Source organism: Muntiacus reevesi, chromosome X, assembly GCF_963930625.1.
Source record: "Muntiacus reevesi chromosome X, mMunRee1.1, whole genome shotgun sequence".
NCBI classification, from domain to species: domain Eukaryota; kingdom Metazoa; phylum Chordata; class Mammalia; order Artiodactyla; family Cervidae; genus Muntiacus; species Muntiacus reevesi.
In genome coordinates, this window is record NC_089271.1 from 144,059,861 (window position 1) to 144,119,486 (window position 59,626).

At 38.8% G+C, this 59,626-nt stretch overlaps 3 protein-coding genes across 3 annotated transcripts; 2 read left to right on the forward strand and 1 right to left on the reverse strand.

Annotated features, from left to right (window-relative positions):
• The first annotated feature begins 6,989 nt into the window (after window positions 1-6,989).
• Window positions 6,990-7,546, forward strand: LOC136153878 (small ribosomal subunit protein uS17-like). Its single transcript, XM_065916001.1, has one exon. The coding sequence runs from the start codon at window positions 7,010-7,012 to the stop codon at window positions 7,544-7,546; it is 537 nt and encodes a 178-aa protein (XP_065772073.1). The 5' UTR covers window positions 6,990-7,009.
• A 20,165-nt stretch (window positions 7,547-27,711) lies between these two features.
• On the reverse strand, window positions 27,712-28,012 carry TCEAL7 (transcription elongation factor A like 7). Its single transcript, XM_065914794.1, is given in 3 exon segments — window positions 27,712-27,851; window positions 27,854-27,940; window positions 27,943-28,012. Coding segments are annotated over 3 exon segments (297 nt in total).
• A 17,696-nt stretch (window positions 28,013-45,708) lies between these two features.
• LOC136153601 (protein BEX2-like) lies at window positions 45,709-47,319 on the forward strand. The gene is made up of 3 exons (XM_065915585.1): window positions 45,709-45,822; window positions 46,272-46,350; window positions 46,688-47,319. The coding sequence occupies exon 3, from the start codon at window positions 46,693-46,695 to the stop codon at window positions 47,077-47,079; it is 387 nt and encodes a 128-aa protein (XP_065771657.1). The 5' UTR covers window positions 45,709-45,822; window positions 46,272-46,350; window positions 46,688-46,692; the 3' UTR covers window positions 47,080-47,319.
• Window positions 47,320-59,626: the final 12,307 nt, after the last annotated feature.

Below are 59,626 nucleotides of genomic sequence, written 5' to 3' on the forward strand. Positions count from 1 at the left end.
TACAAAAAGTAGAGACATTACTCTGCCAACAAAGATCCATCTAGTCAAGGCTACTTTTTTTTCCCCCAGTAGTCTTGTATGGATGTGAGAGTTGGACTGTAAAGAAAGCTGAGTGCTGAAAAATTGATGGTTTTGAACTCTGGTGTTGGAGAAGACTCTTGGGAGCCCCTTGGACTTGCAAGATCAAACCAATCAATCCTAAAGGAAATCAACCCTGAATGTTCACTGGAAGGACTGGTGCTGAAGCTGAAACTCCAATACTTTGGCCACCTGATGCAAAGAACTGACTCATTGGCAAAGACCCTGATGCTGGGAAAGATTGAAGGCAGGAAGAGAAGGGGATGACAGAGGATAAGATGGTTCGGTGGCATCACCGACTTGATGGACATGAGTTTGAGGAAGCTCTGGGAGTTGGTGATGGACAGGGAAGCCTGGTGTGCTGCAGTTCCATGGGGTCGCAAAGAATTGGACATGATTGAGTGACTGAACTGAAGTGAGAAAAGACTAGGATCCTAAGGGGATCTGAGAATTGACAGCCAGTTTTGAATGGAACTCTGGGAGCCAGGACCTGAGCACTATAGTGTTTTACTATTAACTTGGCTCAGCTTTGGACTCAGTCTCCTCTCCCTTCCCCTCATATCTCCTTCTCCTTTGTCTTGTCTCTACTTCATAGCTTCAGTTTCCCCATCATGTTGCCCTGCTAATGTATAGGCTTTCTCAGGTTCCTAAGGTACAAACCATCTTCCCACAAAAGTGCATGTACCCCACTAGCCCAAACTTGTACAAATTTGCATAAAATTTCAGGTAGTCCACAGACTTCCCTTGTTGAGAGCACCTGATCTAAGTTAATTAATATGGTTAGCGGGTGAGAGTTCTTTGGAAGTCTGGCTGAAGAGCCACCTAGGTGGGGATGAATTGGCAGGCAGCAACCCTTCTGCAAGGCTAGACTTCTCCTGAGTTTCCTGGAGGTAAAGAGACCAGAGGTGAGAGGCCTAGCAGGCTGCATCCCTCTGACCGGACACAACTGAACTAACTCACATTTATAAAGATTAAAACTCCTCAAAGTGGAAGAGAGAGATCATTTTTCTAAAACAAACAAAAATAAGACATTTACTAGGCTCTACATGGATTAATTTGCTGAACCTCTAAAATGTGGATTTCTTTTAAAAAAATTTAGGTTTAAAAATTTCAAACTAATTCACCTGATTTTTAAAAACTATTTGAGAAGTATCACCAGAAGCATTCTTTAAATGATAAACATGACCAAGTTATGAAGAATTTCCTATTTAGTAGAAAATCTTATTTTTATTGTGTTACTTTACTCTCCAAAGAGTATGTCTTAAAGATTGTGAATAATTAACATGTTTTTAAAAACTGCTCTTTCTTTTGTAGCTGATGGAAAATATTTTCTATTTGATACATGTTAATTTAGCCAAATAATAAAGCACTACAACGAAAAGAGAAATCTGAGGATAAATACCCATATTCTTCCTCCCCTACAAATGTAAGTACTGTATTTCTGAAATGCAAAAACAAAGCATTTAAAATTAAAAAATTGTAATGTGAACATACACAGAAGAAAGATAATGTTCCACTTTCAACTTCCAGCACTCTTTCCTGATACCTAGCTTTCTGGCCATTTAGGTGCAAGAAAGGGATTCAGGGGAAAAGAATACCAGGAGAGGAGGTTCTGAGAAGGAGCAGGTTGAGGAGAGGTTAGAACAAGGAAAGGACTAATCTGACAGGAATTTTAAGTGGCCTCTCCCTTATGATTGTATGCTAAGTTACTTCAGTCATGTCTGATTCTTTGCATCCCTATAGACTATAGTTCGCCAAGCTCCTCTGGGATTCTCCAGTCAAGAATACTGGAGTGGGTTGCCATGCCTTCATGCAGGGAATCTTCCCTACTGAGGGATCGAACCCTCTTCTCTTAAGCCACCCATGTCAGCTTACATTGGTAGGTGGGTTCTTTACTGCTAGCGCCACCTGGGAAGTGCCCCCTCGCCCATTACTGGAGAAAGCCAAATAGTACACCTGGCTTCTTGAAATGCTGAGGTGGAAAAACAGACATTCCAGATCCATGGTGACAGGAGGATCAGGGGACGAGGGTTCCTGCTGCGCAGTTTGAATGGGAAGGAGGATCAGGAACCTGAACTCTTTTGGTGTTTTATGGGAAGGACACTGACTGAAACCGCCCATCCTGGCCAGGCACCATAGTAACCATTTGCTTGTTGTTTTAGGACAGGAGGTCCTGGTAAGGAACATGGAACTAATAAGCCACCAACAACTGAAAGAGTTTGGGAAAGATCAAAAGGAGACACCACATGTCCAACCACCTCCCAGAATCCTCTCTGGCATCCATCTTGGCTGAACAAGGCTTGCACCACCAGGAAGGACTCTCAGTCAGAATGACTGGTTAAAGACAACCCGGAAACTAATCCCATCACCATAAAACCTGAGACTGCCAGCCAGAACTGGCAGAGCAGTTCTCCTGGGTTCCCTTACCCTACTGCTCTCCACCCCAGCGCCCTTTCCAATAAAACCTCTTGCTTTGTCAGCAAGTGTGTCTCCTCGGACAACTCATTTCTGAGTGTTAGAACCAGAGCCCACTTTCAGGCCCTGGAAGGGCTGCTCAATTCATTTCCAAGTGTTAGACCAGAGCCCACTTTCAGGCCCTGGAAGGAGTGCCCTTTCCTGCAACAGTGTCACTAGAGGGAGTCTACCTGGGCCCAAATCTCTTTTTTCCTGTCTCTTGTATCCTCTGAGTTGAGATTCCTCTTGGTAGAGGAGGAAAAGCTTCTGGTCAAGGAATGCGGGGCAGGGAAGGGGAGGGACGAGGGCGTGGGGGAAGCAATGGTCCAGGAACACTGTAAGTTTGTGTTCCGACTGAAGCTGCCTGGGGTAACTCTGGCACCAGGATGGCTGGGGACTGAGGGCCGAATCCTCAAATGGATCAGAGTCTGCTTTCTGGTCACAACTTCCTTACCCAAAGTCTATTTTGGGTGATACTGGGGGCAAGTAGTTTCAGTTCAGTTCAATAACTAGTTGTGTCTGACTCTTTGCGACCCCATGGACTGCAGCACGCCAGGCCTCCCTGTCCATCACCAACTCCAGAGCTTCCTCAAACTCATGCCCATTGAGTCAGTGATGCCATCCAACCAACTTATCCTCTGTCATCCCCTTCTCCTCCAGCCTTCAATCTTTCTCAGCATCAGGGTTTTTTTTCCTGAGGAGTCAGTTCTTTGCATCAGGTGGCCAAAGTATTGGAGTTTCAGCTTCAGCATCAGTCCTTCCAGTGAACACTCAGGACTGATCTCCTTTTGGATGGACTGGATCTCCTTGCAGTCCAAGGGACTCTCAAGAATCTTCTCCAACACAGCAGTTCAAAAGCATCAATTCTTCCATGCTCAGCTTTATTTATAGTCCAACTCTCACATCCATACATGACTACTGGAAAAACCATAGCCTTGACTAGATGGACCTTTGTTGGCAAAGTAATGTCTCTGCTTTTTGTATGCTAAGTTGGTCATAGCTTTTCTTCTTATGAGTACATAAGTATGGGAATATGCTGGAAAGGGTTCCACTCAACCCTTGCTCCCCGTGTCCCATGCCCATTTTGGAGTGCGGAAATGAATCACAGGAGGAGGAAACAAAGGCACACGGAGAGTGAGTTTTATTTTAAATAGTCACCCCTCTTCCACCATTGGGAGTATTTAAGAGGAGGTGTACCAGAATTGAGGATGGCTATGGATAAGGAGGGACAAAGTTGGGAAATACAGTGCTGGGAGAGGCCGGGAAGGGCCCGCAGGGGCAGATCCGCACTGAGTTTTTCTATGGCACCTACCGCTTCCCCGACCCCAACCATCAGGTGTGAGGGTCCTCGGGTCAGGACCAAGCACCTCGCGCGCCTGGCGGCGAGAATGCGGAGACGGCAGAGACAGCAAAGATAGGCTCAATCTATGCGGGGGACAGTGGGGGGAGGTGCGGGAACAGAGCCCAATCTGAGGCTCCCCTACGGAGCTTCCCTTTTTGTGCCTTCAGAAGCCTGGGGAGGGATCTACGTAAAGGAAAAAATCGGTGAGTTTAAAAGGGCGTAGCGAAGAGAACCGAGCGGGAAGACGGAGCTCCATCTGGAGGCCTCCTGGAGGGCGCACTAGTACTCACGTGTGGGAAAAACAGAATTTCAGAAACCACAGAAATCTAAACCTTGAAAGGCCTATAGTAGGACCTCTGTCCTCGGTGCTGATCTTTGTCTCAAGCATTCAGTTCTTTCTTTTGCCTTTTGTCTTCTACAAGTAACGGAGTCCAAAGAGGAATAAGGGCGGGGGTGGGGTGGGGTGGGATCTCAACACGGATAATGATCCCTTGGGGGGAAAAAGACACAAAAGGAAGGGATCCTGCCCCTGTGCTGAATGGAGAGGAAGCTCTGGGAGGGAATGAAAGCCAGAAGCCTGAAGGCAATATTAGAGGGGCTTGGGCTCTGCTTTCCCAGGATTTTAGACTTGTAAATAACGTGATAGGGATGCAGATGATACGGAAATGTTCACGGAAGTGATGAGAGAGTTTAACTCAGGGCCCTGAAGTTTAAGTACAGTCCATCTAACTTTAGTAGGACCACCCTGGAGGGCTTCTCAGGTGGTGCTAGTAGTAAAGAACCCACCTGCCAATGTGGGAGATAAGAGATGCAGGTTCGATCCCTAAGTTGGGAAGATCTCCTGGAGAAGAAAGTGGTAACCCACTCCAGTATTCTTGCCTGGAGAATCCCATGAGCAGAGGAGCCTGGAGGGCTATGGTCCATAGGGTCATAAAGAGTCGGATGTGACTGAAGCTACTTAGCATGGGTGCAGGACCACCCTCATCATCATGATGAATTTTTCCTTATGCCTTGAATACTGAGGTTTTCTCTGAGGTTAATACTTTTCAATCTTGTTTTCTGTTTATTTGCCTTTTCTTGGTGTAATTTTACTTATTCAGTTGCTTCAAAAACCACTACAATATTGTAAAGTAATTAGCCTCCAACTAATAAAAATAAATGGAAAAAAAAAGAATAGATGGTAAAAAAAAACTTTGAATACTATCAGCATCTATTTGAATTCTATTTGAATCAAACCAAATCAACAAGCTTTTCCTTGTGAGCAGAGGTGTTTTCACTCATTTGAATAGAAATATGTTCATTGTTTGTTTCAAAAGTGAAAAAAAGTTAGAAAGCAGTGAGTAAATTTATCACTTTCATTTTAATGCTTATATATTTATGTATTACATATATTAACAATGAGACAAATATATATACTAAAATATGAATGTTTATCTTTAGATGGCATAATTGTGAATGATTTAATTTCTTTCTCTGTGATAACTGTATTTTCCCCAAATTTGTATTTATCACTTGTGCCCTTAAGTGTAATAAAAGTAATTAAAGTAATGTGTCAATTAGCTTTTTAAACTTGTTAAAAGAACAAAATAAAATACATTTCAAGGGTGTATTTTTTTTAGAATTTATTTTTTAGCAGTAAAACCCTGGTATTTATTACCCTGACATTCCCTTAAAGGGTATAATCTTTGAAAAGGGAATACTCTTTGCATCCCAAGGCCTCTGAGTGGATCAGATGAGGTACTGTATGTGTGATCTTTGTTGGTTTGGGCCCTACCCAACTCCCTTGCTCTTTCCAAACCCCAAATTCCAGTGATATTTAGGGAGGGCTGAGGGATATCTTACCTATGCCCAAGAACAATTTAAGGCAACTGAGAAGTAGGTTCCACCCTCCTCTGGATACTGCCATGTCTTCTAGACCCTACTGTCATTTCTCCTTTTTTTTCTCCCTTCTGCTGACAGTGGTTGAAGTGTTGGAGTCCTCAAGATGACAAAGCCTTCCTGGTTTCTAGGAGATCATTGTTACACTTATGAAGGTGGATACTACACAAATGTGCCTCAGCAGATAAAATCTTAACTGAGGTTTTAGTAAAAACAGGCTTTCCTATTTTATTTATAGGTCTTCTGCTCTCTAGGGACTCAGACATGATTCTATTTTGGTGGAGAGCTCTGAGTTAAAACATGAATATGAGATTTCATTAATAACATAAATGATGAATGAAATAAAATGATGAATTGAACACTTAGTCAGCCACTTATTATCTTAATTATAATAAGGACTGTATTTCTTTTCTACTAGTGAAATTTTGTAAGAATAACCTCCAGATGGTGACAACATTGACTTTTTCTGCCTGCCACATTATTTCCAGAGGTGACTTCTCTCTCAGGATGCTCTACAGTCTCTCACAGAAAAAAGTCTGGCAGACCTATTCACTAGGGCAACAGATATATAAATTACAGAGATATTCACTTTTTTGATCAAAACTGTGTAACATTCCCCAAAGCTGATATTATCACTACATGAAAAGAGTTTAAAATATTTTGTAAGATTAAAAAAGAATCCTAAAAGTGTTAGCAATAACTCCTCTGCAGAACTGTGCCATTCTCTTAGCACATACAGTTTCTTTATCACTCTTATATTCTGAATGTCTATTACAATGTTTGCCATATTGTAAATGTTGAATAAATGTTTAATATAGCCATTTTGACTCTGTGGGGATCCTCAAGTCCTTTACCTAAAGGTAAAGAACTTGCTGTTCTTGACTAAAGAAGTCAAGTAAGTTATTTCATTTCTCTAGAGGCAAAGACATGTATTTCTTAAGGAGCCTAGTAGAGACCGACATGATGCATGCTCAGTGTCTGACTCTTTGCAACACTGTGGGGCTGTAGCCCATTAGGCTTCTCTGTCCATAGGATTCTTCAGGTAACAATACTGAAGTGGTTTGCCATGCCCTCCTCCAGGGGATCTTCCCAACCCAGGGATTAAACCCACATCTGCCTGCATTGCAGGCAGATTCTTTACCCACTGAATCACCAGGAAGCCCAGTAGAGACCAGATGACATGCTAAATCAAAACACAAATAATTTCTCACACAGACTACATGCTTTAAAATTTCCTATTTTAAGGCAGCCGGGAAGATGGCAGACATTCAGATAGAACGTGCGTACCAAAAGCAACCAACCATCTTTCAAAATAAGAAGAGGGTCCTGCTTGGAGAAACTGGCAAAGAAAAGCTCCCTCGATACTACAAGAACATTGGTCTGGGATTTAAGACTCCAAAGAAGGCCATCGAGGGCACCTACATTGACAAGAAATGCCCTTTTACGGGTAACGTCTCTATTCGAGGGCAGATCCTGTCTGGCGTGGTGACCAAAATGAAGATGCAGAGGACCATCGTCATCCGCCGAGATTACCTTCACTACATCCGAAAGTACAACCGCTTCGAGAAGCGCCACAGGAACATGTCCGTGCACCTCTCTCCCAGCTTCAGGGATGTCCAGATCGGTGACATCGTCACGGTGGGCGAGTGCCGGCCCCTGAGCAAGACCGTGCGTTTCAACGTCCTCAAGGTCACCAAGGCTGCCGGCACCAAGAAGCAGTTCCAGAAGTTCCGAGACTGGACCTCTGCCCACTGCCCCAAACACAATAAAGATATTTTCCCCATCAAAAAATAAATAAATAAAAAATAAAATTTCCTATTTTAACAGAGAAGAACAAACCTGACTCAATATTGGATCTGTTCCTTTACCTCTAACTTTGTTCTCTGTTGCCTGTGCTTAGTCATGCTTGCTCTGAACCTTTGTAAAGGAATGTTGCCTGTAACCTGAAATATACATTACAGTTCTTTCTCAAGTCTCTGCCTCCCAGGCTTGACCTTTAAAGGCCTAACACTTTCTATTCATATAGAGATAAAAGTTGTAGAACAGAGAATAACATTTGTCTTGTTGGAGGTTTACAGGAATATTGTGACCAGACCTACCTGGATAGCTGCAAGAACAAAGTATTATTACATCCCCTCTGGGGTCTGGTGGGCACCAATAAGTTAGAAACAAACAACTACAACCTCTCTCCTCTTTGTATAAAGGAAGTCTGAATTCTAACTCTGGTAAGAGGGTTCTTTGGGACACTAGTCGACCGTCTTATTGGTCTGCTGGCTTTCCAAATAAGGTCGCTATTCTTTGCCCCAATAACTTGTCTCTTAATTTATTGACCTGGTCTGCGGCAAGCAGTGAGAGCTTGGACTTGATAACACTCTGTCTTGCTAATAATGTAAATTTTGGCACCCTCCCCTGGATTACATGAATCAAACACATATTTCAGCTGGGCCCCAGAACATGTATTATTAACATGATTTTGATCATGTACTAACACTGGAGTGTTATGCCCGATATCCGAGTCCCCGAGCGGGAATAGAGAAGGCCTCCAAGACAATGCAACTCGCAGAAAGGGAAGTTTATTACTGACTCAAGCCAGGACTCTCTGCCGTAACCAACTCAGTGGTGTGGGTCAGAGAGCCCTGAGCCCAAGCTGTTACACAAATTTATAGGGTGAGAAGCGGATTGGTTACACGTTTGCAAAGCAATTTCCTTGGTCAATACTTTCACGCGCGCGGGACTTTCCTGGGGGTTTCTGCCCCATTCCTAATTTCCCAATTGGCAAACAGCGGTCATTATTAAGTGAAAGCTAATTGGTCCTAATTGGCAAGCAGCGGTCAGCGTTAAGCGAAAGCTAATTGGTTGCATCCAGGTGGCCTGATAATCTTACCAAATAGGAAGGCCTACTCTCGCCTCACAAGAGAACCATTGGTAGTATAGTGGAAACAATTATATTAAGCACTGCCTTAGTTCATTTGGGCTACAATAACAATACCACAGAATGGATGGATTAAATAACAGAAATTAATTTTTCCCTGTTCAGGGGCAAGAAGTCCTGGGTCAAGACACTGGCAGGTTTGGTTTTTGGAAAGGGTGAACTTCCTGATTGATAGACTGCAATATCTTTTGTGTGTTCTCATATTTTGGAAAAAGCAAGGGAGATTTCTGGAGTGTTTTTTTTTTTTTTATAATAGCAGTAATCCCATTCATAAAATCTCCATCAACCTCCATTTAACATCACAGCGGGGATATATTTCAACATATGAGTTTCAAGGGGACACAAAAAGACTTGTAGAAAAAGACTACAAGTACATCAAAATATAAAGGATTATAGCAATGCATATATCACATGACCTAAATTGTTTTACTCTATTTTAGGACCAATGTTCTTAGAATCTTTCAACATTTCTCACATTGGAATATATCATAAAATACATGTGTAGATTTTATGTGATAATGTTATTTTTTCTTAAAAAAAGGTGTTACTGAATCAATAGTGTATGTTGCTAATGTTGTAATCTAATAATCAAGAAAGTAAGGTGCATAAATATATATAGGAATGTACATAACATACACAATAGAAAAGATCATAAAGAAATTCACCACAAAAGACATTTGGGAATGAATGTGTGATAAAAGGTAATTTTTCTATTGTTATTTACTTCAACATCAAAATTTTAGATGTTAATTTTTTGTACAGTTATAATATTATTACCATTCAAGCAATTCTAAATATATATATGTGTATATATATGTCATTATGTTAATTTAGACTACACAGAAAATGATGGTAATAATAAAAATATTCATAACATACTTTTAATGTACACCATATTCAAGACAGTGTTATCAGCTATTTACAGGTACTAATCAATCCGTTTCTCATAAGGAATCTGTGAGGGCTGTACTATCAATGTACCCATTTTACATAGGAGGAAATTGAAGCATATAGACATTAAGCAAATTACCTAAAATTGTGCAGCTAGTAAGTTGTAAACCCAGGATATAGCCCAGAATCAGTGCTCTCAGTTTTTCAATAAAACAAATAATAAATCCATTAAAGCAATGATTGGAACTGCTGCCTATTTTCTTAAACATAATTTCAAAATTATATATTTTTTAGATATTTTAGTACTGGCAAATTCCAATCCTATTGTTTCTTCTAAAGGGAGTCATGTTTCCCTCTCATTGGATAAAACTGGGGATGGGGGAGATAATCAGGCTGTTGATGCTGGGAACCAAAAAGGAAACAAAGCAAAAGGGAAAAAAAATGGAGTCCCTAATATTGAGGACTTGAGAGGTAATCATAGTAAGTACAACTTGTGAGGAAGATGAAATTAGGGAGAACAGAAACTATGCAGAAGTATAAACTAGGACACAGAGAAAAGCTATTAAGTAGAAATTTAAGACAGCTGTCAGCAATGGGTAAAAAGAGGCATTAGTTGCATGAATGCATATTTCGTGGGAAAGAAATGTGCCAAGTAGATTTTGTCTGTGTTTGTGATTCATACACATTTTCAGAAGTGAATAGGTATTGTGAGGTAAAGAATATCCCCTAACTTGTTTTTTTTTCTAAATAATGGCAGATTTATTTTTCTCTTTTAACAAAATTTGAATGTCTATTGAGGAAACTTAAAAAGTAGAGTACAGGGTCACCTTGTGACCAGAACTAACATTGCAATTCGAAAATAACTGAGCAGGAAACCTGAAACAGAGAAACAGTGTGAACTTAGTTGCTCAGTCCTGTCCGACTCTTTGCAACCTCATGGACAGAGTTAATCTCAATTAGTGAAACAATTTTGGACCTGTTGAGACTGAGGTAAGTTTGGGACATTCAGGAGGAGAGTTCCACTTAAGATTGGACAAAAGTCTGTAGGGCCACAGAGTAGTTTCGGCTAGACATGTGAAATTGTAGTAAATGGGATCTGCCAAGGAGAGCATGGAGACAGAAGAGAGAGGACTTGCAGTATTCAGGGAAGTAATATAGCTCAGGCTCTAAGAGTCCAAGTGTTAAAACTTGTCACTTCTAGTTGGGTTTAAATCTCCACTCTGCCCCTCAGTGTTCCAGTAAAAAGATTTATGAGATGGTTCTATAAGATTCACATTGAATATAAGAACAAAGAATGGGTGAACCTAAGAGAATACTGAAAGGTATATTATGCAAATTATCTATAAGAACACTGATACTGCTGTTTAAATATTAAACAAGGTAGTATTCAAGGTAATGGACATACATACAGATAAAAAAGGACATTTACTAGGTATACTATTTATTTATATGCACCTAAAGACATAAAGCAAAAAATAAAGATCAGAATAACAGCACAAAGAAAAATACATGATTGCAATAAGAAAGTATAATGTAAGTTTCTTATTAACTAATAGTATAATCAGAAAAACATTAGTGAAAATATCAAAATTCTACCCATAATAGCCCCAGGATAGCTCAGTTGCTAAGATTCCAGGCATTGGAACCAAATCCACACTCTATCTCTTACTAGCTTTGTGACTTGCTTTTTTATATCATAAACTCCCTTAAACTATGTGAACTACAGAGTCTCCTCTCAATCACAGATACATCTTGAAGAATTAGTACATCCTCCTCCACACTCATCAGTTCAGTTCAGTTGCTCAGTCGTGTCTGACTCATTGTGACCCGATGGACTGTAGCACGCCAGGCTTCCCTGTCCATTACCAACTCCCAGAGCCTACTCAAACTCATGTTCATTGCGTCAGTGATGCCATCCAACCATCTCATCCTCTGTCGTTCCCTTCTCCTCCCACCTTCAATCTTTCCCACCATCAGGGTCTTTTCAAATTAGTCAGTTATTCACATCAGGGGGCCAAAGTATTGGAGTTTCAGCTTCAGCATCAGTCCCTCCAATGAATATTCAGGGTTGATTTCCTTTAGGATGGACTGGTTGGATCTCTTTGTTGTCCAAGGGACTCTCAAGAGTCTTCTCCAGCACCACAGTTCAAAAGCAACAATTCTTTGGCGGTCAGCTTTTTTTATGGTCCAACTCTCACATCCATACATGACTACTGGAAAAACCATAGCTTTGACTAGATGGGCCTTTGTTGACAAAGTAATTTATCTGCTTTTTAATATGCTGTCTATGTTGGTCATAACTTTTCTTCCAAGGAGCAAGCATCTTTTAATTTCATGGCTGCAGTCACCATCTGCAGTGATTTTGGAGCCCCTCAAAATAAAGTCTGTCACTGTTTCCACTGTTTCCCCATCCATTTACCATGAAGTGATGGGACCAGATGCCATGATCGTAGTTTTCTGAATGTTGAGTTTTAAGCCAGCTTTTCACTATCCTCTTTCACTTTCATCACAAGACTCTTTAGTTCTTCGATTTCTACCATAAGTGTGGTGTCATATGCATATCTGCTTAGGTGTGGTGTCATCTACATATCTGAGGTTATTGATATTTCTCCTGGCAATCTTGATTCCAGCTTGTGCTTCATCTAGTCCAGCATTTCGCATGATGTACTCTACATATAAGTTAAATAAGTAGGGTGACAATATACAGCCTTGACGTACTACTTTCCCAATTTGGAACCAGTCCATTGTTCCATGTCCAGTTCTAACTGTTGCTTCTTGACCTCTATACAGAGTTCTCAAGAGGCAGGTCAGGTGGTCTGGTATTCCCATCTCTTTAAGAATTTCCCACAGTTTGTTGTGATCCACACAGTCAAAGACTTTGGCATTGTCAATAAAACAGAAGTAGATGTTTTTCTGGAACTCTCGCTTTTTCTGTGGTCCAACGGATGTTGGCAATTTGATCTCTGGTTCCTCTGCCTTTTCTAAACCCAGCTTGAACATCTGGAATTTCACAGTTCACATACTGACTTGGAGAATTTTGAGCACTACTTTGCTAGCATTTGAGATGAGTGTAATTGTGTGGTAGTTTGAGCATTCTTTGGCATTGCCTTTCTTTGGGATTGGAATGAAAATTGACCTTTTCCAGTCCTGTGACCACTGCTGAGTTTTCCAAATTTGCTGGCATATTGAGTGAAGCACTTTCACAGCATCATCTCCACTAGCTTTGTTCATAGTGATGCTTCCTAAGGCCCACTTAACTTTGCATTCCAGGATATCTGGCTCTAGATGAGTGATCACACCATCGTGGTTATCTGGGTCATTAAGATCCTTTCTGTATAGTTGTTCTGTGTATTCTTGCCACCTCTTCTTAATATCTTCTGCCTGTGTTAGCTCCATAGTATTTCTGTCCTTTATTGTGTCCAGCTTTGAATGAAATGTTCCCTTGGTATCTCTAATTTTTTAAGAGATCTCTAGTCTTTCCCATTCTATTGTTTTCCTCTATTTCTTCACATTGATCACTGAGGAAGTCTTTCTTATCTCTCCTTGCTATTCTTTGGAACTCTGCATTCAAATGGGTATATCTTTCCTTTTCTCCTTTGCCTTTTGTTTCTCTTCTTTTCACAGCTATTTGTAAGACCTCTTCATCAGACAAGCGTTTTGCCTTTTTGCATTTCTTTTTCTTAGGGATGGTCTTGATCACTGCCTCCTATACAATGTCACAAACCTCCGTCCATAGTTCTTCAGGCACTCTGTCTATCAGATCTAATCCCTTTGAATCTATTCACTGTATAGATTCCCTTGAATCTAGTCTCTTCCACTGTATAACCATAAGGGATTTGATTTAGGTCATACCTAAATGGTCTAGTAGTTTTCCCTACTTTCTTCAATTTAATCCTGAATTTTGCAATAAGAAGCTCATGATCTGAGCCACAGCTCCAGGTCTTGTTTTTGCTGACTGTATAGAGCTTCTCCATCTTTGGCTGCAAAGAGTATAATCAGTCTGATTTTAGTATTGACCATCTGGTGATGTCCATGTTATCTCTTGTATTGTTGAAAGAGGGTATTTGCTATGACCAGTGTGTTCTCTTGGCAAAACTGTTAGCCTTTGCCCTGCTTCATTTTGTAGTCCAAGACTAAACTTGCCTGTTTCTCCAGGTATCTGTTGACTTCCTACCATTGCATTCCAGTCCCCTGTGATGAAAAGGACACCTTTTTTGGTGTCAGTTCTAGAAGGTCTTGTAGGTCTTCACAGAACCATTCAAGTCCAGCTTCTCCGGCATTAGTGGTCGGGGCATAGACTTGGATTACTGTGATATTGAATGGTTTGCCTTGGAAATGAAAAGAGATCATTTTGTAGTTTTTGAGATTGCACCCAAGTACTGCATTTTGGACTCTTGTTGACTTTGAGGGCTATTCCATTTCTTCTAAGGGATTCTTGCCCACAGTAGTAGATATAATGGTCATCTGAATTATATTCACCAATTCCTGTCCATTGTAGTTTACTGATTCCTAAAATGTCGATGTTCACTCTTGCCATCTCCTGCTTGACCACGTGCAATTTACCTTGGTTCATGGACCTAACATTCCATGTTCCTATGCAATATTGTTCTTTACAGCATCAGCCTTTCACCACCAGGCACATCCATAACTGAGTGTGGTTTCCACTTTGGCCCACCTCTTCATTCTTTCTGTAGCTATTTCTCCATTTTCTCCAGTGGCATATTGGACTCCTACCAACCTGGGGGCTCATCTCTCAGTGTCATATCATTTTGCATTTTCATCCTTTTCATACTGTTCATGAGGTTCTCGAGGCAAGAATACTGAAGTGGTTTGTCATTCCCTTCTCCAGTGGACCACGTTTTGTCAGAACTCTCCACCATGACCCATGCATCTTACCCAAATGTCATGTAGTTGGAATCATACAGTTTGTAGCATTTTCAGACTGGCTTTCCTTCACTTAGTAATATGCATTTAAGACTCCTCCATGTCTTCATGGTTTGATGGCTCATTCGTTTTTAGTTCTGAATAAGATTCCACTGTCTGAAAGTACCACTGTTTATTTATCCATTCACCTAGAAAATCATCTTGGTTGCTTCCAGGTATGAAGAAAACTTCTACAAACACCTGTGTGCAGATTTTTATATAGACATACGTTTTCAGCTCCTTGGTGTACATACCACGGAGCATGATTGCTGGATCATATGGTAAAAGAATGTTTACTTTTAAAGAAACTGCCAGTATTCCAAAGTGGTTAAAACATTTTTCAACCCCATCAGCAATGAATGAGAGTTCTTATTGTTCCACATCCTTGCCAGCAATTGGTGTTGTCAATGTTGTAGATTTTGATCTTTTTATTAAGTGTGCAGTATATCTTGTTTTAATTTGCATTTTGATGATGACTTAAAATGTGTAGCATTTTTTCATATACTTATCTTTAGCTCTTCCTTGGCAAGGTGTCTGTTATGGGCTTTGGCCCATTTAAAAATCATGTTTTTTGTTTTCTTATTATTGAATTTTAAGAATTCTTTGTATAGTTTGGATAATGGTCCTTTCTCAGTTGTGTTTTCTGCAAATGTTTTCTCCCAGTCTGTGGCTTGTCTTCTAATTCTCTTTATACTGTTTTTGCAGAGCAGTTTTTCATTTTAATGAAGTCCATCTTGTCAAGTATTTCATGTATCATGGTTTTGGTGTAATATCTAAGAAGTCATTGCCATGCCCAATATCCAATGTCATCTAGATTTTCTCCTATGTTACCTTCTAGTAGTTTGATAATTTTATATTTTACATTTACGACTGTGATGCATTTTGAGTTAATTTTTATGAAGGGTGTAAGATCTGTGTCTACATTCATTCTTTTGCATGTAGATGTGCAGCTGTTACAGCACTACTTTTTGAAGAGATTCTCTTTGCTGCATTGTATTGTCTTTGCTCCTTTCTCAAATGTCAATTGACTACATTTATATGGGTCTATTTCTGAGCTCTCTTTTCTGTTCCATTCATCTAGTCTTCTCTCATTTGCAAATGCCACACTATCATGATTACTTTAGATTTATGGTAAGAGTTGCACTTCTGTTGTAGTCATTGAAGCCGGTCTTCCAATTTCATTATTCTTCAATATTGTGGTGGCTATTTTGGGTCTTTTACCTCTCCTTATAAACCTTTGACTATTTTGTAATCTCCACGGAATAACTTGCTGGAATGTTGATTGGGATATAACTTTTTAATATGCCTCTAGAACTAGTTTTTCTACCTAACTCTCCTACAGTTACACACATTTAAGCTACCACTGTTTCCCATCTAAATAAATAATGCCAATATACTTTTACATGCCAAATCAGAAACCTGGGTGTTATCCTTTACTTTTATTCCCTCACTTCCCTCAATCTCATCAATAACCAATTCCTGAGAATTCACCCTTCTAATTATCTTTCACCTCTGCCTACTTTTTTTCCAAACCTACTACCTGTTATACTGCCACAGTTCACTTTCAAGATACTCAATTATATTTTTCCTGGAATACTATGGAATGTTATTTGCTGACATTCCTACATTATATATTGTTCCTGTTTAATTGATTTATTTTTCAAATATGAAATCTTATAAAAATCACTGTTATTTAATATCTTATTTCTACTTTCTCCCGTAACCATATGAAATAGGTACTTTTGGAAGAATATTTTTTTAAGAGGTTGATGTAGTGGGGCAGAAACCACCACCTTCACCAAGGTAAAAAGGAACTTTGAGTTATTTATTTATATATAAGCTTTTAGCAGCTTACACAGCCTTGTTACCATGAAATACTGAGAGGATAGACAGTAAGTGCAATCTTTGGGTACACTTGGGGGCCCAAGAGCTTATGTGGGACAGCTACTGTAAAAGATGAAAATTATGCATAAATTCATTTATTTAAATTCATCTCAGTTTCAATTCAAATCACAAGGAATCTGTTTTGGAACTTGAAAATGTTGCTTGAAAATTCCTCTGAATTATAAATACACATACATATACAAATACACAAATTGATGAAAACAAACAGTAAAAGCAAACTCCACTGCCAGATAGATTAAGAATATTTTTTTTAAGTGACTGCCCAAGAATAGAGAAAAAGCCAAGGAATACCACTGGAAGGTTGATACAGACTGAGAAACAACTTGACTTTTAGAATATAACAAAGATAACCTTTCAAATTCAGCAAAGAAAAGCTGGTAATTTTAAAAATTGCATATTTCTTTATACCATTTTGACTTGGACACCAGTCAATCCATATGGTCCTCAGTCCCAGACTTTTCAGCCTAAAGAACATAAGTTCACTGCTATCCTCATCCTCATCAGGGGTTGTCATTAAATGAATACACATATGCATTACATAGTATGGCCATTAAAATATAAATGTGCAGGAGCTGATAAACAAGTCTCATCAGTCCATAAGAAGGACACATGGAATGATAGGTCGATTGGGAAGCTAGAATCCCAGCCTTGATACACTCCAGGGTTCAAAAGTATTACCTAAATTCCATATATATGTGTTAGTATACTGTATTGATATTTTTCTTTCTGGCTTACTTCACTCTGTATAATAGGGTCAATAAATAAATTAATTAATTTAAAAAAGTATTACCTAAAAACTTTGAACCTGTTTTTTATCTGTAAAATTAGAACAATATCTGTAACATAGGTATAAATCTGGGGATCTAAATGTAGAAAACACGAAGGCAAAGCACTTTGTTTCTATCACTGAGACAGATTTAAGAGGACGCAACTGACCTGTTGGCAATGATTTTCTGTTAAGTAGGTAAAACCCATTGACACGAGCATATTTAGAGAATGATTTTGGACTAAAAGGTGAAGGTCAAAAGTAGTTTAGAGAAAGTGGCAGTCTTCATGAGCTGAGGTAGTCTGAAAAGACTAGAGATCAAAAAGGTTTTTAATATAGTCTTGGTGATGTGAAGGGAATAGTCTCATGCATTGCTGATGCCACTGTAAATTGGTACAAACTCTTAGGAGAAAAATTTGGAAATATTTCTAATAATGAAAATGCATATAATTTTGTATTGAGGTGAAATTCACATAAAATAAAATTATTTTAAGTGTGCAATTCAGTGGCATTTAGTATGCTCACAAAACTGCACAAATGTCACTTCTATCCAGCTCCAAAACATTTTCCTTACTCCCAAAGGATATCTTTCTTTTTTTTTTTTAAGCAGGAGTGAATGTTTACTGGACATAGGCAATTAACAATGTTGTGATAGCTTCAGGTAGACAGCAAAGGGACTCAGCCACACATACACATGTATCCACTCTCCCCCAAACTCCCCTCCCGTCCGGGCTACTACATAACATTGAGCAGAGATCCCTGTGCTATACAGTAGATCCTTGTTGGTTATCCATTTTTTTTTTTCATTTATTTTTATTAGTTGGAGGCTAATTACTTCACAACATTGCAGTGGGTTTTGTCATACATTGACATGAATCAGCCACGGAGTTACATGTGTTCCCCATCCCGGTCCCCCCTCCCACCTCCCTCTCTACCTGATCCCTCTGGGTCTTCCCAGTGCACCAAGCCCGAGCACTTGTCTCATGCATCCCACCTGGGCTGGTGATCTGTTTCACTATAGATAATATACATGCTGTTCTCTCGAAACATCCCACCCTCGCCTTCTCCCACAGAGTCCAAAAGTCTGTTCTGTACATCTGTGTCTCTTTTTCTGTTTTGCATATAGGGTTATCATTACCATCTTTCTAAATTCCATATATATGTGTTAGTATGCTGTAATGATCTTTATCTTTCTGGCTTACTTCACTCTGTATAATCGGCTCCAGTTTTATCCATCTCATTAGAACTGATTCAAATGAATTCTTTTTAACAGTTGAGTAATATTCCATGGTGTATATGTACCACAGCTTCCTTATCCATTCGTCTGCTGATGGGCATCTAGGTTGCTTCCATGTCCTGGCTATTATAAACAGTGCTGCGATGAACATTGGGGTGCACGTGTTCTTTCAGATCTGGTTTCCTCAGTGTGTATGCCCAGAAGTGGTATTGCCGGGTCATATGGTAGTTCTATTTCCAGTTTTTTAAGAAATCTCCACACTGTTTTCCATAGTGGCTGTACTAGTTTGCATTCCCACCAACAGTGTAAGAGGGTTCCCTTTTCTCCACACCCTCTCCAGCATTTATTGCTTGTAGACTTTTCCCAAAGGATATCTTGTACCCATTAAACAGTCACTCCCCTTTCTGCTCTGTCCCCAGCCCTGGGAACCACTAATTTGCTTTTTGTCTTTATGCATTTACATATTTTGAGATTTCATACAAATGGCATCATACAATATGTGACCTTTCATGTTTGGCTTCCTTCACTTGGCATAATGTTTTATCAAGGTTCATCCACATTGTAGAATGTATCAGTACTTCATTCATTTTTAGGACTGAATGGTAGTCTATTGCATGGGTATATCCCATTTTGTTTGTCAGCTCATAATTTGATAGGTATCTGGGTTGTTTCCATCTTTAGGCTGTTGTGAGTAGTGTTGCTATGAAAATTTCTGTACAACTGTTTGAATACCTATTTTAAATTCTGAAAAGGAGTTCATTTCTAGGAGTAGAATTTTTGGATCATACAATAATTCTATGTTGAACCTTTTGAAGAACTCACTTTTTCTACAGGGGCTGTACCATTTTACATTCACATGCGCAATCTGTAAGGATTACATTTTTTCCCCCAGCTGTGCTGGGTCTTGGATAATTTTGAGCATTACTTTACTAGCGTGTGAGATGAGTGCAATTGTGCAGTAGTTTGAGCATTCTTTGAGATTGCCTTTCTTTGGGATTGGAATGAAAACTGACCTTTCCCAGTCCTGTGGCCACTGCTGAGCTTTCCAAATTTGCTGGCATATTGTGTGCAGCACTTTCACAGCATCATCCTTTAGGATTTGAAATAGCTCAATCACCTCCACTAGCTTTGTTCATACTGATGCTTTCTAAGGCCCACTTGACCACATTCCAGGATGTCTGGCTCTAGGTGAGTGCTCACACCATCATGATTATCTGGATCATGAAGATCTTTTTTGTACAGTTCTTCTGTGTATTCTTGCCACCTCTTCTTAATATCTTCTGCTTCTGTTACATCCATAACATTTCTGTCCTTTATTGAACCCATCTTTGCATGAAATGTTCCCTTGGTATCTCTAATTTTCTTGAAGAGATCTCTAGTCTTCCCCATTCTGTTGCTTTCCTCTATTTCTTTGCATTGATCGCCGAGGAAGGCTTTCTTATCTCTCCTTGCTGAAAAGGCAGAGGAACCAGAGATCAAATTGCCAACATTCACTGGATCATCGAAAAAGCAAGAGAGTTCCAGAAAAACATATACTTCGGCTTTATTGACTATGCCAAAGTCTTTGACTGTGTGGATCACAAAAACTGTGGAAAATTCTGAAAGAGATGGGCATACCAGATCATCTGACCTGCCTCTTGAGAAACCTATATGCAGGTCAGGAAGCAACAGTTAGAACTGGACATGGAACAACAGACTGGTTCCAAATAGAAAAAGGAGTATGTCAAGGCTGTGTATTGTCACCCTGCTTATTTAACTTGTATGCAGAGTACATCATGAGAAACGCTGGTCTGGAAGAAGCACAAGCTGGAATCAAGATTGCCGGGAGAAATATCAACAATCTCAGATATGCAGATGACACCACCCTTATGGCAGAAAGTGAAGAGGAACTAAAAAGCCTCTTGATGAAAGTGAAAGAGGAGAGTGAAAAAGTTGGCTTAAAGCCCAACATTCAGAAAAATAAGATCATGGCATCGGTCCCACCACTTCATGGCAAATAGATGGGCAAACAGTGGAAACTGTCAGACTTTATTTTGGGGGCTCCAAAATCACTGCAGATGGTGATTGCAGCCATGAAATTAAAAGACGCTTACTCCTTGGAAGGGAAGTTATGACCAACCTAGATAGCATATTAAAAAGCAGAGACATTACTTGGCCAACAAAAGTCTGTCTAGTCAAGGCTATGGTTTTTCCAGTGGTCATGTAAGGATGTGAGAGTTGGACTGTGAAGAAAGCTGAGTGCTGAAGAATTGATGCTTTTGAACTGTAGTGTTGGAGAAGACTCTTGAGAGTCCCTTGGGCTGCAAGGAGTTCCAACCAGTCCATCCTGAAGGAGATAAGTCCTGGGTGTTCATTGGAAGGACTGATGCTGAAGCTGAAACTCCAATACTTTGACCACCTCATGCGAGGAGTTGACTCATTGAAAAAGACCCTGATACTGGGAGGGATTGGGGGCAGGAGGAGAAGGGGACGACAGAGGATGAGATGGCTGGATGGCATCACCGACTCAATGGGCATGTGTTTGAGTAAACTCCAGGAATTGGTGATGGACAGGAAGGCCTGGCGTGCTGCAATTCATGGGGTCGCAAAAAGTCGGACACGACTGAGCGACTGAACTGAACTGACCTGAACTGTGTTGGGTCTTCATTGCTGCATGAAGCCTTTTCTCTAGTTGCAGCAAGCGGTGGCTACTCTCTAGTTGCAGTGCACAGGCTTCTCATTGCAGTGGCTTCTGTTGTGGAACACAGGCTCTAGGGTGCATGGGCTCAGTAGTTGTGGCGCATGGGCTTAGTTGCTACGTGGCATGTGGGATCTTCCAGGACCAAGGATCAAACTCCTTTCTCATGTACTGAAGGTGAATTCTCCACTAGGGAAGCCCAGGATTACAATTTTTTCATGTCCTTACCAATTTATGTTATTTACAGTTTTATGAATTAGAGCCATCATAATGGGTGTAAATGGTATCTCATTGTGGTTTTGATTTCTATTTCTCTAATGACTAATAATGCTGAACATATTTTAATGTTACTTATGACCAATTGTATCTTTTCTGGAGAAAAGTCTATATTAAAGTCCTTTGCAAATTTTTAAATTGGGTTGTTTGTCTTTTAGTTGTTGAATTGCAGAGATTCTTTATATATTCTAATGTGAAAGTTGCTCAATCATGTCTGACTCTTTGTGACCCCATGAAGTATTCCATGGAATTCTCCATACCAGAATACTGGAATGGGTAGCCTTTCCCTTCTCCAGGGTATCTTCCCAACCCATGGATTGAATGCAGGTCTCCTGCACTGCGGGCAGATTCTTTACCAGCTGAGCCATTGGAGAAGCCCATATATTCTAACACTAGACCCTTATCAGATATATTATTTAGAAATAGTTCTTCTATTTTGTAGGTTGTCTTTTCACTCTTTTGATAGTGTCACTTTTTTAAAAAGATTTTTTTATTTACTTATTTGTTTGTTTTGATTTGGCCATGCCACATGGCATGGCATGTGGGATCTTAGTTCCCTGGCCAAGGATTAAACATGGGTCCCCTGCACTGGAAGCACAGAGTCTTAACCACTGGACCTCTAGAGAAGTCTCTGATAGTATCCTTTGATGGACAAATGTTTTTAATTTTGATGAAGTCCAATTCATCTTTTTTTTTTTTTTTATAATGATTTGCCTCTGTTTTGTTTCAGAAGTTTTATGGTTTTAGCTTTTACATTTATATCTTTAATCCACTTTAGTTTGTTTTTGGATATAATATGAATTGAGGTCTAACTTCACTCTTGTACATGTGGATATCCAGTTGTCTCATTACCACTTAAGGAGCAGCCTATACTTTCTCCCATTGAATGAACTTGTCACCCTTGTCAAAAATTAATTGGCCATAAAAAAATCAATTGACCATAGACGTATTTCTGGATTCTCAGTTCTATTCCATTTATCTACATATCTATCTTATGTCAGTAGTACACTGTTTTGATTACTATAAATTTATAGGATTTTGAAATAAGAAAATGTGAGTATTTTTTTTTTACTTTGTTTTCCCTTCAAGATTTTTTTAACCTATTTGATTTCTTGCAATTCCATAAGAATTTTTGTTAGCTTATCCATTTCGGGAAAATGGATTGTTCTTGTTTTGAAAGGAATCACATTGAATCTGTAGATTGCTTTGGAAATTATTGCCACTTTAAGAATATAGATCTTCTAATTCATGAGCATGGGGTATCTTTCCATTTATTTAGGTCTTATTTCATTACTTTCAATAATCTTGTAATTTTCAGTGTATGAATATTAAACTTCCTTAGTTAACTTTAGTCCTAAGTATTCTGCTCTTTATCATGCTTTTGTGCATAGAATAGTTTTCTTAATTTCATTTTTGGATTCCTCATTGCCAGTATATAAAAATACAACAGAATTTGGATGACTATCTTGTGTCTTGCAGTTTGCCAAGTTAGTTCATCTATTAGCTCTAGTAGCCTTCTTGCATACTCTTTGGGATTTATTATATATGATGTGCTTAGTCGCTCAGTTGTGTCCAACTCTTTGTGATCCTATGGACTGTAGCCCACCAGGCTCCTCTGTCCCTGGGGATTCTCCAGGCAAGAATGCTGGAGTGGGTTGCCATGCCCTACTCCAAGAGATTTCCCAAACCCAGGGATTGAACTCAGGTCTCCCGCATTGCAGGCAGATTCTTTACCATCTGAGCCACCAGAGAAGCCCATATAATGTCACATCATATGCAAATAAAGATACTTCTTTTCCAATTTGGATTTGATTAATGTCTTTTTCTTGCTTAATTTCCCTGGCTAGAACTTACAGTAAAATATTGATGAAAGCAGGCAACCTTGTCTTGTTTCTGATATTACATGGAAAGATTTCAATCTTTCACTGTTGAGTATAATTTAGTATTGAGTTTCTTATAAATGCCCTTTATCATGTAAGAAACCCTCTTATATTCTTAGTTTGTTGAGTGTTTGTATTATAAAACAATGTTGGAATTTGTAAAATGCTTTCTTTTGTATCGAGACCATGTCTTTTCCTTTCTTATATTAATGTAACATAGTGTATGTATTAATATATATAATGTAATATATATTACATTACTTGATTTTCATATATTGAATCACTGTTTCATTTTGTGGATAAATCCTGATTCATCATGATGTAAAATCCTTTCAATATGCTGCTAGCTTATTTTGGTAGCATTTTGTTGAGAATTTTTGCATCAGTATTAAACAGGACTTTCAAGATGATTACGTGTTTCTGGTGTACACTGGTAAATAAACAAACAAGTAAAATTATGTACATGCTATATGACCTGGCACTTCCACTGCTTTGTATTACTATAGAGATACATGTACATGCATGATCAAAAATGCATAGATGGATTTTTACTGTGGAATTTTTTGTAAGAGTCAAAATATTGGAAATAGCCCAAGTCATCAGGAGGTAAAGATCAAATAAACTATCCTCTGTCTAACAAAACTACATAGTCATTAAAAAGAATGAGATTCTTTTTTGAAGCATCTCTAGGAAAATTTTAAAGTAAAAAGAGTAGGGCAGATTTCTTAAAAAACTGGAAATAGAACTGCCATATGACCCAGCAATATCACTTCTGGGCATACACACTGAGGAAACCAGATCTGAAAGAGACACATGCACCCCAATGTTCATCACAGCACTGTTTATAATAGCCAGGACATGGAAGCAACCTAGATGCCCATCAGCAGACAAATGGATAAGGAAGCTGTGGTACATATACACCACGGAATATTACTCAGCCATTAAAAAGAATTCATTTGAATCAGTTCTAATGAGATGGATGAAACTGGAGCCGATTATACAGAGTGAAGTAAGCCAGAAAGATAAAGATCATTACAGCATACTAACACATATATATGGAATTTAGAAAGATGGTAACGATAACCCTATATGCAAAACAGAAAAAGAGACACAGATGTACAGAACAGACTTTTGGACTCTGTGGGAGAAGGCGAGGGTGGGATGTTTCGAGAGAACAGCATGTATATTATCTATAGTGAAACAGATCACCAGCCCAGGTGGGATGCATGAGACAAGTGCTCGGGCCTGGTGCACTGGGAAGACCCAGAGGGAGCAGGTAGAGAGGGAGGTGGGAGGGGCGATCGGGATGGGGAATACATGTAAAACCATGGCTGATTCATGTCAATGTGTGACAAAACCCACTACAATATTGTAAAGTAATTAGCCTCCAACTAATAAAAATAAATGAAAAACAAACAAACAAACAAACAAAAAACAGTAGGGCAGTAAGTGTAATTTTATAACATTTAGTTAAAATGCATACTAAAATATATAAATTTTTAGGTGGATAGCTGTCAAACTGATGAGTGTTTGTGGAGAAGGGATTGAAATTGGATTAAGGTGTAGTTAAAGGAGTATATTAAGATTAACAAGGTTATCTCACTGACTTAGTCAAGATGTTAAGATGTGGCTGCTCAGTCATGTGTGACTCTGTGACAGCATGGACTGTTGCTCACCAGGCTCGTCTGTCCATGGGATTATGCAAGAATACTGGAATAGGTTGCCATTTTCTCCTCCAGGGGATCTTCCTGACTCACTGACTTTAAAATGGTTTATTATTCCTTCATGTCAGTTCATGAGAGTTATTGGCTCTCCAGCTTGGCTCTCCTCCATTGATTGTTTGGGTATCTAACCTGCATTCATCTCACAGTTTTATGTGTTCCAGATAGCAAACATTGTTTCCAAGGTTACTGAAAGGAGTGTGGAGAGGCCACCCTGCATTGTTTATAAGCCTTAGGTTTATCTTAAATTACATTTGATGGCCCCAACATATGTGCAAGGAAATCTGGAAAAAGTAAAAGAACACAATTTTTTTTTTCGTTTTGGCCTTGCTACTCACCTTGCTGGGTCTTAGTTCCCCTACCTGGGACTGAACCCCAATTCCTCACAGGAAACATGCAGAGTCCTAACCACTGGACCACCAGAGAATTCCCAGAACATGTACTTTCTGATCAAGCAGTTTTTACTTTCCAGAATCTATTCTACAGAAATAAAAGCACCAGCAGTTTGAATATATGTACAAGCATGCTCATGGCAGGTAGCAATTCTTTTAGTGGGCAAAATATAGAAATAGCTTGAATGCTAATTAACAGGAGAATAGTTTGAATAACACAAATTATATTCACACTATAGAAAATAGATTAATTGCATTTGTATTCACTGACCTTTGGAACATCCTATAAGACTTCTAAGCTGAAATGAGGGGACACAAAGTAAATGCATAACTTAAAGTCATATGAAGACATAAACAACAATGGTAGAGATAGCTATACAGCTAAATACAAAAACAAATAGTTTTGCATATTTGGTTTATAACTTCTCTTTTTCTTCTATATGACTTAAAAGACAAATGCACAAAACAACAACTGTGAAGTTAGTATTCATACATAACCATAGACTCTATTTCAGGTGAGCTGTACAGGAGTCTTCTTATAATCAGAGAGCCTATTAGTTTATAATTCATAATTAAGAGCTTCTGAAAATCATAATGTAACATTATAATATTTAGTTAAAATACAAAACAGAAATATATAAACTTTAAATGCATATCCATAAAACTGACAAGTGTTTAATTGTGGGAAGGAAATTGAAATTGAATGTGTGGTTAAAGCAACTTATATTAAGGTGAACTAGGTAATTCATTACTTGTGACAATAGCAATATAAAGATATATAATGTCTTTACTCAGCAATATTCACTGCAAGAATCTCATTCTTGGCTGATTCATGTCAATGAATGGCAAAACCACTACAATATTGTAAAGTAATTAGCCTCCAATTAAAATTAAAAAAAAAAAAGGAATCTCATTCTTTTTAACTGCCATGTACTTTTCTTGGTATATAGCTAGACCACAGTTTATTTGACCTTTTCCTTTTGAAGAGTTAGCTATTTCTACTATCTTGGTTTTTACAATGTCATAATAAACATCCATCCAAGTATTCTGTGGATATATCATATATGTCAGATATATATCATGTATCTCTAATATAATACAAAGCAGTGGAATTTTATGTAATATGGTATGTACATATTTTTACAGATTTGTTTATTTTTTCCTTTCCATTTGCAAAAGCTATTGGGGCATTAGAGATATTTTCCCGTTAATCTGTCATGCTATTGCAAATATTCTTCTTCCAGGCTATTTCTTGTTTTTAGATATTTATATTTTTTCTCCTTAACAACCTCTGGATTTACTTTTGTGCTTAAGAAGATAATCACAACACAAGACAATATAAGTTTTTCTTAATTTTCATTGCAATATTTTATTTGTATTTTTCACATTTTCATCTTTAAATCTACCTGGGATGTATTTTTATGTATGTGGCTAGTAGGAATCTATATTCATTTTCTTCTGATTGGATAGTCCAGGTGGTTGATACTTAGGTTAAAAAAGCTCCCTGAAAATGTATGAAATCTTTAAATAAAAATGCTCATAGCTAAAAATTTGCTCACTGCTCTGATTCTTTCTTTCTTTCTTTTTTTTTTATTATTTCTTTAGGACAAAGTCTAAGCAGTAGAATTTGTGAGACATGGAGCATGCAAAGTATAGAGCTTTTGGTACTTACTGTGAATGGAAGCAAAAAATATGGATATAGCAATTTACTCTCTCAGTGAGTATGAAAATGCCTACATATTCAATAAATCTGAGTATTGTAAGTAAACATTTGTCTGTTTAATAGAGATAGCAACTTGTTTTTATTTTATTCATTTTCATTTGTCTTCAAAGGTGATTGACAATTTCTTTTATCGTGTCTGTTTATTTTAGATTTTTGTGACACAAGTAATACACACACACACACACATATATATATATATAATTCATTTTTGGAAAATGAGAAGATGCAGATAGGCAAAAAAATAAAATAAAATACAGATAACACAGCAATTCACTGCTAACCTTTTGTTATATAATAATTCAGACTAAAAAAAAATAATAATTCAGACTTTTTGGGTATTATGACATATATAAATGTACATATAAGATATACATAGATAGGTATATCTATATATCATTTTTGCAATATTATTTTCACTTTACACAATGAGCATCTTCCCATGCAAACAAATGAAACAACTCTATTAAATGAGGGAGATCAGGTCAAAAGGTGAAATGTTGGTAACAAGAGTCACACGTAAAACATTGAAGGATTGTAATAAAACAGTAGCAAATATTTCGCAAGAAAACGCAGACAAAAGGAACCAATGCTGCAATATTAGTAGCAGAAAATAGTTGAATTCAGGGGAGAAGTGCATTAAATGGGATATGGACGGTCCTGAGAATGTCTATGGTTAGAAAGCAGAGCCCTAAATTTCTTTCTCAGACCCCTCATCTCTTCCAAATGCCTTTCCATCTCATCTCCCTCTCTTGTCATTTCTTCATCCTTAAAATGCTAAAGTCTATGTCCTCTTTAAATTCCTCGAGAGACTGAAGCAGCCTTTGCCTAAAATTTCCTTCTGTTTGCTGTCATTGGAACTCTCCATCGAGCACTCTTCCTGTCTCTTTGGCACATTGCACTTGGGCTTTCCTTCATTTTCTTTGCAGGATTTTTTCATGATGTAGTGATTTCCTGCTTAAGTCCAGGGAGAAGATGTAAGTAAGATTGCTTCACTTCTTTTGATTCAACCTGGTCAGTTTCTCTTTGAAGCTGGTTACTTGCCTGATAGCCTACCCCTACTACACTGGTCCAGCCCTCCTGAAAGTCGAGATGCTGCCCCTTCCTCTCCCACCCCTTCAGCCTCCTTTCTCCTCCTTCAGCAACCCACCATCCAGCAGGCAAGGCTAATGGCCTCTCTGATGGGCGGGAGAAGGGGAGCGGACAGGGAGGTGAGCTGTGAGGCCACAAATTTAACCCAGCTCTTGACCTTTCCAACTCCCACCCTCAGAGACCGCCGTCTGAGTGCCTCTCTCATACTGACCAGAGACGGTTTGGGATAGTTTCCTTCTCTTTTTCTTGCCTCGAGAGATCTGTGAACACAGACCCTCAGACCTGCTGGCAGAACGGAAGGAGTGGGGAGTTGGTTCTCTGTGAATCAACCAGCCCCAGAGACAACATATTATTATCTTGAATCCAGGATCCTCATCACTGTTGTTGCCCCAAATTTCCTACCTCCTGTTTCCCCTCCTGTTCCTATCCTTTCCTACTGTATCTCTGTGCCACCCCCACCTCGCATCCCTCACCCTCAGGCCTAGTCCTACGAGGGCCACTGTCCCCTCACTCCCCACTTCACTGCATCCCTCACTAGCAGTCAATGAGACGAACTATTTTCGAATTATCTCTAAATTTCTCTGTCTCCACCTCAGGATTCCAGCCTTTCTCCACACAACAGCCCACGCCTCATTTCCTTCAACGGAGTTGGGTAAAGAAAAGAAGAAAACAGGGAAATCTTACCAGTGTGAGGGAAGCTGATTACTTCTAAACTACCACTAAACTTCTGGGTGTCTCTCAAGAGACTTCTACCTACTCCAGCCCCACCCTCCTTCAAAAATACAATTATCTCCTCGGGGGGTTGGGGAAAACAGTCCTAGACCTTCTCCAGTACTAGATTCAGCCACTACCACCCCAAGAGTTCCAGTGGTTCACTCACACCAACCTGCTGGGATTTAAAGATTTTATGTCCTCTTTCTCTTGGTCACAAGCAGGAAAGCCTGCAGGGCAGTAAGGAGCTGGTAACCAGAGGAGAAAGAAGCCCAGAAATATAGGGACTTCATGCCAGCTCCTGATCACGTGAGGATTATGTCATCCTCCAACTCTGGTCCCCATTTCCCCTCCCACCAGCTGTGCTGGAGAAGTAGAGCAGCTTACCAACACCCCCTACTCCCACCAGGCCCTGTCATTCATTTTTGTCACTGCTAATTCCAGAGGTCAAAAGGGGCCCCTTCTCCCTGTAGTTGTAATTTGCCTCTCTCTGATTACCATAGTCATATTAACAATTGTTACTTTTTAAATGATTGTGTTGGAGAGAGAAGATTATTCATCCTCTTCTAAACTACAAGAACAGAAAGGTAGCAGTCTTCCTTTCACCCGCCCTCTCCTCAGTCACTAACAGCTACCATTTTCCTTTCACTTCAATTCTTGCAACCAAATTGGAGGGGATGGGGTAAATTAAGGAAGGAAGTAATGAGTGGGATCGTGGTTTGTAGTTTTGTTCTGATAATTTCCTATTCTTCCCCCAATAAACATATTGTACTCCTTTAATAATCAGAAATACAGACACTCGCCCTGTGTGATAGCCCACACTTTCTCTGTGGAGTGTGTTTCTCTGTGTATCTGAATAAATCCACTTCTTACCCATCAAAAAAAAAAAAAAAAAAAAAAAAAAAGAGATACAGTAACAATACATGCATTTAGAAAAAAGATTCACGATAAGGAATAAAAAAACCCAGCCATCTGTTTCTGTTGCTTTGTCTTAAGAAATGTAGAATCTCCAAGCAGACACATTTTTGGAAGCTTAAAATGTACAGGACTACTAGAGGCTACACTGTTGAGGCACTCCTGAGTATGTGGAAACCTTTTCATTAGGCGAGCTCCTGATTCCATAATTTTCAGATCTCAAAAGTCAGTCATAAAATTTTACTACTTTGACCTCAGTATCATGCCTTCTCTCTCCCAGTTTGTACCATGCCCTTTTATCTCCCTTAATACTGTATTTAAAAGATCCCACCTTTTCTCAGAACTCTTATTTAGGACCCAATAGATTTTCATTTCTCCCATATATCTCTATCTTATTTATGTTTCTTTGGACCTTACTCTGGAGAAAAAAATGGCAACCCACTCCAGTATTTTTGCCTGGAAAATCCCATAGACAGAAGAGCCTGACAGGCTATAGTCCATGGGACACAAAACAGTCGGACATGACTTAATGACTAAACAAAAACAACAAAGACCTCACTCAGTCACATTGGGGAATTAGAAGCACTAAGAGAAACTGGTCCCATTTAGTCAATTATCACACAAAAGTTTTTGTTGCTAAGACTCTTGGTACTAATCAGTGAATCTGTTGTTGATTGGTTAGCTTGATATATATGCAACGGAAAGAGGGATTTTTTTTAATGTTTATTTACTTATTTATTTATTTTTGGCCATGCTGTGCAGCTTGTAGGATTTTAGTTCCCTGACCAGGGATTGAACCTGGGTCCTCCCAGGCAGTGAGAGCATGGAGTCCTAACCACTGGAACACCAGGGAATTCCTAGAGATGTGTTCTTAATATTTGTTTTTAGGAAAACAGTGGCTCATCATAAATGCAAAGTTGCCACCAACCATTTTGAGGTAAATAGTTCCAAAAACTATTTAAGAGGAGAAAGAAAAGAGATCTTAAAAAGATCTTAAAAAAAAGATCCTAAAAATTGTTGTTACGGTTATTAAGGAATGGTTAGTTGTGATCTTTTGGTGGGGTGGAGAAGTCCTGAAGCCTCTATAAACAGCTTTTTCATGCAGATCATTGAATTTGTGGGGTTCTTTTTTCCAGTTTGAAAGCAGTTTCTCTTTGTTAACTGACCAGATTACAAAAATGAAAGCAAATACCATAGTTCAGGGCTTCCCAGGAGGTGCTAGTGGTGAAGAACCCACCTGCTAATGCAGGTGATTTAAGAAGCACAGATTTGATCCCTGGGTCAGGAAGATCCCCTGGAGGAGGGCATGGAAACCCACTCCAGTATTCTTGCCTGGAGAATCCCATGGACAGAGGAACCTGGCAGGCTGTGATCCATAGGGTTGCATAGAGTCAGACACAACTGAAGTGACTTAGCACACACAGCACCATAGTTCATCCTTCTAATAAGCCTGTTTTTCTGGTATTCTCTATCATTAGTATCTCTACCTTCTATAAAATGCATGTGTGCCAAGTCACTCAGTCATGTCTGACTCTTTGTGACCCAATGGCCTGTAGCCCCACCAGGGTCCTCTGTCCATGTGACTCAGAGGTCAAACGCATGTCTCTTATGTCCCCTGCATTGGCAGGTGGGTTCTTTACCAGTAGCGCCACCTGGGAAGCCCACAGTAAATAGTGCACATAGAATTTTAACTAAGGTATTCAGACTCCAGGCTTCCCAGGTGGAGCTAGTGGTTGAGAACTTGCCTGCCAATGCAGGATGCATAAGAGACATGGGTTCAATCCCTGGGTCAGGAAGATCCTCTGGAGAATGGCACAGCAGCCCCCCCCCCCCCCCAGTGTTCTTGCCTGGAGAATCCCATGGACAGAGGAGCTGGCAGGCTATGGTCCATAGGGTCACAAAGAGTCAGACATGACTGAAGCAAATTAGTATGCATGCACATTCAAACTCCAGGGGTGGCACGTGATGAAAGTCAATTCTATCCCTTTTTCATAGATGAAAGGAAGAGCATAGTTCTATCCTCTTTTAAACTGAGTGGAGGTGGAGGCTCTAAGAGGATTACATGCAGAGAAAGATCTGCAAGAAGAAGGTACAGAACTGGTGTACAGTTCTTAGTTGTTCTTGTTGCTTAGTCACTAATTGTGTCTGACTCTGTGAGCCCATGGACTGCAGCATGCCAGACTACCATGTCCTCCACTACCTCCTGGAGTTTGCTCAAATTCATGTCTGTTGAGTTGGTGATACCATCTAACTATCTCATCCTCTGCCACCTCCTCCTTTTGCTTTCAATCTTTCCCAGCATCAGGGTCTTTTCCAATGAGTCAGCTTTTCACATCACATGGCCAAAGTATTAGAGCTTCAGCTTCAACATAAGTCCTTCCAGTGAGTGTTCAGAATCAATTTGCTTTAGAACTGACTAGTTTGATCTCCTTGCAGTCCAAGGGACTCTCAAGAGTCTTCTCCAGTACCACAGTTCAAAAGCATCAACTCTTTGGCGCTCAGCTTTCTTTATGGTCCAACTCTCACATCCATACATGACTACTGGAAAAAAAAACATAACTTGTTACTACTTATTCTGTTGATCTAAAAGAGATAGCAGGGTGAAGACAGAGACATAATGTACACTCACCTTTGTTATGGCAAGGATGGGTGAATATTTCTGTGTGTTAGGTAGACACCAAGCTGACTTGCTGGTTCCTTTTTCAATATGGCTTCACACAGGGTGAGGGGACTCTGTAAGTAAATTGTCCAGAATTGTGCAAAATATGCTAAAATAAGGGCTTCCTAGGTGGTGCTAGTGGTAAAGAACCCACCTGCTGATGCAAGAGACGTAAGAGACACAGGTTCAATCCCTGGGTGGGGAAGACCCCCTGGAGGAGGGCATGGCAACCCACTCCAGTAATCTTGCCTGGAGAATCCCATGGACAAAGGACCCTGGCAAGCTACAGTCCATAGGTCTATGCCAGCTACAGACCCTGGCATAGCTACAGTCCACTCTTCGTGTCGCAAAGTGTCAGACACAACTGAAGCAACTTAACATGCACACACGCATGCTGAAATAAAACAAATGACAGAAATGATAGGCAAACTGGAATCAGGCATATCTTCTGACTTGAAGAACTAGATAATGAACGAATACATCAAATAACTACAATGTTTTCAGACTCTATACAATTGGCCACACAAAGGTGTGGTTCCTGAGAAAAGAGAAGCAATCAAGGTAAGCCCTATGATTGCTTTGGATTTTGACTAAAGGCATCCTATGGATGGTGGGTGGTATAAAGAAGAGGAGTGTTTGCCTTCCTGAGTTACAAGAAAGATATTGGAGGTAGAGGTGGCTGAAGCTTGTGAGGAAGAATACCAAAGATGAGGGATTAGTACACAAAGGCATTCTCCAAAAGTCTTTAAAAAGCTTCCCTCGAGTCCATTGCTATATATTAAGCTGCACATACATAAAGTGAAACTTCACGAAGCTGGGCAAAGAATGACAAGTGAGTTACAAACCAGACATAAAAGGCCACATATTGTATGATCATATTTATATTAAATATCCATAATATGCAAATGAATAGAGACATAAAGCAAATGAATGTTTTCCAGGGGCTAAGGGAAGAATGGAGATCAGAGTGCTTAAGAGGTCTAGGATTTCCTTTTGGGATGAAGAAAACATTCTGTAGCTAGATGGTGTTGATAACTGTACACTTATAAGTGTACTAAAATACATTGAGTTCTACAGTTAAAAATGTTTAAAGGTGTGACCAGTGGTTAGAAGTGGAGTAGAGAGACCCTGAACTCCCCTCCTCCCACAGGCACAACCAAATCACAACTATTTACAGAGCAACTATCTATGACAAGAACCTGAAGACTAACAGAAAAGATTTTCCACAACTAAAGATATAAAGCAGAGAAGGCAATGGTGACCCACTCCAGTACTCTTGCCTGGAAAATCCCATGGACAGAGGAGACTGGTAGGCTGCAGTCCATGGGGTCTCGAAGAGTTGGACACGACTGAGCGACTTCATTTTCACTTTTCACTTTCATGCATTGGAGAAGGAAATGGCAACCCACTCCAGTGTTCTTGCATGGAGAATCCCAGGGACAGAGGAGCCTGGTAGGCTGCCGTCTATGGGGTCACATAGAGTCGGACATGACTGAAGTGACTTAGCCACAGCAGCAGCAAAGATATAAAGCAGGAACCACAGTGAGACAGGTAGGAGGGGTGGGAACATGTACACATAAATAGTAAAGACCCACACCCCTGGGTGGGTAACTCACAAATGAAAAGATAATCACAATTGCAAAGGGTCTCCCCAGGGAGTAAAAAGCCCAAGCTCCATATCAGATTCTGTAATCCAGAGTTGCTGCACTATGAAAGCAAGTCCCTAGAAAATCTTTGAAAGCCATTGGAACTTGTGTGCAGGAGAACTAGAGGGCTGTAAGAAACAGAAACTCTGTTCTTAAAGGGTGCACACAAAATCTAACATGCTCCAAGTCATAGTGCAGAGGCAATAATTTGAAAGGTGCTTGGTTTGGACTCACTTGCTGATCTTAGAGGGCCTCCCAGAGAAGCAGGAGGAAACTGAGACTCCCTCTGGGTCATAGATGCTGGTGGTAGCCATTTTGGGGAGCTTCTTCTACCACAAGGACACTGATATTGGCAAGTGCCATTTTGGAGTCCTCTTTCTAGCCTATAGAAATAGGAGCTTATCTCCCCACCAGCAAGTTGGCATCAGTTTCAGGACCTCCAGCTCCATAGCCTGCTGCCCCAAGACCCAGCCGCACCACCAAGTAGATTGGCAATCATGATAGAAGGCAGAGCCTGGCAACCAACTGGGCTAGGGAACCCCATCTACCACTGTGCCCACAGTAGTCCTCTCCACCACAATAGAAGAGCCCATGTAGCCCACACAGTGGGCATCTCTGGAGCATATAGCTCTGGTGACCAAAAGGGAGTATGGTATTGGGCCAAATAGGACATCTCCTACATAAGACTACTTTTCCAAGATGAGGCAATATAACCAACCGCCCAATATATAGAAATGAAAACAGAGAATTAGGCCAAATGAGGAGTTAAAGGAATATATTTCAAATGAAGAAACAAGACAAAACCCCAAGAGAAGAAATGAACAAAATGGAGATAATCTATCTACCCAATAAAGAGTTCAAGTTAATGATCATAAAGATGATCTCTGAATTCAGGAGAATGGATGAGCACAGTAAGAATTTCAAAAAAGAGTTTAAAAACACAAAGAATCAAACAGAACTGAACACTGCAATAACTGAAATAAAAAATAGAATAGAAGGAATCAACAGAAGGTTAGACTATACACAAGAATGGATCAGAGAACTGAAAGACAGAGCAGTGGAAATCACCTAAGCTGAATGGAAAAAAGGAATTTTTTTTTTTTATAAAATAAGGATAGTTTGAGTACAAAATCAAGGATAATAATATCTTTATACAAATACATAAAACAAATATTAACAAGCACAAACAGAAAATTGACAGTAACACAGTAATATTGGGGGATTTTAACACCCTAATTATATCATGGCACAGATCATTCAGACAGAAAATCTATAAGGAAACACTGGCCTTAAATGTCACATTAGACCATGTGAATTTGATGGATATATGTAGAGCATTCCATCCAAAAGCAATGAAATACACATTCTTTTCAAATGCACATGAAACATTCTCCAAGATAGATCACAGGCTAGGCCAAAAAACAAGTCAATAAATTAAAAAAGATTGAAAACATATCTAACATCTTTTCTGACCTCAACTATATAAAGGTAGAAATCAAGCCCAAGAAAAAAAAAACTGCAAAACCCACAAATACATCAAGGCTAGACAACATGCTATCAAACAGTCAAATAAGTAAATTAAAAAAATAGCTGGAGACAAGTGAAAATGGAAATACAATGATTTCAAACCGAATGGGACACTGCAAAAGTCAATCTAAGAGGGCAGTTTATAGCAGTACAAGCTTACCTCAGAAAGCAAACAAACAAAAGAAACCCTCAAGGAAACACTCTAACCTTATATGTAAAGCAACTAGAAAAAGAAAAACAAAGCCCAAAGTTACTAGAAAGAAATAAATAAAACAGATCAGAGTAGAAATAAATGAAATAGAGACTAAAAAACCCAAGAAAAGATCAATAAAACTAAAAGTTGGGACTTTGAAAAGACAAACAAAATTAATAAGTCTATAGCCAGATGTATCAAGAAAGAAGGCCTAAATAAAATAAAAAAATGAAAGAGAAGTTACAACCAATGCTGTAGAAATAAATACAAAGGATTATAAGAGATTGCTGTGAATAATTACATGCCAATAAAATGTACAGCTTAGAAGAAATAGATAAATTCTTAGAACTATCCAATCTCTGAAGGTTGAATCAGAAAGAAATAGAAAATATGAAGGGATCAATTACCAGTAATGAAACTGAATCAGTAAAAAAACAAAACCAAAAACCCCAACAAACTAAAGTGTAGGGCCAGATGACTTCATAGTTTAAGTCTAACAAATATTTAAAGGAGAGTTAAAACCTATCTTTCTCAAACTATTTGGAAAAATTAGAGGAAAGAGTACTTCTGAACTCAGTCTATGAGTCCAGCATCACCCTGATACAAAAATTAGACAGAAACCATAAAAAACTATATTACAGACAAATATCACTGACAAACATAAATGGAAAAATTCTCAACAAAATATTAGCAAACTGAATTCGATAATAATTAAAAGGTTCATGCACCATGATCAAGTGAGATTTATCCCAGGGATGAAAGGATGGTTCACTGTCTGTAAATCAATCAAGATGATACTCCACATTAAAAACTGAAGAATAAAAATCATATATGGCAACCCACAGCAGTATTCTTGCCTGAAAAATTCTATTGACAGAGGAGCCTGATGGGTTATAGGGTTATAGGGTTGCAAAGAGTCAGACATGACTGAACAACTACACACATCAATAGATGCAGAAAAAGCTTTTGACAAAATTCAATATGCATTTATAATAAAAAAAATCTTAACAAAGTAGGCATATAGGGAACATTCTTTAACATAATAAGAACTACATATGACTAACTTTGCAGCCAACATCATTCTCAACGGTGAAAAGCTGAAAGCATTTCCTCTAAGATCAAGAACAAGACAACGATGCCCACTCTCACCACTTTTATTTGATATAGTGTTGGAAGCCCCAGCTACAGCTATTAGACAATAAAGGAATTAACATTGGAAAGGAAGAAATAAAGCTGTCACTCTTTGCAGGTGACTTGATACTATATGTAGAAAATACTAAAGATGCCATGAAAAATTATTAGAACTATAAATAAAATCAATAAACTTGCAAGGTGCAAAATAAATATACAGAAAACAGCTGTATTTCTATATACTAACAATGAACTATCAGAGAGAAATTTAAAAAATTCTGTTTACAATTGCATCAAAAAGAATAAAATGCCTAGGACTATATCTAACCAAACATGTTAAAGACATGTACTTAGAAAATGACAAGATGTTGATGAAAGAAATTCAAGATGACACAAATGGAAAGATATCCCATGTTCATGTATTAGAAGAATTAATATTGTTGAAATTACCATACTTCCCAAGGCAATCTACAGATTCGATGCAATCCCTATCAAAATCTCATAAATCACAGCAAGATCCTCTATGACCCACATCCCAGAATATTGGAAATAAAAGCAAAAGTAAACAAGTGGGACCTATTAAACTTAAAAGCTTTTTTATAGAAAATTATAAAACACTGATGAAAGAAATCAAAGAGGACACAAACAGAGGGAGAAATATACCGTGTTCATGGATTGGAAGAATCAATATTGTCAAAATGACTTTACTACCCAAAGTAATCTATAGATTCAATGCAATCTCTATCAAGCTGGTAGAGATGGTATTTTTCACAGAACTAGAACAAATAATTTCACAATTTGTATGGAAATGCAAAAACCCTCGAATAGCCAAAGTAATCTTGAGAAAGAAGAATGGAACTGGAGGAATCAACCTGCCTGACTTCAGACTATACTACAAAGCCACAGTAATCAAGACAGTGTGCTACTGGCACAAAGACAGAAATATAGATCAATGGAACAGAATAGAAAGTCCAGAGATAAATCCATGAACCTATGGACACCTTATCTTTGACAAAGGAGGCAAGGATATACAATGGACAAGAGACAAGCTCTTTAACAAGTGGTGCTGGGAAAACTGGTCAACCACTTGTAAAAGAATGAAACTAGAACACTTTCTAACACCATACACAAAAATAAACTCAAAACGGATTAAAGATCTAAATGTAAGACCAGAAACTATAAACTCCTAGAGGAGAACATAGGCAAAACACTCTCTGACATAAATCACAGCAAGATCCTCTATGACCCACCTCCCAGAATATTGCAAATAAAAGCAAAAATAAACAAATGGAGCCTAATGAAACTTAAAAGCTTTTGCACAACAAAGGAAACGATAAGCAAGGTGAAAAGACCTCAGATCGGGAGAAAATAATAGCAAACGAAGCAACAGACAAAGGATTAATCTCAAAAATATACAAGCAACTCCTGCAGCTCAATTCCAGAAAAATAAATGACCCAATCAAAAAATGGGCCAAAGAACTAAACAGACATTTTTCCAAAGAAGACATACAGATGGCTAACAAACACATGAAAAGATGCTCAACATCACTCATTATCAGAGAAATGCAAATCAAAACCTCAATGAGGTACCATTACACACCAGTCAGGATAACTGCTATCCAAAAGTCTACAAGCAATAAATGCTAGAGAGGGTGTGGAGAAAAGGGAACCCTCTTACACTGTTGGTGGGAATGCAAACTAGTACAGCCGCTATGGAAAACAGTGTGGAGATTTCTTAAAAAACTGGAAATAGAACTGCCATATGACCCAGCAATCCCACTTTTGGGCATACATACCGAGGAAACCAGATCTGAAAGAGACACGTGCACCCCAATGTTCATCGCAGCACTGTTTATAATAGCCAGGACATGGAAGCAACCTAGATGCCCATCAGCAGATGAATGGATAAGGAAGCTGTGGTACATATACACCATGGAATATTACTCAGCCATTAAAAAGAATTCATTTGAATCAGTTCTAATGAGATGGATGAAACTGGAGCCGATTATACAGAGTGAAGTAAGCCAGAAAGATAAAGACCAATATAGTATACTAACGCATATATGGAATTTAAAAAGGTGGTAACGATAACCCTATATGCAGGACAGAAAAAGAGACACAGATGTACAGAACAGACTTTTAGACTCTGTGGGAGAAGGCAAGGGTGGGATGTTATGAGAGAATAGCATTGAAACAAGTATACTATCAAGGGTGAAACAGATCACCAGCCCAGGTTGGATGCATGAGACAAGTGCTCAGGGCTGGTGCACTGGGAAGACCCAGAGGGATCGGGTAGAGAGGGAGGTGGGAGGGGGGATCGGGATGGGGAATACATGTAAATCCATGGCTGATTCATGTCAATGTATGGGAAAAACCACTACAATATTGTAAAGTAATTAGCCTCCAACTAATAAAAATAAATGGAAAAAAAAAAGTCCACATTAAAAAAAAACACTTTAAAAAAATTAAAAGGGAATTGTTTGTCTACTATTTTGTCTTTCCTCCTTCCTGTGTTCTAGAACTCAGATGAAGAATAAAGGCAAAAAAAAAAAAAAAAAAGACAAAAAATAAATAAATAAAATAAAAAATAAAAAGATTTTGAAGGGGAAAAAAAAGAAGCAATCATGTTAAAAAAAAAAAAAAGAATAAAGACAACACCCTTAGAGAAAGCAGAGCAACAGGATAGAAGGCACCTGACTTCATATAGTAGACAAATTCACCTGCCCAAAAGTTCCTTTCTATCTCTAGACTATTTTGTATGAGAGAAATACACTTCCCTCTTATTTGAACTATTGTATTTTGGGGGTCTCTATTACAGTGCTTTATCTTGTATCTTAAACTTGTGAAGAGGGTGATAGATTTTCCGTGTGGAAAGGAAGAATTTTTCCATATCACTTTTTTCTGAAGCATGAAAAAATGTGGCTAAAATGAATTAATAATATATGTTGTGCTTGTTTCCTAGTTTGTTATTTGCTATGTTTGTTTCTGGTGGTTTTATGTATAGAAATTGCTTGTTTTAATATTGACTATATAAGAATATTCAGAAATAAGGATTGATTATATTTTATTCATTACAGTTAATGTTTATATGTATATGCATATAGATTAATATTACAATCCCATTATGTTATTTATAATCTACTTTTCTATTATTTAAAGTGTAAATCACGAAAAGCCTTCTTTATCATCAAATATACTTTTACAGTGTATTTTTATTATTTATTAGAACTCAGTTATGTAGATAGGCAATGACTTGTTTAAGTTTAATAATCTACATTTGTATATTTTGTTTTTTCAATAAAAAAGAACATCTTTATGTGCAACTCTTTCTACACATGTTTATTTTTTTCTGTAGAATAGAATGTAAAAAATTAAGTGACTGTATCAGACAATATGGACGTTTCTTATAATAATTACTGTCAAATAGTTCTCCAGGAAGAATTACCAAATCATAGATAAACTATAAGTTCCTATTGTATAGCACAGGGAGCTACATTCAATACATTGTGATAAAACAAAATGGAAAAGTATGTGAAAAAGAATGTATATGTAAATATATATATGTATGTATAATGGAATAACTTTACTATACAGTATAAATTAATACAACACTGTAAATCAACATTACATCAATAAAATAAATTTTTAAAAAGAATGTACAAAGTTACATATCCACCAATAGTGTGCAATTTTTTTTAACAGTTTACTATGAGAAGAATGATGTAGGTTTGTTTGGCATTTAAGGAATTTCTTAATAGAGTAAAAAATACATATGTAAAATGTCCAAATTATAAATATGTAGCTCAGTAAAATTTTACAAACTAAAACCATTTAACAAACATCAAAACAAAACAAAAAAGCCAGAACATTAACAACACTGTAGAAATTCCATTCCCATCATTACCCAAAAGTGCCCAGCGTCATAGATAGCAATGCCTGTGTCAAAATCCATACAAACTCAAATACATTCCTCTTTTTCACTCTGGCTTTGTTTAAATATTTCAATATTATGTTTGTGAGATCCATACATATTATGTGTAGTTGTAATTTGCACATTTTTTATTGCTGAATAATATCCCACTGTTTAAATACACAGTTAAGCAATACATTTTCCTAATGAAGAACATTTGGATACTTGCTAATTTTGGCAATTTAAAAAGTGCTATTATGGGCTTCTTTGGTAGCTCAGACAGTAAAGAATCTGTCGGCAATGCAGGAGACCTGGGTTCGATCCCTGGGTCAGGAAGGTACCCTGGAGAAGGGAATGGCAACCCACTCCGGTTCTTGCCTGGAAAAATCCCACAGACAGAGGAGCCTGGTGGACTACAGTCCATGGGCTCGCAAAGAGTCGAACATGACTAAGCAACTAACACAGATTATGAACATGTGTGTAAATGTTGTTTGGTAAAACAATGCACACTTTTTATTATGGGTATATCTAGAATGAGAGTACTGGGTCTTAGAGTGTACATATGCTTACCTTTATGTATTTTTCAAACAGTTTTCCAAAGTGTTAATACCAGCTTTAATTGTACTTGTAAAACACTTGTACACTTGCTTTTTTGTCTTTATTGGCTTAGACATTCTGGGTGGTATGTAGCAGTATCACACTTTGGTTTTAATTTGCATTTCTCTGCACACTAATGAAATTGAGCACATTTTCACAAATGTATTAGACATTTGGATATTCTGATTTTTGAGCTGTTATTTTAAGGTGTTCACTCATTTTTCTATTGGATTGGCTTTTTCTTATTCATTTGTAAAAGTTATTTATACTCTATAGATACAAATCACTTCTCAGATATAAGTTACAAAAACATTTTCCTAGTTTGGGACTTGCTTCTTTATTCTTTGGATGATATCTTTTGACGAATAGAAGTTTCTGATATTAAAAAATACAATTTGTAATATTTTTGAATCCTTGTAATTAGTCTTTTTTGTGTCCTTTTCAAGAACACTGCCTACTCCAAAGTCACAAAGATGACTTCCTGTGTACTTTGCGTTAGAACAGTATTTCTACCTTTCTCATTTAGATCTTCTATCCATTGGGAGTTTATTTTTGTGTATTACTTAAGGTAGAGTAACAAACATTTTTCACACATGGATATTCAACTGATCTGCTATGACTTAAAAAAAATCCTTATCTACTTCACTGTCATCTTTGCCATAAATCAAGGATAGTATGTGTAAGTAAGTTTCACATGTGTGTGTGTGTGCATGAATGAATATATATATGTTAATATTTGAGACAATATCATACTATTTCTTCACTATAGCATTGTATTAAGCTTGATATCTTGTATGGAAATCTTGGAGTGCTCGTCTTCAAAGTTGTCTTGGTTATGTTTGGTTCTTTATTTACATTTTCATATACAAAGCTGGGATTCTGCTTGTCAACAGAAAAATAATCTGCTGAGATTTTATATGGATTGCATTGAATTTATGGATCAATTTTGCAATAATTGACAACTTTTTTTTTTTAATTTTATTTTATTAGTTGGAGGCCAATTACTTCACAACATTTCAGTGGGTTTTGTCATACATTGACACGAATCAGCCATTGAGTAATAATTGACAACTTTAAAATATTGTCTTCCAATCCATATTTCTACCCTTATTTAGGTCTTCTTTAATGTTTTTCAAAATTATATTATAATTTTCAGTGTAGAGGTCTTGCAAGTATTTAATTAGGCTTTTCCTATTTGACTTTTAGTCACCTTTATTCAGTATAATTTACATACAATAAGATACATAGGTATTTTAATTATACAGTTCAATGATTTCAACAAACATTGCCAGTGGAGTCACTACCCCATCAAGATAGAGAACATTTCCCTCAGCTGAGGAAGCTCTGTTATGCCCCCTTTTTTTTTTTTTTTGTTATGCCCCTTTTACAGTCAGAAAAATCACAAGTTTCAAGTCAGGCAAACATTGTTTTAATTAAATTTACATCAATATAATTTAGTTTTGCCTGTTCTCAGTTCAGTTCAGTCACTCAGTCATGTCCGACTCTTTGTGACCCTATGGACTGCAGCACGCCAGGCTTCCCTGTCCATCACCAACTCCTGGAACATGCACAAGATCATGTCCATTGAGTTGGTGATGCCATTCAACCATCTCATCCTCTGTCGTCCCCTTCTCCTCCTGCCTTCAATCTTTCCCAGCATCAGGGTATTTTCCAAGGACTCAGTTCTTCGTATCAGGTGGCCAAAGTATTGGAGCTTCAGCTTCAGCATCAGTCCTTCCAATGAATATTCAGGACTGATTTCCTTTAGGATGGACTAGTTGGATCTCCTTGCAGTCCAAGGGACTCTCAAGAGTCTTCTCCAACACCACAGTTTGAAAGTATCAATTCTTCAGTGCTCAGTCTTCTTTATGATCCAACCCTCACATCCATACATGACTACTGGAAAAACCATAGCTTTGACTAGACTGACCTTTGTTGGTAAAGTAATGTCTCTGCTCTTTAATATACTGTCTAGGTTGGTCATAGCTTTTCTTCCAAGGAGCAAGCGTCTTTTAATTTCATGGCTGCAATCACTATCTGCAGTGATCTTGGAGCCCAAGGAAATAAAGTCTGTCACTGTTTTCATTGTTTCCCCATCTATTTGCCATGAAGTGATGGGACCAGATGCCATGACCTTCATTTCCTGAATGTTGAGTTTTAAGCCTGCTTTTTCACTCTCCTCTTTCACTTTCATCAAGAAGCTCTTAGTTTTTCTTTGCTTGATGTCAGAAGGGTGGTGTCATCTGCATATCTAAGGTTATTGATATTTCTCCGGGCATATTTTCTTGATGATTGAGGTTGAGCATCTTTCTATGAGCTCATTGGTAACTGATATATGTACTTTTGTGAGATTTTTGTTCATTCTGATCATCTTTTTTTTTTTAATTTTCATATATTATTTATTTTGATCATTTTTAATTGCATTGCTACCTTCTTCTTTTTAAATCTGAGTCCTTTATACATCTTCTGGATACAAACCTTTTGCTGGTTACACATATTATAAATATTTTCTCCCAGCTTCCCATTTCATCTTTTAACCGTATCTTTCAAAAAGTAGAAGTTTTTAATTTTGGTAAGTCCAGTGTCTGTATACTCCACTATCTGTACAATTACATTGTAAGTCTAGAACTTAGATAACACAATTTTCCAGATTTGTGTTTTTCTTTTCAAAATTATTTTGCCTGTTCTAGGCTCTTTGTGTTTCCATATAAATTTGGGGGGAGGGTAAGTTCGTCAATTTTGGAGAATGAAATGGCAACCCATTCAAGCATTCTTGCCTGGGAAACATCGTGGACAGAGGTTCCTGGTGGGTTATAGTCCACGGGGTCGCAAAGAGTCGGACATGACTTAGCAACTAAACAACAACAAAGTTTATCAATTTATATGAAGTTGCCTGCTGCAAGTAGGATTTTGACAGCACTAAATTTATGGTGCTTTAGTTGCTAAGTCGTGTCCTGACTCTTGCCACCCCATGGACTGTAGCCCACCAGGATCCTCTCTTCATGGGATTCTCCAGGTAAGACTACTGGAGTGGGTTGCCATTTCCTTCTCCAAGGGATCTTCCCCATCCAAGAATGGAAGCCGGGTCTCCCACATTGCAGGCAGATTCTTTACCACCTGAGCTACAAGGGAGGCACTGAATTTATAGATCAACTTAAAGAGAATTAATATCTTAACAGTACTGAATTTCTTGATCAAGGACCATGGTTTATCTTCACATTTATTTTGATTTTAGCTTTTTTCAGTGGTGTTTTGTAGTTTTCAGTGTATGAGTTTTCTTCATGTTTTCTTAAATTTATCTCGATTCCAATTGTTCATTGCTAGCATACAGGATCACAACTGAGTTTCTGTATAACTACAAGTGTGCTAAATTAAATTCTTAGTTCTACAGTAGGTTTATTGTAGATGCCTCAGGAATTTATCAACATATGATCATGTGGTTTGCAAACAGACATACTTACTGCCTTTTGAATCAAAATTTGTGACGGAGTTTCTGCTGTTCTTTTAGCTCTGAAAAACAAACAAGGCTCTGCTGTGCTGCACACTTATTGGCTCACTTCATGGAAGGGCCTCATGAATTTAGGGGACCCTCAGAAGAGAAACCATCAGCTGCCCTGTCCTTTTCTAAGTTCTAAAAATGTAGCTGCCTGTAGAGTCTATATTTATATAACGACTTAGCAGAAGAAACAGGTGGTTGGTTTCTTTTCACCAAACTTTAACCCCTTTTCAAATAAAAACCACGATGTATTTCCTTTTTAAAAAGTACATTGTCTCTTGTTTAAAATAAAGGGAAGGGAGCAAAACACAGAGATATTAAGAATTTTTCAAAATCCAGACTCCTAGGCTCTTTTCCGGACCTAATTCTTCTATCCGTTTTAGTGGAGGAAAAGAGACTGGAAGCGAAGACAGCAGGTGGAAGGAGTGTCCTGGGAACAAGAGGGAAAACTCAAGTCTTCAGCAGAGAAGTGGGCCTGGCCATCGGCCCCCTGGGAAGGTACTGTCCTTCCGAGGCCAGAAGAGAAAGGCCCAGGAACAAATGAAGAAAGGAGAGCTCTGACGCCGGCTCTTGGACAAGTGTCACGGGGCCGGGTGGTGGGCGGCGGGGTGGAGGTAAGAGTGGGTGCAAGGGGAGGTGTCCCTGTGGGCTCCGGCTCTGAGAGACCCCCGCTCGGGGCAGGAGGGATGGGGTGAGGGCGTGGCCTTCTGCGGTGACGAAGGCCCCGCGTGACCGGGAGGCGCCGTCTTGCACGCCCAGCTCTTGCGTCAGACCCGACGGTCCCCCGCTCGCTTCTCGGTACCTGCTCCGCCTGGCCCTGAGGGGAGTGCGGGCCGGAGCGGCCCCCAAGAGTGGCAGGCACGAGGGGAGCAGGTAAGGGACCCGGAGTGTGGTCTGCAAAGGTGGCGTGGGCGAGCGGACGCGGCCTGTGGACCCTTTCTCGGGGGGCCTGTTGCCCCGGAGTGGAGACTGCAGCTTCCACCCCCCCGCCCCCCGCGGCCCAGCATTTGGCCGCTGAAAGCGGCAGGCCTTTCCGGGAGCTGAGGTTGGGGATGGGCCGGGAGACCTTGGGGCAATAGCCCCTTGCGAACACCTGCCTCTCGCACCGTAGCAAGCTTTCCCCACAGCCCCGCCCCACCCCCGATCTTCTCGGGGTAGAAAAAATGGTGGTCGGTGCCGGGTGTTGGGGCTGGGAAGGGGGAGGCTGAGCGTGGGAGCGGGGCACACTGGGTGGGGGTAGCTGCGGGTAGGGGATCCGGGGCCGGGAGGGAGCCGAGCGCCCGGCTGCAGCAGCCTCCTGCCCCCACCCCGACCCTCTGCAGGTCTGCGAGTCGGAAGTGTTTCGGCGGCACACTTGCAGCAAGAATCGGGAGGAGCAGGAGAAAGCAAGGATAGGCCCAGGTCGGTGCGAGGGACAGTTGGGCGGTGGGGGGAACGTGGGGGAAAACCCTAAGACTCCAAATGCTCCCTGCAACCCCGTCCTCCATTTTGATGCCTGCAGAGACCTGGGCCTGGATCGGCAGGGAAAATGGTGGGTTTGGGGTGCGGGACGGGGGGAGTGCTCGGACTGGGGGCCCCCTAGAGGGCGTAGGAGGTCTCTCAGGTGGGAAAAGGAAAATTTGAAAAGCCTTTGACCACCAGAGCTGGGAATACTGAGAGGTGCGTAGTAGGGCCTCTGTCCTCGGTGCTGATCATTCCATCCAGAAAATAGTCCCTTGTTGCATCTTTTGTCTCCTAGGAGCAATGGCGTCCAAAGAGGAACAAGCGGTAAAAAATCGCAACATGGAAGATGCCAACCAGGAGAATGAAAAAAAAGATGGAAAGGATCAAGATGCTAATAAAAGAGAACCTATGGCCCTCCTTTTGGGTGCTAGTGAATATTCTGTACCTAGAGGAATTCGTAGGCGGTTCCGTGTTAGGCAGCCCATAATACATTATAGATGGGACGTGAATCAGAGGCTTGGAGAGCCACAGGCGAGGATGAGAGAAGATAATATGGAAAGGATTGGGGAGGAGGTGAGGCAGCTGATGGAAAAGCTGAGGGAAAAGCAGTTGAGTCATAGTCTGCGGGCAGTTAGCACTGACCCCCCTTACCATGAGCATCATGATGAGTTTTGCCTTATGCCTTGAATCCTGATGTTTTCCGTGAAGTTAGGAGACACTTACTTCCTAAACTTACATGTTCTTGACTTACCTTTGTTGTAAACGTTTTGGTGTTAAACTTGTTTCTTGCGTGTTTCCTATTACCAGCTTCTAATTGTTGTGTTTTTGACCCAGTCTCTAAGTTTCTGTCAGCAGGAAAGTTTTAACTGTTGCATGGAGAAATGTTCATTATATATTGTGAATTAATAAAAGTTTAAAAAAGCATTTTTTTCCCGTAAAATCGTATATGTTCTGTATATGAACACACCATCTAAGAATATATAAAAGTATCTATGGTAGAACTATGAATAATTTTAATTTTCTTATCTTATCTCCCTCTTTGTTTGTCTGCATTGGAAAATTCCCAAATTATGCTGATTGGAGTACTAGATCTTACCTTTTCAGTATCACATTCACAGATAATTTCTTGTGTTTTTCACAGAAATGGAAAGCCATGTTCATTGTCTATCAGATTTATCAATTTAGAACTGTCAGAGGGCATCCTCATTTTAAAGATTTGAGGTCTTGGTGACTCACATGTTACACCCTCCATGTACTATTTTTTTTTTCTTTTTGGCCATGTTTTGCAGCTTGTGGGATCTTAGTTCCCTGACCATAGATTGAACTGGGGCTGCAGCAGTGAAAGTGCCAAGTCCTAACCACTGGACTGCCAGGGAACTCCCTCCATTTTCTCAGTTTTCAAAACATTAAGGAAAGAGCTTGTTGACCACCTGATGAAAGTAATGTGAGCACTTCTAAGTACTTATGACAAAATCTTGTTTTTAGGTTACCTCAATCTCTTATTTAGAAGTATAAACCTAATAATGATGAGACATACCTCTTTAAAAATCATAATGTTTCTCAGCAAGATGAATATAATAATCACCTCCCAAACCTTTTGTGTGCACTTGATGAGGCAATAAGTCTGTAAGCTTTCTTTAAGCTCTTAACTGCCGCTGGGAGATGCATGACCCAACACTTTAGATACTACCTTCACTTATTTGAGGGAAGTTCCCAAATCCGAGTTATCCCTATACTCACAAACAAGTTCAATAGGCTAAAGGGTAAGTAGGTACTTCCATTCCTCTACTGTTGTGCCCCATTTCCACCTTCTTCCCAGGTTGTTGATGTACAAGGGGTCCTTAAGGTGAGAAAGTCCTACTATGTCTCTGGAATTCCAAATGAATTGAATCCTCACTCTGTTCCATAAACTGTGCATAAATCCCTTCTCTCTGTTATGCTTCCTGGAAAGACCCTGTCTTTCCCAAGTGCCTTCCCAAGAAATTTCCCTGTTTATGATACTATGCAAGATGTGTGAGGGAACAGCTCACTTAATTTGAGAAAGTCCCTCCTCACATCACCCTAGTGAAACCTATGAAAGTAAAAAATTATCCTATATTGAGTCCACAGGGTCGCAAGGAATTGGACATGACTAAGAGATTGAACAACAATATTGAGTTAGACTCCAGGAGATCATGTGAGTGAATTCAGGAGATAACCAAATGTGGAGATCTTTATGAGAAGATTGATTGGAGGACTATTGGGTTAGTGTCCCCAAAGAAAATGAAATTGCCATGCAGTGTGCTAAGTAGGTGAAATACATATGTATGAAGAGAGTCTTCTGTGGAAATAAACTTAGAAGTTAGGATTCTAGAATGCTTGGCAAACCATAGCCCATGAGCCAAATCTAGCCTCCTGCTTATTTTTTTTGGCCAATGAGCTAAGAATAAATTTTACATTTTTTAGTGGTTGAAAAATATTTTGTGACATGTAAAAGTTATATGAAATTCAAATGTTGATATCCATAAAGCTTTATTGGAATACAGACATATTTATTAATTTATATATTATCTATGGTTGCTTTTGGCTTACAGTGGCAGAAATGAGTAGCTGTGAAGAGATGGTATGGCCCATCTCTTTGTAAAGCCTGCATACTTATTTGGCCCTAATAGAGGAAGTTTGGTTGGTTGTTGCCGGAGCTTCTTACATGGAGCCTAACCACTCACATACTACACCATTAGATACCCTTTCATATCCAAACACTCTGTTAAGAGCAAAGGGAAGGTGGTTTACAGCATTCTGTCCAGAGACTAGAATCCTAAACTCATACTTCTCTGAGGCTGACAGGGCACCTTGGATCTACCTATACACAAAGAGATGTACACCTGTACACCTATACCCCCTGCTCTAGAATATAGCATCACAATAGAACTTACAAATCCAAAGGGGAAAGTGGCTAGGCAGGTGAAAATGGCATGTAACACAGCAAACCCCAGACATCATGAATTGGATGCCTAATCAATTTCAAAGCCCTTCCTCCTTTAGGTGCTTGAGACACAAGGTATACTCATATGAGACAGAAATGTATAAAGAGAAAGACTAAAGTTGAAAAGACAGGAAAACAAATGAACAGAGAGGCTTAGGCCCATCAGACTTCTCACTCTTTTTCTTCTTTTTTTTAAACTGTATATTTTTGGCCACACCATGCCACATTCAGGGTCTTAGTTTCCCTAACCAGGAATTGAACCCACATCCCCTGCAGTGGAAGCACGGAGTATTAACCACTGAATTGTCAGGGAAGTCTTTTAGACTTATCAGTCTTGACTGCCAATGTTTGCACCAACTTCTATGGAAAACAGAAGCATTTTCTCGGCCTAAGGATGTTCAGCATTTCCTTCATGAAGAGAAATTGGAAGCTCATGTGTGAGTGAATTTATAGTATATATTTGATAGAAGGTTAGACATGCATATACCCCCAAAACTGTACGTCTCTTTATATACAGGTAGATCCAAGGTGCTCTCTCAGCCTCAGAGAAGGATGAGTTTAGGATTCTAGTCTCTTGACAGAATGCTTTCTGTTAACCACCTTCTCTTAGCTCTTAACAGAGTGTTTGGATCTGAAAGGGCATCTAATGGTGTAGTATGTGAGTGGTCAGGCTCCATGTAAGATGCTCAGGCGACAAACAACCAGCAGAAAGTGACCAAAAGACAATAAGGAAACTGGGCATGGAGTTCCCTTGAAGGAAACTGCCATATCTAAGACCTGGCTGTATTTACCTATTGACATCATTTCTATGTGGCAAGCTTCCTTTTCTCCCTCAGTGGCCATTCTTCACAAAGTTCAGTTCAGTTCAGTTGTTTAGTCATGTCCGACCCTTTGCAACCCCATGAATCACAGCACGCCAGGCCTCCCTGTCCATCACTAACTCCCAGAGTTTACTCAAACTCATGCCCATCGAGTCGGTGATGCCATCCAGCCATCTCATCCTCTGTCGTCCCCTTCTCCTCCTGCCCCAAATCCCTCCCAGTATCAGGGTCTTTTCCAATGAGTCAACTCTTCACATGAGGTGGCCAAAGTATTGAAGTTTCAGCTTCAGCATCAGTCCTTCCAATGAACACCCAGGACTTATCTCCTTCAGGGTGGACTGGTTGGATCTCCTTGCAGTCCAAGGGACTCTCAAGAGTCTTCTCCAACACCACAGTTCAAAACCATCAATTTTTCGGCGCTCAGCTTTCTTTATAGTCCAACTCTCACATCCATACATGACCACTGGAAAAACCAGAGCCTTGACCAGACGGACATTTGTTGGCAAAGTAATGTCTCTGATTTTTAATATACTATCTAGGTTGGTCATAACTTTCCTTCCAAGGAGTAAGCGTCTTTTAATTTCATAGTTGCAATCACCATCCGTAGTGATTTTGGAACCCCCCAAAATAAAGTCTGACACTTTTTCCACTGTCTCCCCATCTATTTCTCATGAGGTGATGGGACCAGATGCCATGATCTTAAGTTTTCTGAATGTTGAGCTTTAAGCCAACTTTTTCACTCTCCTCTTTCACTTTCATTAAGCCATAATGGTGGTGTCATCTGCATATCTGAGGTTATTGATATTTCTCCCGGCAATCTTGATTCCAGTTTGTGCTTCTTCCAGACCAGCGTTTCTCATGATGTACTCTGCATACAAGTTAAATAAGCAGGGTGACAATATACAGCCTTGACATACTCCTTTTCCTATTTAGAACCAGTCTGCTTTTCCATGTCCAGTTCTAACTGTTGCTTCCTGATCTTGCATACAGGTTTCTCAAGAGCCAGGTCAGGTGGTCTGGTATTCCCGTCTCCTTCAGGATTTTCCACAGTTTATTGTGATCCACACAGTCAAAGGCTTTGGCATAGTCAATAAAACAGAAGTAGATGCTTTTCTGGAACTCTCTTGCTTTTTCGATGATCCATCGGATATTGGCAATTTGATCTCTGTTTCCTCTGCCTTTTCTAAAATCACAAAAGGGATAGACAAATTCTTCTCATAGATACCTAAAAAATCTAGCAAAGAGGAGACAGTGAGATTAGAGAGTGTGCCCTTTGTTATCAAAGAAAAGGGTGTTCAAAAAAGTTTTGAGAGGTAGCTATGGATTGGGTCATTGAAATTTTAGTATACCATGTATATCTAGTAGATATCTGATGAATGAAAAACTAAGTAAGTATAGATTTAGTGTTTGTCAGCAAATGACCAACAAGGATACATGTTTGAATCCTTATGCATTTCAATAAAATTTAAATAATAATGTTGATAATATAACATTTGAATACAAATAATTGCTGGATTTTTTTTCTTAAAAAAATAAAATCTATTGAAGGAAATTCGGACAATAAACTTAAGGGCCACCTTGTGACCAAAGAAAGCTACTCAGTTTGAATTTTCTAGCCAGAGGCAGAGCAAGAATAGTGTACAAACACTGGACTCTTTCAGCAAGTCCAGATACACATGAAATGCACTTTGGTTAGAAGTGAAAACAAGTCCTGAAAAATTAACCATCATTTGAAACATCAAGCCACATTTATGCTTCAAATGAAAATAGAGTAACAGGGACTGGATTTACTTCCCTATAACTGAAAAAAACAAAAATGTGGACAAAATATATAAAATAATAATTGTCAGTTATTGAACATTAGACAGTGGAGGGAAAAGTTCTTTGAGAGCGGGGTAACAATATGAGCTTTCAAATTGCCCCCAACTTACTATGTTTTATAGGATTTACAACACATGTAGGAGTGAAATATATGTCAATTGTAGTACAAAGGCCAGGAGGTGGGGAATAGGCATACACAATTTTAAAGTTCTTATTCTATACCTTAATATCACTTGAAGGTAGATTCTGAAATGTTAAAAATGTATATTACCAAAATAGATAAAATGGAATCTTCAGAATTACACAAGAAAATGTTGGAGGGAAAAGAGAAAAAAAAGAGCAGATGTGACAAATGGAAACAAATGGCAAGATACTTGATTAAAATTCAAACATGTCAATACCAATAATCACTTTAATGTAAATGGTCTAAAGACCTCAATTATAAAGCAGATATTATCAGACTGTATAGAAAAAGAAGACATAAATATATGTTGCCTATAAGGCCCTTATTTTAAATTTAAAGATACAAATTGATTATAAGAAAAAAAATGGAAAAAGATGAACACGCTTAACACCAATCAGAACAGGGCTTGAGTGGCTATAATGATATCAGTTATGATATATTTCAGAGAAAAGAATAATACTCTGACAGGTTACAGTCCATGGGGCCACAGAGTTGGACACGACTGAGTGATTAACACTAATACATCATGATCATAGAATGTCATTACATAATTTTAAGTGGTAAGTTTGCCAAGAGGACATAAAAATAATAAATATTCACATATTACAGTGCTTCATGTAAATTGGTAAAATGATAAAATTTTATCATTTTTAAATTGATAAAAATGCAAGGATAGAAAGAAAAATCCCAATTACAATCATAGATTTCAACACCTTCTCTAAAATACTGATAAAACAAGTAGACAGAAAAACAGCAAGTACATATGACTTGAACAACACTGTGAACCAATTTACCTAGTTGACAATTGTAGAACTTGCCACCAACAACAGTACATTTGTTTCACATGCACGTGGAATATTGACCAAGAGAATCCATATACAGGACCATAAAATACGCCTCAATAATGTTAACAGGATTCAAATCATAAAATATATACTGAACACAATAGAATTAAACAAGAAACTAATGACAGATCTCTGAAAATTCCCCTAATATTTAAATTAATGTGAAACAATACAGATCTAAATAGCTCAAAGAAGAAGTTAAAAAGGGGAATTATAAGATACTTCGAATTGAGTGAAAATGAAAACTAATCATATAATAATTTGTGATACAGCAAAAGTAGTACTTGGAAAATTTTATAGTATAAACACTTGTACTGGAATAGAAGAAAGCCCTACAGTTGTTCAATAAATGGAAATTTTATTTAAAACACTTCCTCTGATGGAAACTATAGGTCAAGATGGCTTTAGTGGTAATTCTACCTATCATTTAAAGATGCATGCATGCATGGTCAGTAGCTTCAATCATGTCTGACTCTTTGCAACCCTATGAACAGTAGCCCACCAGGCTCCTGTGTCCACGGGATTCTCCTCACAAGACTACTGGAGTGAGTTGCCATGCCCTTATTCAGAGGATCTTCCTGACCCAGGGACCAAACCCTTGTCTCCCGCATCTCCTGCACTGCAGGCAGATTCTTTACCATTGAGCCCCCTGGGAGGCCCCATTTAAAGATGACAGAACACCAAGTCTATGCCAAATCCTTAGAAAATTGAAGCAGAGAGAATACTTCCAACTCATTCTACAAGGCTAGAATTATCCAGATAACTAATCAGACAATTATATTACAAGGAAAGATAACTAAAACCAATATCCTTCATGGACACATATGTAAAAATTCTTAACAAAACTTTAGCAAAATCTAGTTAAATTATTGGACTTGGAAGAAAACCTATGACCAACCTAGACAGCATATTAAAAAGCATAGACATTACTTTACCAACAAAGGTCCGTCTAGTTTTCCAGTTGTCATGTATGGATGTTAGAGTTGGACTATAAAGAAAGCTGAGCCCCGAAGAATTGGTGCTTTTGAACTGTGGTGTTGGAGAAGACTCTTGAGAGTCCCTTGGACTGCAAGGAGACCCAACCGGCCAATCCTAAAGGAAATCAGTCCTGAATATTCATTGGAAGGACTGATGCTAAAGCTGAAGTTCCAATACTTTGGCCACCTGATGCGAACTGACTCATTGGAAAATACCCTGATGCTGGGAAAGACTGAAGGTGGGAGGAGAAGGGGACGAGAGATGGTTGGATGGCATCACCGACACGACGGACATGAGTTTAGTAGGCTCCGGGAGTTGGTGATAGACAGGGAAGCCTGGCGTGCTGCAGTCCATCGGGTAGCAAAGAGTCGGACATGACTGAGCGACTGAACTGAACTGAAATGAGTTCAATTATATATAAAAATTACAATACAACATCACCAAGTAAGGTTTATCCTGAGGATTAAATGCAGGGTTAGTATTTGAAAATCATAATTCACCATATTGACATAAAAAAGACAGAATAAACATATGATCATCTTAAGTGAGAATGAAAAAAACTGCTAAAATTTAGAAACTGATTACTGATGAATACATTAAGGACCAGAGATACACTAATATGTCTTTCGTTACCTGAATGTTATTGACTGGAGATGTTTCGATATTCACTTACATAACAAATTGCTGGCCACAGGCATTAACTTTTGCAAAAATCCCCCCATCAATAATGTGTTAAAATACTCAGCAATGAGGTCTAGAAGAGACCTTCCTCAACCTGATACATCTATGAAAAACTTACAAAATGATATGTGCCTACAGGCTAAATGTTTCCCCCCTAAGACAAGAAACAAGGCAAAAATGGACATTTTTACTAATTAGAATCAACACTGTACTAGAAGTTCTAGCCAGTACAGTAAGAAAAAGAAAAGTAATACAAATTGCAGAGGAAAAAAAGAAATATCTTTATTCATAGAAGACAAAATTGTCCATGTAGAAAATGCTATGTAATATACTAGAAACTACTAGAGCTAATAAGTGAGTTTAGAAAAGTTTCAGAATACAAGATCAATATACAAATATATTTCTAGTTTCCTGAGACTGCCATGACAAATTACCATAAACTTGGTGACTTAAAAAAACTGAGATTTATTCTCTCACAGGTCAGTACGCCAGAGTTCATATCAAAATATCACTAGTACTAAGTTCTCTCTGAAGGTTCTAGGGAACAAAATCCTTCCTTACCTCTTCCAGTTCCAGTGACCCTAGACATTCTTTGGCTTGTGGCAGCAACTACAATTTCTGCTTCTCCTCTGTGTGTCCTTTCTGTCTCTTCTGAGGACATGTTCTTTGGATTTAGGGCCCATCATGATTCAGTGTGATATCACTCAATTCTTAATTATATCTGCAGAGACCCTATTTTCAAATAAGGTCACATTCCAAAGTGCTGAGTGAACATGAATTTTAAGGAAAAATATTCAGCTCTCTACAAGTAATGAGTAGCCAGAATAAAATTTAAAACAATGTCATTTACAGTAATATCACAAATACGAATTATTTAGGGTTAAATTTCACAAAAGATTTTCAGGATCTGCACATTGAAAACTACAAAACATTCATGACAAATTAAACCCCAGCAATTTTTAATACAAATTGACAATCTGATTCTAAAATTTATATTAAAAAATCCAAAGAACTGAGAATAGTCCAGATGATTTTGAGAAAAGGAACATTTTTGAGACCTTAGACTACCTTCTTACAAGAGTATTATAAAGGTACTGTAATAGAACAGTGTTGTATCAGCATAAATATAGACAAATTGATCAATTAAAAAAAAGTCAAGAAACAGACTCATATATATATGCTTTTGACAAAGATTCTGAGGCAGTTTGATGGTAGAATAGGCACTCTTTTCCATAACTGGTGTTGGAACTAGTTTCAATTGACATTTTATTAATGATCATGATCACGATCACCACCACATTATCATCATTAGAAAAACTTTATCTCACATCATATAAAAAGTTGAGTCAAACTTGTCAAAGACCGAAATACAAGGTAAAACATAAAATTTACAGAAGAAAACACAGGAGAAACTCTAACACTTTCAGTATGTAAAAAAATTTAAATTAGAATTAAAAAAAATCTCTAATAGAAAACAAATCAATATATTGGACTTCATCAAAATGTAACATTTCTCATCAAAAGACATTTTGATTCTCAGAGATGGGTAGAGACAAACTGTTAGAAATCCTAAGATTTCTCTCTATAACAATAAATAAGGACACATGCTAAGAGAGTACAAGTGTCTTGCCATATATCTGAGAAGCTGCAGGACCATAATTAAACTTGAGCTGGATTTCAGTTTTACTGACAGCAAAAAACTGACCTGCAGTTCTGGATAAATAGAGCTGTCCCATCCCTTCCACACCTTTAATCTTACACCTGAAAAACCAAAATAGACAGTCAGTTAGTTCAGTCGCTCATTCATGTCCAACTCTCCTTGACCCCATGGACTGCAGCATGCCAGGTTTCCCTGTCCTTCACCATCTCCAGGAGTTCACTCAAATTTATGTCTATTGAGTCAGTGATGCCATCCAATCATCTCATCCTCTGTCGTCCCCTTCTCCTCCTGCCCGCAATCTTTCTCAGCATCAGGGTCTTTTCCAATGAGTCAGCTCTTCACATCAGGTGGTCAAAGTATTGGAGCTTCAGCATCAGCATCAGTCCTTCCAAAGAATATTCAGGACTGATTTGCTTTAGGATTGACTGGTTTGACCTCCTTGCAGTCCAAGGGACTCTCAAGAGTCTTCTCCAAAACCATAGTTCAGAAGCATCAATTCTTTGGTGCTCAGCTTTCTTTATGGTCCAGCTCTCTCATCCATAAATGACTACTGGAAAAAAATATAGCCTTGACTATAAGGACCTTTGCTGGCAAAATAATGTCTCTGTTTTTTAATATGCTGTCTAGGTTGGTCATAACTTTTCTTCCAAGGATCTAGTGCCTTTTAATTTCATGGCTGCAATCACCATCTGCAGTGATTTTGGAGCCCAAGAAAATAAAGTCGGTCATGGTTTCCATTGTTTCCCCATCTATTTGCCATGAAGTGATGGGACCAGATCCCATGATCTTCATTTTTTGAATGTTGAGTTTTAAGCCAACTTTTTCACTCTCCTCTTTCACTTTCATCAAGAAGCTTTTTAGTTCCTCTTCACTTTCTGCCATAAGGGTGGTGTCATCTGCATATCTGAGGTTATTGATATTTCTCCAAGCAATCTTGATTCCAGCTTGTGCTTCATCCAGCCTAGCATTTCTCATGATGTACTCTGCATATAAGTTAAATAAGCAGGGTGTGTGTGTGTGTATGTATGTATGTGTATATATATATATATATATATATATGTATATATATAGCCTTGCTGTTCTCCTTTCCCAATTTGAGACCAGTCTGTTGTTCCATGTCCAGTTCTAACTGTTGCTTCTTGACCTGCATACAGATTTCTCAGGAGGCAGGTAAGGTGGTCTAACCCTTATTTTTAGAATTCTCCACAATTTTTGTGATCCACACAGTCAAAGGCTTTAGCGTAGTTACTGAAGCAGAGGTAGATGATTTTCTGGAATTCTCTTGCTTTTTCTACGATCCAACGGATGTTGGCAATTTGATCTCTGGTTCCTCTGCCTTTTCTAAATCCAGCTTGAACATCTGGAAGTTCTTGGGTCATTTACTGTTGAAGCCTTGCTTGGAGAATTTTGAGCAGTACTTTGCCAGCGTGTGACATGAATGCAATTGTGCAGTAGTTTGAGCATTCTTTGACATTGCCTTTCTTTGGGATTACAATGAAAACTGATCTTTTCCAGTCCTGCATCCACAGCTGAGTTTCCCAAATTTGCTGGCACATTGAGTGCAGCACTTTCACAGCATCATCTTTCAGGATTTAAAATAGCTCAGCTGGAATTACATCACCTCCACTAGCTTTGCTTGTAGTGATGCTTCCCAAGGCCCACTTGTCTTCAGACTCCAGGATGTCTGGCTCTAGGTGAGTGATCACACCACTGTGGTTATCTGGGTCATGAAGATCTTTTTTGTATAGTTGTTCTGTGTATTCTTGCCACCTTTTTAAAAAATACCTTCTGCTTCTGTTAGGTCCATACCATTTCTGTCTTTTATTGTGCCCATCTTTGCATGAAATATTCTCTTGGTATCTCTAATTTTTTTTTTTTAACAAAACATGGTCCACTGGAGAAGGGAATGGTAAACCGCTTCAGCATTCTTGCCCTGAGAACTCCATGAATAGTATGAAAAGGCAAAAATATATGACAGCAAAAGATGAACTCCCCAAGGTGGTAGGTGTCCAACATGCTACTGGAGAAGAGTGAAGAAATAGCTCCAGAAAGGATGAAGAGGCTGAGCCAAAGCAAAAACAATGCCCAGTTGTGGATGTGACTTGTGATGGAAGTTAAGTCCAATGCTGTGAAGAACAATATTGCATAGGAACTTGGTCCATGAATCAAGGTAAATTGGAAGTGGTCAAACAGTAGATGGCGAGTGAATATCGACGTTTTAGGACTCAATGAACTAAAATAGACTGGAATGGGTGAATTTAATTCATACAGTCATACATTTACTACTGTGGGCAAGAATCCCTTAGAAGAAGGAGTAGCCCTCATAGTTAACAAAAGAGTCCAAAATGCAGTACTGGGTGCAATCTCAAAAATGAGAGAATGATCTCAGTGTGTTTCCAAGGCAAACCATTCAATATCACAGTAATCCAAATCTATGCCCTAACCACTAATGCCGAAGAAGCTGAAGGCGAACAGTTCTATGAAGACCTACAAGACCTTCTAGAACTAACACCAAAAAAAGATGTCCTTTTCATCATAGGAGACTGGGCTGTAAAAGTAGGAAGTCAAGAGATACCCGGAGTAACAGGCAAGTACTCCTCTTGGACTACAAAACGAAGCAGGGCAAAAGCTAACAGAGTTTTGCCAAGAGAATGCACTGGTCATAGCAAACACCCTCTTCCAAAAACACAAGAGATGACTCTACACATGGACATCACCAGATGGTCAATACCAAAATCAAACTTTGCAGCCAATATTCTTTGCCAATATTCTTTGCAGCCAAAGGTGGATAAGCTCTATATAGTCAGTGAAAACAAGACTGGGAGCTGACTGTGGCTCAGATCATGAACTCCTTATTGCAAAATTCAGGATTAAATTGAAGAAAGTAGGGAAAACCACTAGACCATTCAGGTATTATCTAAATCAAGACTCTTATGATTATACAGTGAAGATGACAAATAGATTCAAGGGATTAGATCTAATAGAATGCCTAAAGAACTATAGATGGAGGTTCATAACATTGTACAGGAGGCTGTGATCAAAACAATCCCTAAGAAAATGAAATGCAAAAGGGCAAAATGATTGTCTGAGGAGGCCTTGCCGATAGCTGAGAAAAGAAGAGAAACAAAAGGCAAAGGAGAAAAGGAAAGATATACCCATCTGAATGCAGCATTCTAAAGAATAGCAAGTAGAGATAAGAAAGCCTTCTTCAGTGATCATCGCAAAGAAATAGAGGAAAACAAAAGAATGGGAAAATTAGAAATCTCTTCATAAAAATCA

Bases quoted from the DNA above. Each gene is read 5' to 3' on its own strand.
- LOC136153601 (XM_065915585.1), top strand. From the start codon at position 46,693: ATGGCGTCCAAAGAGGAACAAGCGGTAAAAAATCGCAACATGGAAGAT.
- LOC136153878 (XM_065916001.1), top strand. From the start codon at position 7,010: ATGGCAGACATTCAGATAGAACGTGCGTACCAAAAGCAACCAACCATC.